We start from the raw sequence: 72,089 nt of genomic DNA, 5'->3' as shown, positions 1-72,089 counted from the left end.
AGGAACAGACCCGAAATAGCACACAAACCGAGCAGATCATGACAAGAAACCAATCCAACTAAATCAACCAGAACACCATATACCATCTCGGCCACCGGACAAGATATATAAAGTTACCACCTCGGTCATACCGAGCACCATACATACCATCTCGGTCACCGAACGACATACGTAAAAGTACCATATCGGCCGAACTGAACACCATATATACCATCTCGGTCACCGAACGCCACACGTAAAGGTACCATCTCGGCCGAACCAAGCAACATGTACACCGCCTCGGTGCAATCCGAATATACCCTCAACCAGACACAACGACAAACTTGTCAGAACGTACCCTGACATTCTAGACAACACCTGTACAAGACAAAGAGAACAAAATCAGGTCTGTCGGCCAGACAAAGAAGAACAACACACATAGTATAAAAGGCTAGGAAAAAGTAAGGAAAAAGGTTAATTCTCTTTCTCTCTCTAATACTTTTAGCCTCTTTTCACTTCTTATTCTTTCTCTCACTAAAACAGTTACTAATTAGACCGTCGGAGTGGTTTGCCGGAATCCCCTTCCGGCACCCTTCTCACGGTTGTTTTGTGCCTTGTAGGAACGGCCTTGAAGTGTCCCACGGAGCTAGCCACGATTCAAGATCACTAGTTATCATTTGGCGCCGTCTGTGGGAAGGAAAATAAGAAAGCTTCCCCCTTTCTATCCTTTTGGAAACTAATAGGATGAGCAGAATAGAAGGAGATGATCCTACAATCGGAGACAATAATACGCAAAGCAGTAAAACGGGAGAGGGACTCAACGCTCCACCGAGAAGAGCTGGCGGTGAAAGCTCGTTTTGCCCGGTCACTACATCGATGGTGGGCGTTCACCCGAGTCCTATGTCGGGGATTACTACTTATTACCCGTGGGGAATGCCGTCGTCAAGTAACGTTCCTCCAACATCATACTCCACCCCTACGCACCAAACCACTCAAACCTTCTTACGACCAGGCGTGTCCCCCATCAACCTCACATTCACCCCAAACGCCACCCCCACACCTGGGCAAGCCACCCCAGAAGTCCAAAATCCTACACCAGCACAAATTCAAGAATACATCGAATTTCATACTCGGCAGCTAGCTTTCCTCCAACAGGTACAACAGGTCCATACTCGACCAACAGCCCCAACTGCAACCCAGGATAACATTACCACTCCGCCGTACATACCAACCGCACCACCTCACCCACAGGAATTCTACCAGGGCCAAAAAACACCCGAGGAAGCAAACCGCGAGAAAAATCCGCGAGAACAAAACCAAGAACCAACACAGACCGGACATAAAACTCCAGAGGGGCATAAAAAGACACTAAAGCGGGTGGAGATCGAGGAGAGCGTACACAGCTCGGGCGCTGATTCCCCAAAGAAAAAGAACCTGGAGCAAGAAATCACCGAAAGGGTGAGAACCGAGATGGAGAAATTTAGAAGAAAAGAGCCGAAAAACACAAGCTTCCTGAACATCGGAAATCCTCTGTCGGCAGAAATACGAGAAGAACCCTTCCCCTTAAACTACAAAACACCGCAGTTAGACGATTACAATGGAACAGGGGACCCGATCACGCACTTGAGCTGTTTCCAAGTGGTCATGATGGTACAATGTTTGTCCGAAGCAGCTGTCTGCAAACTTTTCCCGACCACCCTAAAAGGACCAGCGGCCATCTGGTATCAAAGCCTAAAAGAAGGCTCCATCCGAAGCTTCGACGAGCTGGCAAGAGCTTTCCGAACACATTTCGCACCGAGCATACAACGAAAGAAAAAGTCCAGTGACTTAAAACTCTGCTACCAGAAGCCAGGAGAAAGTCTGCAGAGTTACATCGGCCGGTTCAACGCAGAAGCGGTCGAAGTGGGAAATCTGAATGATGATACTGTGATAGACGCAATGAAAGACAACACAACAATGATGGCCTTCCGGGATAACCTGATAACAAACCCGGTACAAACTTACTCCCAGCTGATGGACCGAGCCTGGAACTACATAAATTTAGACGAAGAACAGCGGCGAAAAGCCGCACAGACTACAACATCGTTCCGAACACCGAGGCCTAACTTCGATCAAAGTGCCAGGCACGATAGATTCGGACCAAGGAACCAACAACAAGCCGGTCCGCCGCGAGCAGACCCACACCGACCAGTAAAAGTAGAAGACCAAGCTTTCATTCCACTCAATACCCCGAGATCACACATCTTGATGTGGATACAAAATAACAATGAGCCAGTGAGATACCCACCCAAACTACAATATGAGGGAGACAGGAAAAAATATTGTCAGTTCCATGACGGTCACGGCCATGTTACCGACGAATGCGGAAGCTTGAAAAAAGAAATCGACCGTTTGGTACAAGTCGGTCGGTTAAAAGACTTTGTAGCACAGAGCAAAAATTACAACTCGGGAGGAAGAAACCAAAGGGATAACAATGGAAAAAGAGAGGAAGCACCGCCACCAAAAAGACAAAACGTGTCAGGAATAATCAACACAATAGCAGGCGGAATGGCAGACCCGGAATACAAACGAGGAAGACGGAAAAGGCAGAAGATGGTAATGAACATATCAATGGCGAAAACTATGCCAGAGGTAAGCTTCGGTCCAACTGACGGGGAAGGAATAGATTTTCCTCACCAGGACCCGCTGGTAATCTCGGGTCTGATAGAAAATTTTTGGGTGATGAGACAATTGGTAGACGAAGGAAGCTCAGTTAACCTAATCACGAAACAGGCATACCTCGGAATCGGCTGCTCAATACTGAATCTTAAACCAGTCAAAACCCCCTTAGTTGGCCTAGGGGGAACACCGGTACAAGCCGAAGGAGTAGCAGAATTAACGGTAGAGCTGGGGAAAGAAAACGGATCCAAAGAAGGAGGCCTGGTCGGCATCACTAAGAAATTTAAAACACTATTCATGGTTGTTGACATGCCACTTGCTTACAACGTCATACTCGGCCGACCTATGTTGTACAGCACAGGAGCGGTCACATGCATTAAATACTTGTGTATGAAGATACCAACCGAGGAAGGAGTAGTAACAGTCAGGGGAAGGCAGGACATAGCCAAGCAGTGCTACTTGGTATCGATGGAAGCGGTATCAGAGACACTGGCCATTGAAACAATGGAGATACCAGACTCGGATGAAGGAAAGCTCGAACCACACGGAAAGATAGAAAGAGTTAGCCTGGCAGGAATAACACCCAGATCGGTCCAAGTAGGCGCAGAACTACCTAAGCCAGTAAAACAGGAGATAACCGACATGCTAATCAGAAACGAAGTCGAATTTGTCAATACACCAGGCGAAATAGAGGGAGTCGACCCGGCCATAATATCACATAAACTCAATGTCGACCCAAAACACAAACCAGTCAAACAAAAGAAAAGAGCTTTCGCAATAGACAGACAGATCGCCATCAGAGCCGAAGTAGACAAACTGCTAGCAGCAGGTTTCATCAGAAGAGTATACTATCCGGAGTGGCTATCCAATGTCGTGCTCATAAAAAAGCCGAACGGAAAGTGGAGACTATGCATAGATTTCACAGATCTAAACCGAGCATGCCCAAAGGACAGCTACCCCTTGCCAAACATCGACCAGTTGGTCGACTCAACCAGCGGCTACGAGGTGTACTCGTTCATAGACGCAGCCCAAGGATACCACCAAATCCCAATGCACAAAGACGATGAAGAAAAAACAAGCTTTGTCACCGACAACGGCACATACTGCTACAAACAAATGCCATTCGGACTAAAAAATGCAGGGGCAACATATCAGCGTCTAATGAATTTCGTGTTCAAAGACCAGATCGGTCGCAATATGGAAGTTTACGTAGACGACATCATCGTCAAGTCCAAAAAAGTAGAAGATCATGCAAGAGACTTGGAAGAAGTCTTTACAAAGCTTAAAAAATACAAACTCAAGCTAAATCCAGACAAGTGCGCCTTCGGAGTCCCAGCAGGAAAATTCCTAGGATATCTCATCTCTCAGAAGGGTATCGAGGTAAACCCAGAAAAAACAAAAGCAATCCTAGATATGAAGGCGCCAAAATCAGCTAAAGAAGTGCAGAAGCTAAATGGAAAAATCACAGCCCTCGGCCGATTCGTGTCCAACTCGGCCAAGAGATGTCTCCCATTCTTTAAAACATTGAGAAATGCAAAAAAGTTCGAGTGGACCGATGAATGCCAACAATCTTTCGAAGAACTCAAGAAATTCCTGAGTTCACCACCATTGCTCGGAAGACCGGAAACCGGAGAAGTACTATACCTATACTTAAGTGTCACTAATGAAACAGTGGCATCGGTACTAGTAAAGGAGGAATTGACTGAGCAAAAGCCGGTATACTACACAAGCAAGGTGTTGAAAGGTCCCGAGATCCGATACAGTAAAATTGAGAAGTTTGCACTCGCATTGGTTTTAACAGTGGAAAAGCTAAAAAGATACTTTCAAGCTCACACGGTCGTAGTCCGAACAAACCAACCCCTACGAAAAGCACTGGCAAGACCGGAAACATCAGGACGGCTAATCAATTGGTCGGTCATGATAGGATCGTACGACATCAAATACGAGCCGCGAACAGCAATGAAAGCCCAGATCTTAGCCGACTTTGTAGCCGAAACAACAACACACGACCAACCCACCGAAGTAGACAAGGGTCTTACCAGCTGGACACTACAGGTCGATGGGGCATCAAATATAACCGGAGCCGGAGCAGGCATAATACTAAGAGGACCACACAAAATCAAAATGCAACACTCAATCCACCTAAATTTCCCAGCAACCAACAATGCAGCAGAGTACGAGGCTTTGATAAATGGGCTAAGGATGGCTACAGTAGTGAAAACTGAATATGTCAAAATCCAGAGTGACTCTCAGCTAGTGGTTAATCAGGTACTCGGGACATACGAAGTGAAGGACCCAGAAATGAAAAAATACGTAGACCGAGTGAAAGAGCTACTTACAAAAATTACCGAAGAAGGCGGGAAATGGGAGTTGGAGCAAGTCCCCAGGGAAGAAAACACCGAAGCAGACACACTAGCAAAGGCAGGAGCATCCAGAGAGATAATGCCGAGCATACCATGCTCAGTTCAAAACTTCAGCAGTATTCAAAATCCTGAAGCCACATTCCTCATAAACCCTTTAGATCAGTGGATGGAACACATCATTTCATACATCGAGAATGGGAATCTGCCCGAAGATAACAAAGCAGCAAAGAAAGTAAAACGCCGAGCACCACACTTCTCATACCGAGACGGGACTCTGTACAAAAAATCCTTCTCACACCCCTGGTCCAGATGCCTCACAGTAGAAGAAGGAAAATATGTATTGGCTGAGATACACGAAGGGATATGTGGGAGTCACATCTCGCATCTAGCTCTCTGCCGAAAAGCTGTTTTACAAGGTTACTACTGGCCGACACTGGCACAAGACGCAGCAAACCTGGTACAAAAGTGCGAAAAATGTCAGTACCACCAAAACGTCCACCATCAGCCAACAGCGGAACAAAACCCAATAGTAAGCCCTTGGCCATTCAGCATGTGGGGAATAGACATTGTCGGGCCTTTTCCAACGGCAAGTGGACAGCGAAAATTCCTGATAGTAGCAGTTGACCACTTCTCAAAATGGGTAGAGGCCGAAGCTGTGTCCACCATAACAGAAGCGCGAGTTCGAAGCTTCGTCCGAAGAGAAATCATCTGTCGTTTTGGGATTCCAAAAACCATCATAACCGACAATGGAAAGCAGTTCGACAACAAAAACTTCAGAGAGTTCTGCAATGAAAAAGGAATTGACCTAAGGTTCACTTCGGTCACCCACCCACAAAGCAACGGAATGACAGAAGTCACCAATCGGACCATTGTTAATGGCCTGAAAAAACGCCTCGACAAAGCTAAAGGTCGATGGGCCGACGAGCTACACAATGTACTATGGTCATACAGAACCACTCCAAAAGCTGGCACAGGAAGAACACCATACAGTTTGACCTATGGGTGCGAAGCAATGGTACCAGTCGAAATTGGCATGCCCACCATCAGAGTACAATACTTCGACGAACAACAAAACGAAGAAAACACCAAAATTTGCCTCGATCTGCTAGAAGAAAGAAGAGATCAAGCATTAATGCACATCGAAGCATACAAACAAAGGATGGCAACATATCATAACAAACGAGTCAAACCCTTGACATTCGAAGTAGGCGACCTCGTACTACGACGAGCTGATATAGCAAGAGGAAATGCAGGCATCTCTAAGCTCGGAGCTAATTGGGAAGGGCCTTACCAAATAAAGAAAGTGGGAAAAGGTGGAGCCTATCACTTAACCTACATGTCTGGAAGAGACCTACCAAGAACCTGGAATGCCAGAGTTCTCAAAAGATTCTACCAGTAGACAACATTCAGTTAATCGAGTCTGTCAGGGGTTTTTTCACTTGCATTTAGGTCAAAGTCAGCTGTAGGCCCAAAATGCAAGTTTTTCCCCTATTAATAAAGAACAAAAAGAAAAGAAAAACTGAGTCAAACCATAGCATAACTTAACAGAATTCAAAGCTATTGCTTAAAACCGAGTTAAGTCATAACTTAACAGAATTCAAAGCTATTGCTTAAAACCGAGTTAAGTCATAACTTAACGGAATTCAAAGCTATTGCTTAAAACCGAGTTAAGTCATAACTTAACAGAATTCAAAGCTATTGCTTAAAACCGAGTTAAGTCATAACTTAACAGAATTCAAAGCTATTGCTTAAAACCGAGTTAAGTCATAACTTAACAGAATTCAAAGCTATTGCTTAAAACCGAGTTAAGTCATAACTTAACAGAATTCAAAGCTATTGCTTAAAACCGAGTTAAGTCATAACTTAACAGAATTCAAAGCTATTGCTTAAAACCGAGTCAAGTCATAACTTAACAGAATTCAAAGCTATTGCTTAAAACCGAGTTAAGTCATAACTTAACAGAATTCAAAGCTATTGCTTAAAACCGAGTTAAGTCATAACTTAACAGAATTCAAAGCTATTGCTCAAAACCGAGTTAAGTCATAACTTAACAAAATTCAAAGCTATCGCTTAAAACCGAATTAGATCACAGCTTAACAAAAATCAAAACTATAAATCAAAACCGAGTTAAGTCATAACTTAACAGAATTCAAAGCTATTGCTCAAAACCGAGTTAAGTCATAACTTAACAGAATTCAAAGCTATTGCTCAAAACCGAGTTAAGTCATAACTTAACAAAATTCAAAGCTATCGCTTAAAACCGAATTAGATCACAGCTTAACAAAAATCAAAACCGAGTAGGACCATATTTTAAAGGATAGTGCTTAAAACCAGACGAAGACACAACTCAAAACAAACAGGGAAACCGATCTATTACTTGTCAAGAAAAGAAACACCACACTTCACAAAAAATAAACCGATATATTACTTGGCAAAAATTCGTTACAAAACAAAAATCCTAATCTATTACAGCATTACTAACATGCTCCGGAACCGACAAGCCAGCCCCGGAAGAAGTCCCATCATTCTCGCTTAAACCAGCCTCCTCATAATGACGAACTTCAAGCTGCACAGTCGGAGACGAGGTAATAACAACATCATCGTTTTTCTCAGCATCCCTCTGCGGAACAACAACATCAGCCGACTCAATCAAAACAACATCGGTCTTCTCGGTCAGACCAGCATCAGCACCACGAGTCGGCAAATCATCCCTAACAAGAGGGGCACCATCTTCAAGCTCTCTCCTCAGCTCAGCAGCAAACTCCTCAGCACATCGTTCGGCATCAGCCACCTCATTTGCCTTCGCAAGATTTCGTTCATCCTGAATCTTCTGATACATGCCCTCCATGTCAAGATACAGGCAAATAGGATCAACATCAGCTCGGAGAAGCGGCCCAACACGCTCCTTCAGGTCATCCTCCATGGCATCGGTTAGATGAGCGAACTCCCTCATCATATCGTCCCGTTGAGTTTCCACGATTTTGGTGGTATCATCGAGAATGTCATGCAAACGCATGTAACTTTTATGATGACCCTCAATCGTTTCCTGAAAGGCAGCCTTCTCCTTCTCAAAAGCCTCGTTTAGCTGCTCCCGAATCTGCTCTTTCTCCTTATCAAAAGCCTCCCTCGCAAGAGCAAGCTCGGCTTTTTCCTTCTTCAAAAGAGAGACCTCCTCGCTCAGCTTCTCAATCTTAGCATTGAAGCTCTCGGTGTTGCTCGTCAAGACGGACTCAACATTAGCCCTCTGAATCTGCTCTTTCTCCAAATCAGCAACAGCCGTGGTCAGCTTCTCCCGATCCAAGGAAGCTTGAGCAGTCAAGTCTTCTTGAAAGGACCGTGCCCCCAGAAGATGGTTTATCAACTGCATAAACCGACCAAAAAGTTAATAAAATTTCTTAAAATAAAACCCAAAATTATTATCAGAAAAGACATACCTGAAAAGAAAGGGACACGCTGGTGTCAAGAAAATCCTTGGGCGAAGTGGCCGCCAGCGCCTCCCGGTCCCGAGGAAGAGACACCATCTTCCCCAGAAAAACCGAAGTCGATAAAGAATCAACAGAATCTTCCATCGACTTGGATTTCAGGTACCGGGCAAGAAACCGAGGAGACAGCCTCACTTCATCCTGAGCAGCAGGAGCAGCCCCCGATTCAACCAGTTTAGCTTTTTTATTCGGAGGAGACAGCGTCTTCTCCTTCTCGGGTGCACTCAAACCCACAACAACGTCAGTGCCGCCGACGAAGGCCACATCATCCTTCACTGGCGCAGCCAAGGAAGGCCCCTTCCCCTTATCCAAAATCTTTCGCTTCAACGGTTTGGCAGGAGGAGGCACGGAGGCCAAAGGAATAGCCGGGGTTATGGTTTTTCCCACCGGCTTTGGCTCATCCTTGCCTTTAGCAGTAGAACCTTTAGCAGCAGCACCACCACCCTTCCGCCGAGCAGCGTTAAAAGCACTCATGTTAAACACTGGCAAATACAAAAAAAAAAATATATATATATTAGCACACTAATAAAAAACAACACACCAAAATAAAGCACGACGGAAAACCGAGAACAACCTTCCCGCTTCGGGTCAAATTTAACAAGAGGCAGTTTCGGTATAAGAGAGTAAGTATTTATGGGACCAGTCGTCTTCAAAACGTCCTGGAGAAGCCTATGGTTCTCATTCCCCGCAGCATCCCGCCTCAACAGAGTCACGGGAGAGGCACATAACCACCGCTGCGGCAAGTCGGCAAAGGCGGTGGGATGATAGATCCGAAACCAATCCTCCCTAATCCTCTTAACCGAAGTAGACACTTTCTCTATTACATGCCTAGGTTCCGATTTAAGAATCTTGAAAGTAGAAAAATCATAGGCACCGCCAAAAATAAGGCCATAAATACTGGCAAACAGCTCTACCGAGAAAGGAATCCTACGACGTCGGCATAACCGACGAAGACACAAGAAATGCCTAATACCATTTGGGTGAAACTGACTAAGAGGCATATTATAAAATTTTAAAAAGGCCACTAAATCGGTTTGAAGAGGAATACGAACACCCGAATGAAGGTGTTCCACACTCACCACTATATAATCTGGCCCGGCCAGATCATTTATTGTTAGACCAGGAGGGGACAGTTCAAACCGATACCCCTCACGGAGGTTTATTTGAGAAACGAGATAATCTAAATACCCCTGGTTCATCTCGGCAAAAGCATTTTCCATCCTAACTCTCCGAGACTCAGCAGTCTTACTACTCCTAGGTCTAGCTCGTCTCGGTTTAACAAAGGAGGTCGCTTCCGAACAACCTACATCCTCTACCTTACGAAGGATCTCAACGGACTCCCCCTTGGCCGAGTCAGAAGGCTCGGCCTCAGATTTATTTCCCCCCGAAGTACACCCGTCCGAGTTACACTCCTCATCAACAATATCCACAAAATCATTCTGGGAATCCTCCACAGAAGACATTATTTGAAAAAATATAAACACAAAATCAAACAATCAACAACCCACCTATACTAACCCAGAAGAAAGAACACTCAAGAACACTCAAGAACGCGAAGAACAAACAGAAAAAAGATGAAGAAATAGCAATAAACAAGATCAAAACCAAAGAAAATAGGCAACTTACTAATGAATATCTTCAAAAACACGAAAGGAGACACCAACGAAGGAAAGACAAACGAGAGCAAAAGGAGAGAAAAGAAAATCAGCAAAAAAGAGAAAAGGCTTTTTATAGGAACCGAAACAGGGCAACTGAAACGGCACCTCAATAAATGTGCTAGTGGATACCAGATGTCAAGCAACGTCATTAAAGAGAGGACACGTGTCCAAAAAGCGTACTAAGGAAGAAAGCAAACCAAAAAGACCCAACTAACCCATACCAATCTCGGACATAAATATCCGAACAAGCAGGGGGGGGACTTGTGATAACAACACAAAGGAACAGACCCGAAATAGCACACAAACCGAGCAGATCATGACAAGAAACCAATCCAACTAAATCAACCAGAACACCATATACCATCTCGGCCACCGGACAAGATATATAAAGTTACCACCTCGGTCATACCGAGCACCATACATACCATCTCGGTCACCGAACGACATACGTAAAAGTACCATATCGGCCGAACTGAACACCATATATACCATCTCGGTCACCGAACGCCACACGTAAAGGTACCATCTCGGCCGAACCAAGCAACATGTACACCGCCTCGGTGCAATCCGAATATACCCTCAACCAGACACAACGACAAACTTGTCAGAACGTACCCTGACATTCTAGACAACACCTGTACAAGACAAAGAGAACAAAATCAGGTCTGTCGGCCAGACAAAGAAGAACAACACACATAGTATAAAAGGCTAGGAAAAAGTAAGGAAAAAGGTTAATTCTCTTTCTCTCTCTAATACTTTTAGCCTCTTTTCACTTCTTATTCTTTCTCTCACTAAAACAGTTACTAATTAGACCGTCGGAGTGGTTTGCCGGAATCCCCTTCCGGCACCCTTCTCACGGTTGTTTTGTGCCTTGTAGGAACGGCCTTGAAGTGTCCCACGGAGCTAGCCACGATTCAAGATCACTAGTTATCAAGACTTTTCGTCTCGATGCCAACAGTTTCATTACTGTTTTCCACATTTATCTCGGTATCTCAAATACCCGAGAGACATCGCAAAATAACATCAACAAGCATACATTTCAAATACATAATAATAAAGCGATGATAATAACAGAGTTATAACGTGGCAATTCATCGCAAAATAAAAGCATGCTAAAAATTCCGTCTAACTAGACAATTCTACTACAGCGCTACGATAGGAAATATTCACAATACCACTACACCAAAATAGAGACTTCACGGATCAAGAAAATGAAGTCTCGCCAAAAAGACAACCTACGTACCTCAAAAATGGTACAATAACGAGGTCAGATTAACTGGTGAGTTTACAACTTACAAACACACATTAAATATTTTAACACGTTGTAAAATAGACATATTTAAATATTTACTACCGGTTTAATCACAGAAACGTAATGCTTTAAATGAAATGCCATTTCTAATCCATTTTCCTCTAAGTCTCCTTTCAGACTTAGGTTAATAAACTAGTCGGCTGAACCCGTACATTCGCTCGACTCTAGTTTATTTTTCCACAATCCTTTACAGCTCTAAACCGTACTTTAGGTTGTTTCCAACTTATCTCATAGACTCAACGACCGATAACATTTAATGTTCCATGACGCCGTTAGTCCTTAAATTAATCGGCCGAACTCTATCATTCCATCGCCGTTAACTTGTTCGGAGTTCTAGACCGTCGTCTTAGAAACTCTCCCGCTATATCTGGACCGTCGTCTTAGACTTCCAGACCGTCGCCCTGATTCACACAGCCATTCCACTTTACTCATAAAAATAAATATGTACTCCCTCCGTCCCGTTTAAGAAGTCCCATATTCTATTTTGAGATGTCCCATTTAAAAAGTCCCATTACTATTTTTAGAATACTTTTCCATTGAATACCCTATTTTACCCTTATTTTAGTTATCTTAAAAGAGTTTTATGGAAAATTCCACTATCATTAATAGGGGCAAAACATGAAAAAATATGAAAAGACAAGAATAATTAATGTTTTCTTAATCTGTGTGTAAAGTCAAATGGGACTTCTAAAGTGGGACGGAGGGAGTATGATTTAACTAGTGATCACAGTCCTATTATAGCCCAAATAGGATGGCACGTTTCATAGACTTATTCCGTAATAATTTTACTTACTCAAAGTAAATATACGATATATTTAAAATGCTTTATGATATTAATTTTCACATTAAAATAATAATAGTAATTTTATTACTTTAATGTATGCATGTAAAAATGCAAACTCACAGACTGTTGTTCCACAAATAATTTTACGTCACGCTAATCCACTTTTAGCTCCTCGGCGTTTATTCACTCAACGCCCCGTGGATGTATCCCATCCAAGATTGACATTTCGTCAAATCTTTTAACGTTCGATAATCTCAACGTTTCTCACTAATTCTCACGATAATCATCGTAGCCCGTAAATACGAAAAATGTTTCTACGTATCGGGTTCAATCTTAGGAATCCAATTAAATTCAAAGTTTGGTCCATTCTATACCCTTAGGTACATTTTACCATTTTAACCTTTTCGGAAAAATATCAATAATTAAAAATATATTCGGACCCCTCAATTTCCGTATCAAAATACCATTATTTTTAAATCCCTCTTTTATATAAATAACACACACACACACACACACACACACACACACATATATATATATATATATATATATATATATATATATATATATATATATATATATATATATATATATATATATATATATATATATATATATATATATATATATATATATATATATATATATATATATATATATATATATATATATATATATATATATATATCCTTTAATTAAAATTTTCCAATTTTAATTAAATAAACAGTAATTAGTTTGTGTCCAACTAATTAATACCTATCCATTTTAAAAAAATATAAATCTTTTGGGTCTAAGTCCAAATTAAAAGTTTAAAAACTTAAAAACTTTTAATTAAAACAATTCAAGGCCCCACATGCCTTTCAAGTCCACCAAAATTCCATTTAGGACATATTAGTCCTTATACTTTTAAATCTTTCATTTTAGTCGTTTTAACCAATTTTTAATTTATTAACTTACCTTTTAAATTTAACTTTGGGTCCAAACTTATTTAGTTTAAGTCTAAATAAAAAGTCCAAAGTTCTAAAGTCCGGAATTTATTATACGGTTTTGGCCTCGCTTGGCCCCGGTCCTTATCAGTTTGCTTTTAACCCAACCGAGTCTCGGCTCGGTAAAACAGAGCCACCGTGCTCCGTTTACCGGCCGGTAGTGGTTCACCGACCACTACCCACTCTCTACCACCTATACCAAAAGTATAGCCAATTAATTTCAAACACAATGAAATTAATACCACTAAAAATATTTAATCCCACACTTGATTAAATATCACAACACCAAATCCATATTTTAAACTACTTTAAACAATCATACATTCACCAAATAATTTTCACTAAAATTATCAAAACTAATTTTAGTCTATTCGGCCAACACACAAAATTACCACTTAACTAATTTTTCAACAAATAAACATCACCATAGCATGCTTATAACCATAGAATCAAATTAATTCTAATTTCATGCTCATAATTCAACATTAAGCCAAACAATTAAAAAGTACATCTTTTTCTTTAAATTTTTAACTAATTCGGCTAATAGCTCACAATTAACATTCAAACACTAAATCCATACAACATATAGTCATGATCTTAATTAACATATAATCACCAAATAAATCATGCAAATTACACAAAAATTTACCTACCTATATTTCTTACTTATTTGGCTAGATAAAATCAAAACTTTAATAATTTTTTTAACATTTATTTCATAAGCATACATTCCCACCATTTCATACAATTTACTAACAACCTTCAATTAAAACCTCATTAGCTCACATATTTCATGCCACAAAATTCCAAGTTCAATCATGAAAATTACAAACACATAATTCCACCAAATACCCACTAATTAATTTTTCACAAATTTTATGCACAAAACATTGAAAATGTATTCGGCCAAATTAAAAATAAAAGTCTTTATTTTCTCCACCCCTTAAAAACTATTTTCTTGGATTTATTAACCCAAAACTCAATCTTTTTCATGATAAAAATTACTCAAATTGTTTCAAACAATATTCGGTTTTTAAAACCCATTTAATCCATCATTAATCATTAAAATTTACCCTTATATTTTATACTCACCATAGCACAAGACTTTAAGTCATAATTTGAATATTTTGATTTTTAAACAATTCGGCCAAAATCCAACTAATAGAATTAAATGTGAATTTTTTTCTCAAAAAACTCAAGATTTCCAAGTTCATAACTTTTAAAATTTAAACATAAGATTTTAAGAGCTAATTCATAAAAATTAATCTTTGAAATATTCGGTTATTGCTTAAGAAAATTTTAACTCTTTAATAAACCTTTTTCAAGCAAGAATCAAGCTTTAAATTCTCCACATTACACCCAAAACTTTCTCATTTTCGGATTCAACAAAATTTAAAATACTCATGTTATTAAAATCATAACCTTAAGAGAAGTTTCAAAATTTCCGAAAATATTAACTACCCATTATTTATTTTAGCTTCTTATATAGTAAAACCCTTTTGCATGTAAATTTTAAACTTTAAAAATTATGATTTCAGTTAGAGAATCAAAATTTCTTACAACTAAACCATACCCAACACTTTGATCATCTTAAAGTATATTTCTTTGTAAAAAAAATCAAGCTTTAAAGTATATAGATTATGATCCAACAAATACCCAAAACAAGAATACACACAAGTACATTACCAAAATAAGTCTAATATTTACCTTAAAGAGTTGTGAAATAAAAGAAAAAGGTGGTATTGGTGGCTTAGTAGGGTTCGGCAATGTCAAGTAAAAATGGGAGGTTTGGAGTTTGTCTTTTCTTTGAAAAGAAGAAGATGAGAAAAAGAAAATTCTATTTTTAAATAATTTGATTTAATGAAGTGTTAGTTCTTTTGCCTTGGAGAGCAATTAATCCCCAAATAAATGACACCTTTTCACCATGCATTAAGACATGTGTCCACCCCCATGTGCTCTTACTCACTCAAATATCTACTTTTGTCTCTACAAATTCTTTTGTGTAGAGAATTTTAGCTCTTATTCATAAAATAATACTATTAATAATTATTTTGACGGTTTTCGAAATACTACAAAATCTTTCTTGAAAAACGTTTCCGCACTAATTTAATCTTTTACAAGGTCAAATCCCATATAAATATATTTATAATCCCTCTTTTAATATTTTAGTAATTTAAAACGATTTTATTATTTTATGGCCGAAAATTACGTAATTGCCACCCATGCACAAATAATCACTTCACGTAGCCTTGCACATGTAAAATTAAATAATTAAAATCTAGCATCATAAATAAATCAATCACACGAAATTAACAATCAAAAATTAATTTCTAGGCCGGTATCCTACCGCCACTAATTTCCGATTCACCGCATTTTCAAAAATTCCACGTTTGGAAAATTAGGGGTATTACACTATGCACTTTGATTATAGCTATAACTACGCAATTAATGTTGGAATCAAAGACTAAATCTTTATACATGTTGCCTGTTTCTTAAATTTACCTCCATGAAATGCTGTGCTCGCTACTTATCATTTTGTACATGAAATCATTCTAAGTTTATTGATTTGCTTAACAATATATCATTTTGCACACGAAACCATTCTAAGTGTACTGATTTGTTAAACTATATATCAATATGCACATGAAATCATTCTAAGTGTATTCATTTACTAAACAATATATCATTTTGCACATGAAATCATTCTAAGTATTTGTTAAACAATGTATCAATTTATAGTACTGATACCGACCTAATAATATCCGAACTCCAAGCATCGCCTAACGAATGCTATGCTCGCCCAACGGGTCTCCAACGAGTATCGCCCATGTCTGTCTCGGGCGAACTTATCCAGGTCTGCCATTTAGACAACCTCATCCACTCCGTTCCCTGACACCCACTACCCGGGATAATCGGGAACGTGCCTTCACCACTATCAATAATCGTGGGATAAACCCACGATTTCCCAGATAACAACCGCCTCAAACTCATTATAAAAGGAAGCCACCGAATGCTGAGAAGGGTAAGCACAAATCAGACTTAAATACTCTTACATCCATTTACCTACCAAAAAACCCTCTCTGACTTAAGCATCGGAGTGGCTTTCAGGCTGAGCAAGCCTGAGGTCCTTTGAGCTTATATTTGTTACTTGTGCAGGAAAAACAGTACGGGCGACCCTTTAAAGATCGACCTGTATCATTTGGTGCGGTGAACGTGGAACTTATTAGTTTCGTCGTTCCTTTTAGATACTTTTCAGAATTTGCTTTTTCAAGAATGGATCCCCCACGAGATAATACTCTACCGGCTACCAACAGAGAAGACAGGGAAACAGAACCACCGGCCCTAAATCTGTTTCCCCCAACCAGCGAAGAAGGAGAAACCAGCGACCCCCTGGCGATAAGACAGACGATACCGCCGATGGCCATAGCACCAGATGAAGAGCCAATCAACAACCAAGCAATGTTCAAGGCTTTCCTAGAAATCACCAGTCTACTCAAAGACATCAAACAGAGTATCTCGTCAAAATCGCCAGAGCAGGGATCAGCGAAATCACCAGTACAGAAGTCAACGTCAACCATGGACAAGGGAAAAGAACCGATGCGAGAGGAAGGTGCCCCTGAAAATTCCGCAAAGAAACAAAATGCCCCCATTGTAATTCCAGACGAAGAACGTTGGATGGATGAACAACACACCGTCAAAGGCGGAGAAGAGCATCTGGAGGAAAAAGTCCGTCAAGTCATGAGCAGGCTTGGAATAAGATGTGAAGACGTAGACATCTCTCTTCGAAGTGACTCACCACTTGCAGATTTCATCATCTCTCACGAGTTCCCTACAAAGTTCAGATACCCCCCAAATTTGGAGTCATACGATGGAACAGGCTGTCCCAAGAGCCATATTCACAAATTCCAAGCGGTGATCAATGTTCAAACAAACTTGGATCACGTATTATGCAAACTTTTTCCTACTACCTTAAAAGGTCTGGCGCAGGAATGGTACCAGAGTTTAAAGCCAGGATCAGTGCTGACGTTCAAACAATTCTCAGGACTTTTTCAGGCTAGATTCGTAGCATGCATCCCTCAAAAGAAGCTGTCCACAGACCTGCTGGCCATCATGCAATGGGAAGGAGAGACACTCAGGAAGTATGTAGAAAGATTCAATAAGGAGGCGATGCAGATAGAAGACCTGAGCCAGGAGATCGCCTACACAGCATTACTCAATGGAACTACTAACTCCGACCTACGAAAGGAATTGTTGGCTAAATCACCAAAATCATTTACCACACTGATGACCATCGCACATACACAGATCAGAGTGGATGATGGCCAGAGAGAGATAGAGAATCGCCTCGGGCGGGCAGAAGAACGAACGTTTGCGGAAAAAAGAAATGGGGACAGATCGCCCATAGGAAAGAGGTTCGGAGAAAAAGGCAACGACCATTTCAGAAATAAAAGGAAAAAAGACGAAGATAGGCGATATACGCCCCTGAACACAACCAGAACCAACGTACTGTTTTGGGTAAAAGACAGCCGAGAGAAGGTCAGATGGCCAAGGAAGATGAACGCTGCATCAGCCAGCAAAAGAGACAATAGCAAATACTGTGAATTTCACAGAGACAACGGCCACACCACAGATGAATGCTGGCACCTGAAGGAGGAGATAGAGAAGCTGATAGAAAGGGGATCCCTTTCCCAGTTCGTAAAAAGGGACACCGAAGCCAGAGAGACGGAATCAGAAAGAAAGAAAGAGCGGAAAGAAGAAATCGCCAGAAGACCCAGACCAGAGCCAGCAGGCATGGTTAACGTAATAATGGGCGGATCGACCGGAGGAGACAGCAATACTACAAGAAAGAAAGCTGCAAGAACAGTCTACTCAGTTAGCCCAGGTGCACCAAATGCTAAGAAATTCAGAAGCGTATCTTTTTCGGAGGGCGATAGTCATGGCTTGTCAGTCCCCCATGAGGACGCCCTAGTTGTCAAGGGGCGACTCAACAATTTCGAGGTATCTCGAATGCTTGTGGACACGGGAAGTTCAGTAAACATGATCACGATGGAGGTGTTCGGCAGAATTGGACTCAAAAAAGAAAATTTGACACATGTCTCTACTCCACTGGTGGGACTAGGAGGCAAATCTGTACAGGTGGAAGGATCACTGGAGATAAACATCCAACTAGGGGATGGAGAGATCTACAAAGAGATCCGAGCAGAATTCATGGTGGTCAATATGGATTTCGCATACAACGCAATTCTCGGAAGGCCACTCTTGCACGATACGTGCGCATCCATTTGCATGAGGTACCTACTGATGAAAATCCCAACCAGAGAAGGCGATGCCGAAGTCAGAGGATGCCAAAAGTCAGCCAGAAAAGCATACTTTACAGCTCTCCGGAAAGTTCATATAACCTTGCCAGTGCTAACAATGGAACCTCCAGAGAAGAAGGAAAGGGCGGAGCATTATGGGCGAACTGAGAAAATCGAATTATCCCCAGGAAAGGAGATAGAAGTGGGAGATGAGCTAGAAGAAGAAATCAAACGATCTCTGACAGAAAACCTCAGATCGCTTGGAGACTCCTTTGCCTGGACAACAGACGAATTGATCGGAGTAGACCCGGACGTCATATGTCATCGGTTAAACATAGCGACCGACGCGAAGGCAGTGATACAGAAGAAGAGAAGGCACTCGCCCGAAAAACAACTCGCCATCGCAGAAGAGGTCGCCCGGTTAAAAGCAGCAAACGTGATCAAAGACGCCTATTACCCCAAGTGGGTAGCAAATGTGGTGATGGTAAAAAAGTCCAATGGCACTTACCGAATGTGCGTGGACTTCACAGATCTGAATAAAGCATGTCCCAAAGATAGTTTCCCACTTCCACACATTGATCAGTTAGTAGACTCCACAGCAGGTCACGCCCTCTATACATTCCTAGATGCCAAGGCGGGATATCATCAGATACCCATGGCACCTGAAGATCAGGAGAAGACGGCCTTCATAACGGACCAGGGATTATTTTGTTACAAGATGATGCCCTTCGGTCTGAAGAACGCAGGAGCCACATATCAGCGGCTGGTGAACTCAATATTCAGAGATCAGATAGGAAAACACATGGAAGTTTATGTGGATGACATGATTATCAAAAGCATCCGAGCTGAAGACCACCCAACAGATGTGAAGATAGTCCTAGAGACGCTAAAGAGATACCAGCTAAAACTCAATCCGGAAAAGTGCGTATTCGGAGTACCGGCAGGCAAGTTCTTGGGATACATGGTCTCTCAGAGGGGTATCGAGGCTAACCCAGATAAACTCGAAGCGGTCTTAAAAATGACACCGCCACGGAGCATACATGAAGTCCAGAAGCTCAACGGCCGGATCACGGCTCTAGGTCGGTTCATGTCCTGCTCGGCAAAACGATGCTTGCCTTTCTTCAAAACCCTGAAACAGATCAAGAACTTCACATGGACAGCAGAATGCCAGCAGGCGTTTGAAGAATTGAAAAGCTTCCTATCCTCGCCCCCACTGTTGGCGAGACCGGATCCGGGCGACGTGTTATATTTATACATCTCTTGCTCTGACGAAACAATAGCAGGAGTATTGGTGTCGGAAAAAGGAGGCGAACAATACCCGATCTACTACATTAGCAAAGTACTCAGAGATGCGGAGCTGAGATACCCGAAGTTGGAGAAGCTGGCGCTGTGCGTATACACCGCCACCATCAAGCTCCGACATTACTTCGAAGGGCACCAAGTCATTGTACGGACCGACCAACCATTACGAAAAATCCTCCAGAAGGCAGAGACAAGTGGACGCATAGCAGAATGGGCCGTCAAAATAGGAAGTCTGGGCGTTATCTATGAAGCTCGGAAAGCACTGAAAGCTCAAGCACTAGCAGACTTCTTCGCAGAATTAACATTCAAAGAACCCATGGAGGACAAAACGACTCCCTGGGAGATACACGTCGATGGAGCAGTTTGCGGAGAAGGAGCGGGCATCGGAGTCGTGCTCAAAGGACCAGGAAGAATCCAAATGGAATACTCAGCAAGACTCGAATTTCCAGCTTCCAACAATGTTGCGGAATATGAGGCGCTGATAACAGGGTTGCAATTATGCGAAGAGCTCAATATCTCCGAAATCCAGATCTACAGTGATTCACAACTGGTTGTGAACCAAGTCTCAGGGAACTTCGAAGTAAAAGAAGCTACGTTGAAGAAGTACGCCAAGCAGGCCAAAACCTTCTTTGCCGATAATGGGCGATCCTGGTCGTTACAGCAAATACCCAGAGCAATGAATGGAAGATCAGACGAATTGGCAAAGTGGGCAGCAACAAAGAATTACGACTCAATGAGAAACATCCCTCATGAAATCAAACGACAGCCTAGCTTTCAAGAAGAAATTGAAGAAGGCGAAGTACTGATGGTAGAAGGGGAAGAAACCTGGATGTCCCCCCTCACAGCATACCTGGCTAATGGAATACTCCCCGAGGATAAGAAGGAAGCCAAAAGAATAGTGATACTCTCATCAAAGTTCGGAATATACAACGGCCAGCTGTACAAACGGTCGTTCACCCATCCCTGGCTAAGATGTGTGAACAAAGAAGAAGGAGAGTACATCATGAAAGAATTACATGAGGGGACCTGCGGAGCACATGACGGAGCATCAACACTGGTCAGGAAAGCACTGCTACAAGGCTATTATTGGCCCACGATGAAAGAACAAGCTACAACGCTAGTAAGGGGATGCTGGCCTTGCCAGCAACATGCCTTGGTACCGAGAAAGCAAGCTTCAGAAATGAAACCCATCGGCAGTGCATGGCCGTTCGCCCAGTGGGGTATGGACATCCTGGGACCTCTCCCTTTGGCCACAGGACAACGGAAGTTCCTGGTAGTGGCAATCGACCACTTCACCAAGTGGATAGAGGCAGAACCACTGGCAAAAATCACCCAACAACGCATAACTAAATTTTTCTTTAGATCTATCTTGTGCAGGTTTGGAATACCGAAGGTGCTGATCACAGACAACGGAAAGCAGTTCGACTCAGCAAAGTTTAGAAAGTTTTGTGCCGAGTATCAGATCGACCTAAGGTTCACTTCGGTTTACCATCCACAATCAAATGGGCAAACCGAAGTGGCCAACAGAATCCTACTGGCCGGACTAAAAAGAAGACTAGACGAGTGCAAAGGAAGATGGGTAGAAGAACTCTACAGCGTCCTATGGAACTACCGTACCACCCCTAGAGAATCAACGGGCGAAAGTCCATTCGCCCTGGCCTATGGAACGGAGGCTGTAATTCCTGTAGAGATCGGCGCACCCACGCCAAGGACAGAAGACAACCAGCTAAACCTAGAAGAAAACGAAGAAGAGCTCAGGAACAATCTGGATCTCCTGGTTGAAAAAATCAACAGATCAGACATCAGGATGGAAGCCTACAGACAAAAGATGGCCAAACATTTCAACAGCCATGTAAAGAAAAGAAAATTCAAACTAGGCGACCTCGTCATGCGAAAAACCGAAGTCAAGAAAGGAGAAACAGGAAGTGGAAAACTGCAGCCAAACTGGGAAGGACCTTACACCATCAGCGAGGTCATTAAAGAAGGAACATTTAAACTCACCAACTCCATGGGAAGAATCATACCAAGGACATGGAATGCCAACAACTTGAAAAAAATTTAGTGACAATAGGTCGCCATCCGACATGATTAGTTATTCCTTAAGAATTAACATAATTAGTCAAACGATGTTTAGTTTCAATATTGTATTTCAATTCCTCCAAGTGATGTTTAATCACAGCATTGTGTTTCAAGTTCTACAAGTGATATTTCATCACATTATTGTATTTGAATTTATGCAAGTATTTTAATTTACCCTTGCTCGGACAAGGAATTTCCACAGATATCGCCTTTTTACCATAATTACTGATTACTTAAAATATTTCCAAAGAGGAGAACTGACGAGTTCATTCCCAAAAAAGGAAAATTCACAGTAAAAATATATATATCGCCTAAAATAAAGAGAACATAGAAGCTAACTGTCTCGAAAATAAAAAAGGCAAAAAAGATATATATTAAAAAGAGGGCAAATGCCCCACACAAAAAATTACAAAGGAAAATAAAATTCCTAACAAAAGAAAATATACAAATGTACAAAGTACATAACAAAAAAAAAAAAAAAAAGAGGAAAATTCTTCCTATACAAAAACTAAAGGGAGAAAGAGGAATCTAAACCTTGATCTCTGGCTCGACCTTCTCCGGGGCAGCCTCTTTGTTCCCCTCCAAAATATTTGGGACAGATAGCCCCTCCTGCGAACCCCGCCTGGCTGAAGAAGAAGCATCAACATGAATGTTGCCAGAACGAGTGGGAGAAGGGACATCGGCAAGACTAAGAGGATCGGACCCTGGAAGGATAGACTCCAGATCAGAAGGCCGATCTAATAAGTCCAGAGCAGCAAAAGGCCGCTCCGAAGATATAAGCAAGCCGAAGTCCTTCTCCTCAGGACTACCTCCCAAACCGGGAACAAGAGGCTTCTCGCCAGCCTTGGCAGGTTCCTGGACCCCTTGGGCAGACTGTTCGGCAACCTCAGCAGCACCTCCACCATTTTCAGACTTGATGGAGACAAACAAGTCTTGGGGAGAATCTGGCTCACTCTCACTGTTAACCCCCTCGGGAAAGCCATATAAGAAATCAACGTCCCCATCAGGATGACGCTCCAAGTAGGTACCCACGATGGCTTCAGTGAAGTCAGTCAGATCATTGGCTAGCTGGGCGGTGTTACGGCGACGCCTCTCCTTCTCACGAATCAGCCTGCCCCGCTTCAAATAAAGCCTCTTCTCAGCAACAGAGACTTTATCATTAAGGGCCATGACGGTGGTGTCGAACTCCTTCTTGAGATCGTCGTAATCAGTACTCTTCAACACCACCTCTGTCGCCAGATTTTTATTCTCCTTCTTAAGGCGGGCGACCTCCTCAGATAGCACACGCTGCTGCTTCACAGCACTCTCCCTCTCTCTGGATAACCTATCCACATCAGCACGAAGAGAGTCCAGCTTCTGAGTGCACCCGCCATGTTCGCTACGAAGGGAGTCATACTTTCCCTTCAGCAGCTTGTACTCCGTCTTTATCTTCACCTGCATCTCATCGTCGTTAAGACGGTTGGAGCGGTATTGACGGATGGCATATGCAACCTAAACATAAAATAAAGCTGAGTTAGAAAATAACCATAACAGGAAAAAAAAAGCAAAATGTTAAAGTCAGAAAATAATCACCTTTGCCAGGTTGGAAAAACAATCGTCCATCAGTACGTGGTCCGGCCTCTTCAAATAGTAGTCAACGTCCGAAGGGCAGCAGGAACCTCGGAAGATGTCGTGGGCAACGGCAGGACAACATACAGTAGCATCGGCCCCATACTTTTGAAGGAGCAGGTCGACCTGAGTCACCATCACATCCCTCTTGGGCCTTTTCATCGAGGGTCCCTCCCCCTCAGTATCTTCGCCCCCTGAAGAAGGAGCTCGCCTTTTGCTGCCGGTCGAAGCAGCCGGGGCAGTTTGGGGAGCCAGAGGAAGGGATCGGGGAAGCTTCTCCTTCGCAGGAACCTCCATCTTATCCTTCCCCTTACCGGTGTAAGAGGGAACAGCAGGAGGAGGAGGGCTGGTGACAGGTTCCTTTATCTGGAAGCCTGGCAGCACCACCCTAGGAGTGGGAGCAGAATCATCACCCTTCTGAGAAGAAGGTGGTTTGCCTCCAGCCGAGGAAGGAACATCGCCTCCTTTCTTAGCAGGCGCCTTCTTAGCCTCAGAAGACGGCTTGGGAACAGCTTGGGGAAGGGCCTCCCTCTCTCGAGCCTCTCGGCGAGCTTTCCTATCCTCCATGACCTTCTGCTGAAGTTCCTTGAAGTTCGGCACTGAAAAGTCAAAGGAAAGAAAATTCAGAAAACGCTTCACAAAAATTAAAAGGGAATAAAAACTTCATGGTACAAACAAGGTACCAGAAGGACTAAGAGGCATAGAAGAAATATTAAGAGGGGAAGAAAGCAGTGGTTCGCCCATGTCAGGGAACTCGTCTCCATTATCAGGCGATGTCTCCCTCTTGTCCTCACTCTTCTTCCTCTTCCCCCTTTTTCCACCCTGCACTCTCTTATTTCTCTTGGAGGCAACACTTTGGTCCCAGCCGAAGTAGGAATCTATCAGATTCACTACGTGCACCTTAGCGCCACCTCGAAGCAGACGCAACGTCTCTTTATCAACCTCGCTCAGGTTCGCCTTTTCCAACTTAAGGGGCCCTTCCACAAAAACATTCGGAATGGAGCCCCAACCCCCTTCCTTCTTGGCGATGACGAAGTTACCTTTCCACCGCTTCAAAGAATTGGGAAGGCCAGTGAAGGGAGATCTTCCGGGTTGCAAGTAGAAGAACTCATCACTTTTCTTCCTCCCCAAAGAATAGATCGCCCTAACAATCTCGTAGCCCACCTGTCTCTTCAGTTGGAGTCCACGAATAAAAACTCCGGTCAAGTGACGGTGGGCATTAGGATGGAGTTGACCCAAGGGGATCTTAAAATTATCGAACACTTCTTGGGTGAAGAGATCGAGTGGTAGCCTCAAACCCGCCTCAAAATCTTCAACGAAAAGCAACTGTTCATCATCCTTTAAGACCTGGCTAACAGCCGAGCTCTCAGATGGAATCCGAAGGCTAATGAAGGGGGGAATTTCGTACCTCGCCCTAATCCAAACAAGGGCTTCTTGACCCAGACTGATGGTCCACTCAGACAAGGGCTTTTTCTTACTAGAAGATGTCCCAGAGGAGACCTTACGTCTCTCAAAAACAAAATCCTCCTCATCTCCTTCGTCATCACCTAATCCACCATCTCCGGCCTCATCTCCACTAGCATCCTCAAGGGGAGCCTCACCCTCTGGCCCTCTGTCATCAACACCCTCTTCACTATCAGGGATCACCTTCTGAGACAACCCTTCCTCGTCAGATGACAACTCAACGAGGGTAGCAAGAGGAACAGGGTAGGTAGGGTCACTGGTAGAACTCTCAGAAGAAGAGGAAGAAGAAGGGGAAGACACTGAAATCCTTAATGAAGACATCCTACAAATATACTATCTAAAAGCAAACAAGAAGAAGGAAGGAAGAAGACAAACAAAAATAGCTAAGCCACTTACTGATTATAAGAGAAAGTCTGGTGCTATGAAACTCGAAGAAAGCCTGGTTGGAGAAATAAATCAACAGAAGTAGAGTGTCAGATAGAAAAATCAAGAGTAAAAGATTTTAAATTAAAGAACAAGTACCTCTTTTATACGCCAAGCTAGACACTCGAATGCCTGACAGCAGGAAACTCCTCGAAATAATCAATGAGAAACCAAAAGTCGCGTTCTTTTATAGTCGAAAAACGCTTCAGATTCGTAACCGTTGAAGGAAACGTTTGAAATTCAAATCATTTCGAAAATTTCGGAAATTCGAATTTTGAATTTTGGCGCTTCAAGTCTTTGACTTAGCAAGATTACAGGGGGGGACATCTGATACCGACCTAATAATATCTGAACTCCAAGCATCGCCTAACGAATGCTATGCTCGCCCAACGGGTCTCCAACGAGTATCGCCCATGTCTGTCTCGGGCGAACTTATCCAGGTCTGCCATTTAGACAACCTCATCCACTCCGTTCCCTGACACCCACTACCCGGGATAATCGGGAACGTGCCTTCACCACTATCAATAATCGTGGGATAAACCCACGATTTCCCAGATAACAACCGCCTCAAACTCATTATAAAAGGAAGCCACCGAATGCTGAGAAGGGTAAGCACAAATCAGACTTAAATACTCTTACATCCATTTACCTACCAAAAAACCCTCTCTGACTTAAGCATCGGAGTGGCTTTCAGGCTGAGCAAGCCTGAGGTCCTTTGAGCTTATATTTGTTACTTGTGCAGGAAAAACAGTACGGGCGACCCTTTAAAGATCGACATGTATCAAGTACTAACACGAAGCTCAAACATTTTTCTAATTATTGTTGGTTTCCTAGTTTCTTAAATCTCATCCCACACTCCTTCGATCATTGATGATGTAGACTTTCTTCCAAAGTGCAATCCCTGAGGCACTTTTACGCCACTCACTTTTGTACTTAACAGCATCAACTCATCCGTCAGCTCTCCCATCTCAGCCACAGCCTCAACCTTGACTGCCTCTGCATTTTCCAAACGTCTCCGAACCCAGAACAACTCAAAACGAAATACATGTTTCAAAATATCTACCAACACCAATTCCTCAAAACTTGCTTGTCCATGAATCTTCTTGTTTAGTTTTTTGCATTCTGCATTCGACATTGTTTCAAACATTTTGAGTAGTCTCTAGATAATTATACTAACTTCCTCTTCAGTAGCCCATTCGAGTGATTGTACCACAAGGATAAATTTTTCCAAGTGTCCCTTTGAAGATAACAGAAACCTTAAGTAACCAACTTCCATAAAAAGTTGTTTTCCATGCCTTATTGCTTTCCCCTTCAGATAATCCACAAAGTTGTACCTGTTGATTTCGCCATCCTGATCAGTGTTAACATCTTGAAATCCTGGTTGTAGTATAGCAAGAACTTTGTAAGCTATTCCAGCAACTCCTTTGGACTTTGTAGCCTTGAAGTTTCCATGAAATTGTCATATATTCTTGCAGTAAACATGGGACGCCCCAAAGGACTCTAGAAGCTCTAGACCAATCTTTTTCATCTAGAGTTGCAACCTGGCCCCAACAATTGTCTAACATAGATTTTTCAAAATTAATTTATTGTCTTAAAAAATGGTTCTGATACATAAGACATCACTACAGATTGTTCTTTTAAATATAAGTTGTTTGGAAGAAATAAAGCTTCAACCAAATTATAACAATCTCGGACGACCAGGGCTTAGAGGTTTTAAGGTTAGTAGTAATCCCTGAAGAAAAAAATTTGGAGGACGCAGAGCGGACGCTGTTGGCAAATAATCGCAAGTGTACGATATCGCGCAAGTAATATAACTTGGAAGACCAAGTATCGATCCCACAAGGAACAATGAACTAAACAACTAAGTTCTAATATTCTTTAATTGGCTAGTAGGAAAATAAATGGATTTGTGTAAACTAATTATAATCTAAGTGAATTTAACTCAAGTAATTAGACTAAAAATCTGAAATCAAACAAATAAATCGAAGGATAAACAATAATGGTAAAAAGCTCAAGAATTGATAATTCCAAATAAACTAGTAGAAGAATGGATCAAAATTTATCTAGTGATTTTATTGTGAATCGAGCTATTCTAATGCACCGAATCCCGCTCTCTCAAGCCTCAAAGATTCAAATAAAATCACAACCTAATTAGCTAATCAATTATTAACTTGCTCTCACAATATTAAAACTGAATTAAATAACTAAATTGTAATTATGAAGCAAACTCAACGACTACCTAAATTCCAACCCGCTCTCACGGTGTTTTCCTCTAAGTTTTTAATTACCTATGTCTATTTAATTAACAATCTCTCAATTAGTTAATTAAACACAAAATCATGAACTAAGTGATCAAATTAATTCAAGCATTAATCTTAGTAATTAAAACACAATTTTACTCACTTAATAAATCCTAATCCAATTCGAAAACTAGTCTAAGTGTTCATATCAATCCCCGAACAAAGGATTTAGTTACACATGCTTAAGCTTAAATTAAACAAAGAAGAAGATGAAGAATTAAACATAATTAGAACAATAAATACCGGAGTTGTCAATTTCGGAAGAATCGTCTAGATTAAACTTGAAATCTTCACAATCGTTCTTTGCAGAAACTAATAATAAACTACTTATAAACTGCTGAGAAATAGAAGCTAAAACGCTATTTTTAGAGAATGAAAATAAAACTAAAGTAGTCTAAATTATTCTACGTATTAAATTGAGTCTAGTACAAGGTCTTTATATAGTAGGAGAAGTTCCGGAGTCTTCTAATTTGTATTGCAAATCAATTTGTAATAGGAGTTGTAATTGTGAGTTGAGGAAGAATTTCACTCCAAATCAAATCCTGAAGCATGCGTGTTTTACTCTTGTTCCGTTCGGGAAGCCCTTGGTTCCGTTCGTGACATGCCTAATTTTCTTCTTTCCCGAACGGAACAAACCATTCACGTTCGAAAAACTCGTTGGCCAAAAGCTTTTGATATCAGATTCCTTCTTGAGTCCCGAACGGGACAAGGCTTTTCCGTTCGGGACTCATGCTTATTCTGCATGTTTTCCGTTCGGGACTCATCTTTTTCGAACGGAACAATCCTTTTTTTCTCAATCTCGTTCGTGAACTTCAATTCCTTCGTCCGCAAGCTACGCCTTTTACTCGTTCATGCAATCCATCACAATTTTGCCCCAAATAGTCGTTTTTCACCTAATTTCCACTGAAACACTAAGAAACACTATTAAACGTAAAAACGCCAAATAATGTATAAAAACAATACTACACATGATGAAAACCGACTATAATCGACCCTAAATATAGGAGTAAAATACTCCTATCAAACCTCCTCACACTTAACCTTTGCTTGTCCTCAAGCAAGAAATAAATCTTACTCTACAAAATATGTTAGAAATCATTAGCATATAACTTAATAATAAATCAATCAAAGAAATTCCCGACCCTATGAATAATATGAAAAACAACCTTCTAAAACCGACAACTAAATAATGATGCAATCGAATAACAATAATAATTTTATGACATAATTTAATATAACAACGGTTACTAACTCATTAGTACAAGGTCAAATTGAATCACACTTCAAGCTTCACTATCACTTGCGGGACATGGAAAATAATCAATTTCTCACTTAGGCAAATCATAGCACAATTTAGTAGAATCCGAGCTAATGGCATCAATATAATAACAAGTGTTTAGGGTATATATAATCAAAAGAAAAACTCACACTTGAAAACATGAATACTCACCATAAGCTTGCTCATAGTCCCGGACTCCGCTACTTGATTCGGTAATCAACAAAAATCATATGGTCTTTTATTGGGTTGTAATGTGGCTAAGGTAAAGGGTAGGTAAAAAGGATAAAACAAAGGCTAATTATCAACTTAATATACTATTTATTACTACTATTAACTTCTAGGTTGATCTAACTCCGGTTTTGCATTTATGTGAACTCTTAACTTTCTTTTATTTTTGAATTTACGCTCTACTCATTGCTTTTTGCAATCTCAGAATTTTTCTTCTTTTTGAAGCTTTTTGCTTTGCAAATTTCTATCTTTTTTTTTTTCAATCTTTTTCAAGGCGTAATCTTTATCTTTTAAGCACAATGTAGTTCACTTTCTCTTTTCACAAATCTTGAGTTATTAATCACCTATATTCATCATAGTCATAACAAATAATATATCAAGTCGATAAGGTAAATAAAAGAGGTAAAACATAGAACGGTAACGGGTAAAATATGGTAAAAACAATAAAAAGGCTTAAGGCTCAAATTGGTGTAATCTAAGGGATAAAGGGTAGTCTATTTAAGTGGTCTAAAAGAAAGGTTATACCTAATTGCCATAATCATCTAATTGTTGAAAACTCAATCGTGTAACTTTAAACGGACACCGAGCAAGTTCTAGGAATAAAACATGAAATCAATACTCACAACAAGGAAATTAAGCTCAAAACTCTCAAAAGTGTGTAGTGTTATGCCATAAACTCAATTCCTACTTAAATTATGCTACTCATGCCAAAAGTTTAAAAACGACTATAAAAATAAACAATCAACATGTCATGAATCCGCATCAAGTTATTCAATTATGTTTCAACGATTTGAACAAGTCTAAATTTTGAATTCACCCTTATTTCATCGGATTATGTCAACGAATTATTAAGTCATTAAGCAAGCATCGCTTATCAATTGTCGAATTAAGAAGTCGCGTTCATACATTCATTGATTCGGGGAACTCTAAGATTGACAAATTAATTAAGATACACACCAAATCAACTAACACTTTTATATTTAAAAGACAACGATTTAAAACGATACAAGACCTTGAAATAAACTAATTTAACACCTAATACAATCTACTAAAAAGAAAATAATAACTTCATAAAAATAAACCAAAACTGAAAATAAAGATAAATCACCGAAAAATAACCCAAACGAAAAATAAATTTTTCTTCCCCCCTCCTCACACTATTTCTAGCTATGTCCCCAAAGCTAAGAAATAAGAAATAAAAATAGAAAAAAATTGGAAAGAGTTTGGGTTTAGAAAAACAAATCTCGCTCTAGTCAAAGGCCGGTGGATCCGGTGATGGTTCCGGTGATGGATAACGCTCTCCGCCGGCGGCATTAAAGTAACCCCGAAGAAAATCCTCTTGCCGATTAAGGCGTGCTCGCATTCGATCTTGCCTCCATTGTAGTTGTGCAAGACCAACATGTTGTTCACGTCGGATATCTTCAAGTAATTTTTGGTTAGTTTCCCAACCAACTCGGTTTTGCTCCCATCCGATCCGGTTTTGCTCAACCAACTCAGAAAACCGTTGGTCAAACCCGGAAACATGAGCCGCTTCTCCGGCTTGAGAAGTTCCCGCGGGTTCCTCCCCCGCTCTTCTTTCTTCTCCACCTTCTACTTCCCGTGCTACCTCTTCTCGCCGTGTTCGTGCCACCAATCGTACCCTTCTATTATAGGGAATAACTCTTCCCTTCTTCACAAACCCGGCAACATCCAAATGGCTCATATTGAGAGACCGTGCTAGAATGGTCTCAAAAATCGCCAAAGTAGACGCCGTAGGCATACAATTGTATTTTTCCGCCAAAGCACGAATAATGAAACCATAGCCAATCTTGGATAATTCGGATGGAACTTCCCTTAACCGCTTCAAAAGACGATACGCCGTGTTGACTTGGTATGCTTCTATCTCCGGATGCAAAATAGCATTCAAAGCTAAAAGATCACTCTTGGCCACCTTCGTATATTCACCACGCCCGCCAAACGAGTGCCCAAACCACTTCACAAAAACCACAATAGCGATGTCTTTGATTTCATTAATCTTGGACCCCCTTGTCCGATAATCATCACGATCCGTCAATTCCCTCCATATCTCCACTTGATCAAAGTTTTGATCCCAATCTATCAACCCCGTTCCCCTCATTCCAAACAATTCCACCAAATCTTCAACACTAAGTGTGTGGCTAGTGTTGTTGATGCGGAAAGAAATAGAAGAAGGAGAACCGCTAACCGGTTTGAGAGTAGAGAAGAATTCACGAGTAAGTTCATCGTAAGAGTGATGACTAACCTTTGCCAATGCCGATAACCCCAAAATATCCAAATAACGCTCCACCTCATCCTTGATGCCAAGGTTCTCCATATCATCAAAATCGATTTGGAATGGAATTACCATTTCCCTTTCTTTGATACTCAAATATAAATCACCTTCCTCCTCTGTATGGATTTGGAAAGGTGCGTTATAGCGAGTAGTCAATATCGCCGAGGTGTTCACCCGAGATGAGGATGGAGCGGTTGATTTAGTACGTACCCTTCCCACGGCCGGTAAGGGTGGATTCGCCGCTTCTTGATTTCTCGTGCTTGAACGACGGATTGGTTGATTTTCGGCATTCTTGCTTCGCACCATGATTGCGGAATGAGAGTATTTTTAATAAATTTGGAGAATAAGAAAAGAAGAAAATTAGAAGAAGAATATGTGTGAACTAGAAAGTAGAAAAATGCAAGGTATTTATAGGAAAAATAAATAAAATCTCAAGATTTCCCTCCACTAATTTCAAACTCTCCATTTAATAACTTAAAATTGATTTAACGGTTTAGATCGAAGCCATGTAATCAATCCAAGTGAAATTGAAACACTAATGAATGGTTCGGATTTGCCAAATCATCAATCCAAGTGAAAAATTCAAATTTTTACAAAGCACAAATCTCAAAGAAACACAAGTTTCAAAAGAAACACAAATCTCAAAAGAAACACAAGTCCCAAGAAATCTACCACACTTTAATTCAAAATTCAAAATTCAAATTTTTCACAATTTTTGATGTTTCCCGAACGGGAATAATTTAATCCCGAACGGGATTAGGCTTAATTCTTGTCCCGTTCGAAACAAGGCAAAATTTTCCTTGTTCCCGAACGGAACTATGGCTTTCCGAACGGGACAAAGGCAAATTTTGCCTAGTCCCGAACGGAAGGTCCTTTCCCGTTCGGAAAAGTGAGAAGCCGAGGGCTCTTTCTCGAACGGGAATAGTGTGTCCCGTACGGGACTAAGGCAAAATTTGCCTAGTCCCGAACGGAAGTACCCTGTCCCGTTCGAAAAAAATTGAGGGCTGAGGAGGTTTTCGAACGGAAATAGCCTTTCCCGAACGGGACAAAGGCAAAATTTGCTTTTTTCCGAACGGGAAAGGTTTTTTTCACGAACGAAAACCTCCTGACATAATGTATATACCTGCATAATCACACAAAAACATACCCCGGAATTAAACGGAAATAAATAAACAAATTAAAAATTAAATACGCATAAAAGGAAAATAAAATAAATGAAACAAGACACGTAACCTCTCGAGATTGCCTCTCGAGTGCGCTTTATATTTGGTCAAAAGCTAGACCGTGGCCCGGAATTTATGTAGGAGTGGTGAACGTGATTTGTTCCACCACTTGATCCGTCAAAGGTCCAAGATACGGCTTGCACCGTTGTCCATTTACTTTGAAGATTTCGCCACTAGAGTTCTCCAATTCCAAAGCTCCATGACTTGCCACCGTTCGAATCTTGAAAGGACCGCTCCAACGGGATTTTAATTTCCCGGGAAATAATTTGAGGCGCGAGTTGTAGAGCAAGACAAAAGAGCCCTCCACAAACGTTTTAGGCACGATATGAGCGTCATGCCATCGTTTCGTCTTTTCTTTGTAAAGCTTGGCGTTTTCATAGGCATTAAACCGAAATTCGTCCAACTCATTGAGTTGAAGCATACGTTTCTCCCCCGCCGCTTTAAGGTCAAAATTGAGCTTTTTAATGGCCCAATACGCTCTATGTTCAAGTTCCACCGGAAGATGGCATGCTTTCCCAAAAACAATACGATATGGAGACATTCCGAGGGGCGTTTTAAAAGCCGTACGATATGCCCATAATGCATCATCTAGTTTCAGTGACCAATCTTTCCTTGTGTTATTAACCGTTTTCTCTAGAATTCTCTTTAGCTCACGGTTAGAAACTTCAACTTGCCCGCTTGTTTGAGGATGGTACGGAGTAGCGACCCGATGATAGACTTTATATTTCCGCATCAAGGCATCGAATTGCCTATTGCAAAAGTGAGATCCACCGTCGCTTATTATCGCTCTAGGAGTCCCGTATCGATTCATCAAACGTTTGAGAAAATCCAACACTACTTTGGCATCGTTAGTGGGTAATGCTTCCGCCTCTACCCATTTTGACACGTAATCTACGCACACCAATATGTATTGCTTTCCAAACGACATAGGAAAAGGACCCATGAAGTCTATTCCCCACACATCAAAAAGTTCCACCTCTTGAATGTTGGTAAGCGGCATTTCATCTCTCTTAGATATGTTCCCCACTCTTTGGCATCGATCGCAATGACTAACAAAGTCTTTTGCATCGCGAAATAGCGTAGGCCAAAAGAATCCGCACTCTAGCACACGAGCGGCGGTCCTTGATGTACCATAGTTGCCCGCATAGTCCGAGGAATGGCATTGACTAAGTATAGGCATCATCTCTTGTAGTGGTACACATCTCCTCAAAATCCCATCTCCACACACCTTGAAGAGGTACGGTTCCTCCCATAGAAACCGTTTAGCATCGCTCAAGAACTTCTTCCTTTGGTGGTAAGTCAAATCCGGTGGCATTATTTCGGAAGATAGATAGTTTGCGATATCCGCATACCATGGCGTTTCCACTTCCGAAAGTACCATCAACATCTCATCCGGAAACGTTTCATTAATCTCTACGCCACTTATAATTGGTTCCGGAATCTCTAACCTTGACAAGTGATCGGCGACGACGTTCTCCGTTCCTTTCTTGTCGCGAATTTCGATGTCAAACTCTTGCATAAGAAGCACCCATCGGATTAGTCTCGGTTTAGCATCTTGCTTTGCAAAAAGGTATCGAAGGGCCGCATGGTCCGTATAGATGATAACCTTAGAGCAAAGTAAGTACGACCGAAATTTATCCAATGCGAACACCACCGCAAGCATCTCTTTTTCGGTGGTGGTGTAATTGAGTTGAGCACCTGCCAATGTTCGGCTCGCATAGTATATCACGTGAAGCTTTTTCTCCCTCCGTTGCCCCAATACGCACCCGAGTGCTATATCGCTTGCATCACACATGAGTTCGAAAGGAAGAGTCCAATCGGGTGATGAAATAATTGGGGCCGAGATAAGGGCTTCTTTCAACCTAGCAAAAGCATCAAGGCAATCATTAGTAAATTCATAAGGAATATCTTTAACAAGTAAATTAGTTAAAGGACGAGCAATGGAAGAGAAATTTTTGATGAATCGTCGATAAAACCCGGCGTGCCCTAAGAAGGCACGAACTCCTTTTACGGTAGTTGGTGGTGGTAATTTCTCGATGATTCCCGTTTTTGCTCTATCTACTTCAATGCCGTCCTTGGAGATTTTATGTCCCAAGACAATTCCTTCCTCTACCATGAAATGGCACTTCTCCCAATTCAAGACTAGATTGGTCTCCTCACACCGGGCCAACACTCGTTCAAGATTATTTAAGCATATCTCAAAAGAGTCCCCGAATACCGAGAAATCATCCATGAAGACCTCCATAATATCTTCAATCATATCGGCGAAGATGGAAGTCATACATCGTTGAAATGTTGCCGGTGCATTACAAAGACCAAATGGCATTCTCCGATAAGCAAACGTTCCATAAGGACATGTGAAAGTTTTTTTCTCTTGGTCATCCGGGAAGATAAGAATTTGATTGTACCCGGAATATCCATCGAGAAAACAATAATAAGCGTGGCCCGCTACCCGCTCCAACATTTGATCGATAAATGGTAACGGAAAATGGTCCTTCCTCGTCTCCGTATTCAACTTGCGGTAGTCAATACAAACACGCCATCCCGTTACCGTCCTAGTGGAAATTTGCTCACCCTTCTCGTTCTCAATCACCGTCATCCCCCCTTTCTTTGGAACGCATTGGATGGGACTAACCCACGCACTATCGGATATGGGGTATATAATTCCGGCGTCGAGAAGTTTTACTATCTCCTTGTGCACGACCTCCTTCATATTTGGATTCAAACGCCGTTGTCTTTGAGCCGATGCTCTTGACTCATTTTCTAGGTGGATCTTGTGCATGACCACCGAGGGACTAATTCCTCGGATGTCCGAAATTTGCCAACCGATCGCCAATATATGTTGCTTCACCACTTTGACAACTCTCGCTTCTTGTGTTTCCGACAAGTTGTTTGAGATGATGATGGGAAGAGTCATGTTGTCGCCCAAAAACGCATACCGTAAGTGAGATGGTAACGTTTTAAGCTCAACCTTTGGTGGAGAGATAGAAGAAGGTGGTGTCACGCTCTCTCTTCTAATCAAATTTTCGGCTTTCGGCTCATCTTCTTTGGAATATTCTTCCCCGGAAGTTGCTTGTGTCTCCTCGGAATGGAATATGACTTTTGAAACCGGGAAAAGTTCTTCCACGAATTCATCAATCATATCCAATTTCATGCATTCCACCTCTTCAAAAGTGTTGCGCATAATCCTTTTCATATCAAACTCCACTTTGTCATCATCGATACGCAAAGTGAGTCGTCCGGCGTGCACATCTATCAATGCCCTCCCCGTGTTCATGAAAGGACGCCCAAGAATCATAGGGCATGTTTTATCCGCCGCATAGTCTAAGACGACAAAATCCACCGGAAAGATGAATTTGTCTACTTTGACTAGAACATCTTCTACCACTCCGTATGGCTTTTTGAGGGAGTGGTCCGCCAATTGAAGCATCATTGATGTTTGCTTCAAGGTTTGATCACCAAAAATATCCCTGAAAAGAAACAAAGGCATTAGATTGATACTTGCCCCTAAATCACATAGACAATTAATTGAATTTAAATCGCCTATTTTGCATGGAATTGTAAAACTCCCTGGGTCCTTAAGCTTGGTAGGCAAGTCACTAAGGATGAGTGAGCTACAATTTTCCGTTAGGGAAATTGTGCCTTTGTCGTCCCAACTCCTTTTCTTCGTTATGATTTCTTTGAGGAACTTCGCGTATTGAGGCATCTCACGCAAAGCATCCGCAAAGCTTATATTGATTTGGAGTTTCTTGAAAATTTCCAGAAATTTATGGAATTTTTGGTTATCCGGCGTCTTCTTCAATCGTCCCGGGAAAGGGACCTTCGGCACAAATGGAGGAGGAGGTGGCGGTTTTACATATGGAAGTTCGGTTACTTCCTCCTCATTTGTTCCCGTTGTTAGATCGATCGCTTTCTCTTTACTTGCATGTGGATCATCAAGTTCTTTCCCGCTTCGGAGTTCAATGGCTTTTACTTGCTCCCTTGGATTTGACTCCGTTGTAGACGGTAAACCCCCTTGAGCTCTATTTTGAAGCGAGATGGCAAGTTGAGAAATTTGAGTCTCGAGATGGTGATTGACGGAAGCTTGGTTCTTAAAACCGGTTCTAACTTCCTCAATAAGCTTGTCAATCTTGCTCCCCTCATCCGTATTCCGATTTTGAAAACCGGGTGGGGGTTGTGGTCGGTAGTTGTTGAAGTTGCCTTGGTTTTGTGGACCACGGTTTCCTCCTTGAAAATTTGCTCCTCCCATATTTGGGTTGGCATTGGCTTGACCCGCATTTTCCCTCCACGAAAAATTAGGATGATTCCTCCACCCCGGATTATAGGTGTTGGAATATGGGTCATTGCCTTGCCTTTGCCCATTGACATAGTTGACTTGCTCATTTGAGTTTTGATGTAGGACGGGGCAATCCATTCCCGAATGATCGTGCCCATCACAAGTCTCGCAACCCATTTGAACTACCGCAAGTTGAGCATTCCTTTGATTTGCTTGTTGTTTGTACATCTCGAGTTGTGCTAGAAGTGTCGCATTCTTCGCTTTCATTGCTTCAAATTCTTGGGTTTGCTCGAGGGTCATGATACCCTTTTGAGGTAGTTGCCTCAACCTCTCGGTTGACCAAGAACAACTATTTGTAGCGAGTTCCTCTAGCAAGTTATTGGCCTCATCATAAGTTTTCTTCATAAGTGATCCTCCCGATGCCGCATCAATCGTTGCCCGTGTAGCCTCATTGGTACCATTGTAGAAAATAGAGACAAGATGCTCCCTTCCTAGATGATGATGCGGACAATTTCTTTGAAGCTCTTTGAAGCGTTCCCAAGCTTGGTATAGAGATTCACCATGTAATTGGAGAAAATCTATAATTTCCTTGGTCATCCTTGCGGTCTTACCCATAGAGAAATACTTATTGAGAAAAGCTTGTGCCAATTGCTTCCATGTTGTGATTGAGGTGCTTGGAAGTGATTGAATCCAATTCCTCGCCTTATCCCTCAAAGAGAAAGGAAAAAGACGAAGCTTGATTTGATCCTCCGTCACATTATGGATTTTGAATGTGTTGCATACCTCCGTGAATTTTGAAAGATGGGCGTTTGGATCCTCGCGTTCCAACCCATAAAATTGACAACGACTCTCAAGTAGTTGAATCGTTCCCGGCTTGATTTCAAAATTGTTAGCGAGTATAGGAGGTGCAAAGCATCCATAGTTGGCGTTGTCGACGTTGGGTAAGAAGAATTCACCCAAGGTACGTCTTGCGGGAAGAGGGGCGACCCTCTCGTTTGGCCTATTAAGAGCTAGGCCATCATGTAGTGGTGGTGGAACAATCCCCTCGTGATTCAACGGAGGGTTACGGTCGTCCTCCATGGTTTTGGATTTCTGCGCTGTTTTTCGGATACTTCTTTCGAAGGATGTTAAATCTGACTGAAACGGTTCTAGCGGTTTTCTGGCACGTCGTGTATTAGGCATACACTAACCAAAACTCCTGCGCAAACAAAAACAAGAAAACCAACGTAAAATCCAAGAATCACAAAGTATAAAAATAACTAAATAGAACTAACTCAATCTAAGAATATGATACTTTTAATTAATTTAATTGCAATTGCTCCCCGGCAACGGCGCCAAAAACTTGTTGGCAAATAATCGCAAGTGTACGATATCGCGCAAGTAATATAACTTGGAAGACCAAGTATCGATCCCACAAGGAACAATGAACTAAACAACTAAGTTCTAATATTCTTTAATTGGCTAGTAGGAAAATAAATGGATTTGTGTAAACTAATTATAATCTAAGTGAATTTAACTCAAGTAATTAGACTAAAAATCTGAAATCAAACAAATAAATCGAAGGATAAACAATAATGGTAAAAAGCTCAAGAATTGATAATTCCAAATAAACTAGTAGAAGAATGGATCAAAATTTATCTAGTGATTTTATTGTGAATCGAGCTATTCTAATGCACCGAATCCCGCTCTCTCAAGCCTCAAAGATTCAAATAAAATCACAACCTAATTAGCTAATCAATTATTAACTTGCTCTCACAATATTAAAACTGAATTAAATAACTAAATTGTAATTATGAAGCAAACTCAACGACTACCTAAATTCCAACCCGCTCTCACGGTGTTTTCCTCTAAGTTTTTAATTACCTATGTCTATTTAATTAACAATCTCTCAATTAGTTAATTAAACACAAAATCATGAACTAAGTGATCAAATTAATTCAAGCATTAATCTTAGTAATTAAAACACAATTTTACTCACTTAATAAATCCTAATCCAATTCGAAAACTAGTCTAAGTGTTCATATCAATCCCCGAACAAAGGATTTAGTTACACATGCTTAAGCTTAAATTAAACAAAGAAGAAGATGAAGAATTAAACATAATTAGAACAATAAATACCGGAGTTGTCAATTTCGGAAGAATCGTCTAGATTAAACTTGAAATCTTCACAATCGTTCTTTGCAGAAACTAATAATAAACTACTTATAAACTGCTGAGAAATAGAAGCTAAAACGCTATTTTAAGAGAATGAAAATAAAACTAAAGTAGTCTAAATTATTCTACGTATTAAATTGAGTCTAGTACAAGGTCTTTATATAGTAGGAGAAGTTCCGGAGTCTTCTAATTTGTATTGCAAATCAATTTGTAATAGGAGTTGTAATTGTGAGTTGAGGAAGAATTTCACTCCAAATCAAATCCTGAAGCATGCGTGTTTTACTCTTGTTCCGTTCGGGAAGCCCTTGGTTCCGTTCGTGACATGCCTAATTTTCTTCTTTCCCGAACGGAACAAACCATTCACGTTCGAAAAACTCGTTGGCCGAAAGCTTTTGATATCAGATTCCTTCTTGAGTCCCGAACGGGACAAGGCTTTTACGTTCGGGACTCATGCTTATTCTGCATGTTTTCCGTTCGGGACTCATCTTTTTCGAACGGAACAATCCTTTTTTTCTCAATCTCGTTCGTGAACTTCAATTCCTTCGTCCGCAAGCTACGCCTTTTACTCGTTCATGCAATCCATCACAATTTTGCCCCAAATAGTCGTTTTTCACCTAATTTCCACTGAAACACTAACAAACACTATTAAACGTAAAAACGCCAAATAATGTATAAAAACAATACTACACATGATGAAAACCGACTATAATCGACCCTAAATATAGGAGTAAAATACTCCTATCAGACGCCCGGCTCCGCCTCAACGTGCCTCTGCCTTTGCTTGGTGTATAGATTAGGGGTTTTGTTGAGCGTATCAGAGTTCTTTAGTAGACACATTTTCTTGTAAAAATCTTGCATAGTCTTGGGGTTTGCAGCAAATGCCCTTGTGAACCCAGCATAATGTATCTCTCCATCATGTTCCATGATCTGCAGTTCCAAGTCTACTTCTTAATGTTGTGGTGTGGAGTGGGATGTACATGGCTCTTCCATGTTTTCACGTGAATCTTGATTAGTAGGGTTTGAATCGTAAAAAATTATAAGTTCTTGATTTGTAATGGTTTTAATTTTTCAGAAAATTTGAAATGCAAAGGGGTTGTTTAGTAATAGAAAATATTTTCCATTTCCTTTTCCTGTTTTCTTTTTACTCTCTTAGTTTTCCATTTCCAAAAGAAATTACGTTTGTTTTATTTAATTTCTACATTATTTTTATTTTTGATTTTTCAAAATTAATTTATTGTTTTAAAAAAATGTTCTGATATATAAGACATCACTACAAATTATTCTTTTAAATATAAGTTATTTGGAAGACATAAAGCTTCAACCAAATTATAACAATCTCGGACGACCAGGGTTTAGAGGTTAAGGTCATTAATCCCTCAAAAAAATCTTTGGAGGAGGCAGGGCGGACGCCCGGCTCCGCCTCAATGTACCTCCACTTATGCCTGGTGTATAGATTAGGGGTTTTGTTGAGCGTATCAGAGTTCTTTAGTAGACACATTTTTTTGTAAAAATCTTTCACAATCTTGGGGTTTACAGCAAATGCCCTTGTGAATCCAGCATAATGTATCTCTCCATCATGTTCCATGATCTGCAGTTCCAAGTCTACTTCTTAATGTTGTGGTGTGGAGTGGGATGTACATGGCTCTTCCATGTTTTCACGTGAATCTTGATTAGTAGGGTTTGAATCGTAAAAAATTATAAGTTCTTGATTTGTAATGGTTTTAATTTTTCAGAAAATTTGAAATGCAAAGGGGTTGTTTAGTAATAGAAAATATTTTCCATTTCCTTTTCCTGTTTTCTTTTTACTCTCTTAGTTTTCCATTTCCAAAAGAAATTACGTTTGTTTTATTTAATTTCTACATTATTTTTATTTTTGATTTTTCAAAATTAATTTATTGTTTTAAAAAAATGTTCTGATATATAAGACATCACTACAAATTATTCTTTTAAATATAAGTTATTTGGAAGACATAAAGCTTCAACCAAATTATAACAATCTCGGACGACCAGGGCTTAAAGGTTAAGGTCATTAATCCCTCAAAAAAATCTTTGGAGGAGGCAGGGCGGACGCCCGGCTCCGCCTCAATGTACCTCCACTTATGCCTGGTGTATAGATTAGGGGTTTTGTTGAGCGTATCAGAGTTCTTTAGTAGACACATTTTTTTGTAAAAATCTTTCACAATCTTGGGGTTTACAGCAAATGCCCTTGTGAACCCAGCATAATGTATCTCTCCGTCATGTTCCATGATCTGCAGTTCCAAATTTACTTCTTCATGTTGTGGGTGGAGTGGGATGTACATGGCTCTTCCATGTTTTCACGTGAATCTTGATTAGTAGGGTTTGTATCATAGAAAATTATAAGTTCTTGATTTGTGATGGTTTTATTTTTTCAGAATATTTGAAATGCAAAGGGGTTGTTTAGTAATAGAAAATATTTTCCATTTTCCTTTGTCTGTTTTCTTTTTATTCTCTTAGTTTTCCATTTTCAAAAAGAAATTACGTTTGTTTTATTTAATTTCTACATTGTTTTTATTTTTGATTTTTCAAAATTAATTTATTGTTTTAAAAAAATGTTCTGATATATAAAACATCGCTACAAATTGTTCTTTTAAATATAAGTTGTTTGGGAGACGTAAAGCTTCAACTAAATTATAACAATTTTATCAGTAAAAAAAATGAAATTATAAAACCCACTAAAATTATGATGTAGAAAAATACAAATTTCATAAATGTAATTATGAATTCTTATAGACAAAATAACTCTAAAGACTATAAATAAAAAAAGTCAATATATCATCTCTCGACGCGCTCATAAGATTTTGCTGAGACATACCTTTTTCATAAACTCCTATTCCCTCTCTACCATAAAATGTAAACAATTCACCTGCTCGATTTTCTCTTCTGATAAAATTATGTAAAGTACAACATGTTATAAGAAGTACAACATGCTCGATCTTCTCTGTTTTTGAAATTATCTCCTCGATCTTCTCTTCTCTTCTAATAAAATTAACAATGGATTTTAAGTTTCTAGCGACATATTTTTCTATCACTAATTCTCTTTTTCCGGTTGACTAGTTCAATCATCGGTTTAACTGTCGATTTGTTTGGTTCGATCGGGTCCAACCCGGTTTGACTGGAATTTTAATTTTTTGCTGTTTTGAAACCGGGCCAATGACCAGATTCCGAGTCGATCGACCGAGCCAGTTCTTCAAATACTGAACAAAACAAAATAAAATCCTTGATTTAAAAAAATAGAAAAAATTAGAAAAAAAATACTCCTTTTTTTTAAAAAACTAGTTTCGCATTACGTGCTATGCATCTGGCAAGTAACTTAATTCGTCGATTGATTCAAAATAATTTTTAATATTAATTAGTCTTGGTTATTCTAAGTAGTAATCAACTACTTCTTTGGCTAGAGAAATAGTTAAATTTGAATATTATTATTTTATTCTGAATAGCAAAATTCCACTTTTACGAATTAGAACATGATTAAAAACTAAATAGATCATTTACATATAATACAAATCTATTTAAATGAATTAATGTTGATAAGTGATGGAGTCTGTCTTCTGATCCAATGAATAACCTGCAAAGCAGGGTAAAAAGCCAATCAGACGATCGTTCTCCGATTAACTCTCCGATGCTAAAGTCAATTTAGGTTTTGAGCAATGTTTTGTGTATATCAAATTAGTTGTGTTTGTAGGCATATCTCATGTATTTACATAAGGCATAAAAGATACCTTTTGGAGTCCAATTCGGAATGTGATTCTGATAGGAGTAAAATACTCCTATGTATTCTAGTTGTTTTCCGTATGCTTTTACGTGTTTCACCATACTTTTTGGTTGCTTTGTATACCTTATTGCGTGTGTGTGTTGTAGGGAAGATGGGGCAAAGTAGAGTCTTTTTTGTCCTAAAAGAAGGAATAATCGATAACCGAGAAAAGGAGCAAAGTCTTGAAGCGTTTTGACGAAGAATTCTCCCCCTCGGATAGAGGGCTCAATCGAGCTCCTTGGTTTAATGAAGGGCTCGATCGAGCCCTAGCATTTTGAGCTCAAGGAAAATCTCTCGGTTATAGGACTCGATCGAGCTCCTCTTCTTTAATGAAGGGCTCGATCGAGCCCTAGCACAAAATAGGGGGCTGAGATTCAAACTTTCACAAGAAACAAGATCGAGGCCCACTTCCGGATTTAGCCAAACACAACTATTGTACTAGGAGATTATTTACCTCTTTTGTCTGGACTATATAAGACATTTTATCTCCATTTTAGGGTTAATGTTGTATTCACTTTTATATCATTAATTTGAGTAGAGATTATTCCTTTTGTAGAGAGAAATTTTAGGGCTTTTTGCCATCTTCTCCAAGCTACATTTTACTCTATTGTTGTATGCTTAAGTTCTTATATCAAGATTGGTTCTCATTTATAATTGAAGCTTTCTCTTTATTGAATGTTTATTGTTGGTTTTCTATAAAGGTAAGTAGTTCTCTTACTTTAAAGCTTTATTGTTCTTTAGTTGTTATTGTTGTTGACTGAGCCATGATTGGCTAAGCCCCCTTGTTTATAAAGGTTGGTATGAAGCTTGTGATTGCATGATTGGGTTAGGGTTTAGGCTTGGTGTTGTTTTAATTAATGGTCCTAATGCTTGTTTTAGTCTAGCTACCTAAAATATGATCCTAGGTTAATTAACGCTTCGAGAGAAGGTTAATTAATTGGATTAGGTTGATTAGAATCTTCATACTTAACACTATGAGAGTGGGTTAGGGATTAGGAATCCTTAGAGTTGATTATTAATTGTTGACTTGCTTGCTAATCTTTTTAGTGCCACGAGAGTGGGTTAGGCTTGGTTAGTAGGCTTGTTTGCGGTTTTGTAGCTCTTTGAGACTCGAGAGAGCGGGAGTTATGCTTTAGAAGTGCTGGTTCACATTTATAACCTTAGACCCGATTCCCTTGATTGCATGACCTTAGTGTAGTATCGACCTCCAAACTTCTTTCTATTAATATCTCATTTAGTTGTTATTCACTTTAATTATTAGCAATTGTTTATTTAGCTTGTTCATTGTAAATTTGGTTTATGTTTAATTGTTGATGTATACTTAGTTGTTAAATAATTTCCTTCTCGTTTTGCTAAGCGAATTAAGATTGTTAAGAAAATCATTCTCAATTAATCCACTATCCTCGTGGGTTCGACAACCCGGACTTTTAAGTCCAATCTATATTACAAGTTGGTAATTCTATCAACAGATTTACTAGTCTTATTTAGGAGTGAATACCTAAATAGGCGGATTTGACAAGATATCTGATGACTTCAGTTATGGAAGGCAATCCCAAATTATTAGCCTCCTGATCATATTCCTCTTCTGTGAAATCAGATCCTTGGACGACGCGCTTTGATATCGATTCTTATTTCGCTGTTGTTAGGGATTCAAGCGAATGTAATACTCGGGCGAATCCTCTTTTAGTTTTTAGGGCAAGGCAAAGTCCTTTAGGATTTGGGTGCTCTTATTCGTTAGGTTTTGCCTTTGGCGAGCCATCAGATTCGCTCCGGTCACTTCTTTGACAGATGTCATTCACCAGTTGCGTTTGATTTTAAGGTTTCGACTCTTCGGTTTTGTGGACCGTAGTCATTTCCCTTTCGGATTTTGTGAGGGTTTTATATATCATTTTTGTCGTTTTCTTTTCTTATTCTCTTATCTTCTCTATTTTCCATTTCCTTTGAAATTTTTACTGCTTTTTTTTTGTTTTTCTTCAAGATTTAACATTTTAGAGTTGCTATATACCTATCCTTGGACTTTGTTTTGTGTTCTTCATGTTCTCGGTGTTTTGATTCATTTTGATCTTTAAACCTTTAAAATTTTAAAAAACTTATGTTTCCATCCATTTTTTGTATTTAGAATGATGTCCGACAAAACTAAAAAGACTCGGGGTGTTAGGGACGATGTGGAATGCACCCGCAACACCCTTTCATCTGAGCGAATTATTCACTTGATTATCATTTCCTGGAGGAGTTTGAGGTAGTGAAACCTGGCTCTTCGTTTCGGGTGAACCATATTCCAAAGCTGCCTAGGAAATTGGTGATTTTTGAAGAATACCTTCTCGTCGGCTTGAGGTTTCCTCTTGAGCCTTTTTTGAGAGAAATCTATCTTAATCTGTGCATTCCACCTGAGCAGCTTCATCTCAATGATGTCCGAGTAATCATTTCTTTTCTTGAGTCGTGTCTGTCTCGGGACCAAGTTCCGTCTTCAGATTTTTTAAATTATTTATATTATTTCTCTTGTCAAAAAAACAAAGAGTTTATTTATGTTGGCGGAAGGCCTGGCCGCTTGTTATTTTTCTTCCCAGTTCTTTGAAGAACTGGACTTTAAAATTTTTCATAGTTCAACATAATTCTTTGTCTACTTTGCCTCACGACAATACTGATGGCAAGGTAAAGTTTTCAAATCTTCCCAGTCTTTCTAAGGAGGAGGTTGAGTTGCAAATACCTTATATTAGATTGTAAGACTAATAAGCCTAAGTATAACGACTTGATAGAGAGTTACTTAGAGCGTCATTTTTTTCTTTCGATGAGTATTCCTGGTCGAGGTATTTTTTCTAAGTTTTATTTGTTTTTGTTGTTTTTAGGATGTCTACCTCTCTCAACGATCTTCTTGTTAACTTTTCAGTGGATATGTCTCCCGATATGGGCGAAGTGAATAGTGGCCCTCCCGTTTCCATTGTAATCCTAAAATGTCTAGGTGATTGGCTAGAATTGATTTGATTGCTAAATTACGTGGTTAGTCCTTTAGCCTGTTAATTTTGGATTGGCATGCTTTTAGAAAGCGGTAAACAATGCAAACAAGCTCACAGGCAGTTGATATGCACATAAGGTGAGGAATACTTTTAAACCTCGTTGACTTTGAGTGCCAGGAACTCGTGCGTATTTGACAGTCGGTGTGTTCATAACCGATTCTCAGAAAAAACACAGATGTCGTCCGTCTCGTTGATACGGTTCTATCGATTTGAACTGGGTTTGATTTCGAGTTCGGGTGGGTCCGGAACTCGGTCTGTATGTGGCTGGATTCGCCTCTAATGGGCTTGTTGGCCCGTTTTATACATCATGTTACATTTTTTGACTTCGGGGTCCGTATTACATTGGGTATGGACCAATACAGTGCATAAAATTAAAGTACATTAAATTCCCTATGTTTGGTTCAAGCTGGGCCTAATTTTAAGCCCAAACGAGCTTGGAAACCTAAAAGCAAGATTTGATCATAGTCTGGATGGAACTAGTTCTGGAGAGGTAGGGGCATCAAGAACATAGTGCAGCGCCAGAGGTTTTCAGCTGGCGTCGGTGCTAGTTATGGCAGCGGCGGCGTCGGTCTGATGTATGAAGAGGCAACAACTCGTTTTAGGTTCGGTTTCTCACTGTTTCAGCCTCATTTTTTGTGAAAAGACAGACAAAACGCATATAACAGAACAAATAATGCAAATATAACAATCTGGGAGTGCTTAAAAGCGAATTAAAACACCAAAAACAACAAATTACAGCAACTTAATGGCAAATCTAGTTTATGGCAAACAAGCTTAAAAACCACCTAAACATGCTTTTTAGGTATTTTGATTGACTGAAATTATGGAACTAAACATACAAAGCACAATAATCTGGCTATTAACATGATTCCTAATTGATTTTATGGCAGTTGTGGTCAAAATATCAAATTGATCACAATGGCAATTATTAGCGAAAATTGACAAAAACAACTAATTATGCACCATAGTTCGTAAATATTCAGCAGATGTGAATAGAATGAAATAAAAGTGATACAGGAATATAGAGGGTTCTCAGAATTACCGATATGAGTCCTTGGCTTGTTTACAGGCGAAGTGGATGCAGAATTTCGAATCTGTGCAGTCTTCATTCTTGAAGGATTAAAGCGTTTAGCTTGTTTTCTGGTCTAAAATCGAATGAAATTTAGGTGTGTCTGTAGGGTGTTCGTCCAAAACTAGGGTTTCCTAGGAGGAGTTCGGTTTTTAGTAAGGTTTTCGGTAATCTGGTCCGACCTCTAACTAGGATGTCTAGTAGGGGGTATTTATAGGGGTGATGAATAACCTAGGGTTTCTAGAGGCTAAATTAGTTTTAAGTTACTATTTACTTAATTTGAGTTTGATTTAAAGTTGAAGAAGTTTTAAATGATAGACTAATAGGATTAGGATTATCTTTAAATTATTTACCTTAGGATTTTACATTTAAAATTCTGATTTGGACTTACTAGTTAAAAAAAGAGGCGCTAAAAGTTAGTTTTGGTGCCTAGAAGTGTCAAAGAAGGCTTCTGGGACCCTATGGGTTTGGGTATAGTCAATTTTAGTCCGTCAAACTTGCAAATTGGCGCATAAACTTCTAAGATATTGAATTAGTCCAATTTCTTTGTATATTTATAGGTTATTTACGACTAACTATGCTTTAATCCTCCAAGTTCACAGCTATGCACTAATTACGCCTACTTGGATTCCAAAAAGCAAATCTATAGCTCGTAATCCGGACGAATTTCTCTAGAAATCATCATCAGACGCTTCAGTCCTTTGTCACTTTTTACCTATACAGAAAATAGGTGTCTACAAGTACGCAAAGTAAATAGCAAACTGACGACTTGCTATCCAAAAATCAAACACATCAAGCAACTCCTTTATACTCCTTGAACTCTGGGTCCCCCCGATAGTTATCTCGTCCGATCTAGATCAAAAACGATAACAAAAAGCAATTAAAAGTGATCGTAATATAGAGACACTCTAGACACAAACACATAACGAATATATAATAGACCCATAGTACTCAAAACGTACAAACCCGATATCGATCAAAAATCTTAAAATACGCATTTTCTGCCTCTAAATAATATTATTCCAAATACTATTTAACTAGTTATGCAAACTAGCTAAAAACCAACTTATTATTTAATTTTCAAAAGTAGGTTTTTAACCAAATTTGAGTTTTAAAACCGACCACTTAAAATAACTGAAATCGTGATTACACACTTCAAACATACTCTATGCAATACAGTCAAACATTTTTTTTAATCTCGAGTTGAAAATAACACACGTCGGGTTTAGAAACTGGGCCGAAAGTCACCTTCCTATGTATATTGGGAACAGCCCTGCTCACAACAGTGAGTAGGATTCTGCTCAGGCAAGCAAGTTTGCTTGCCTGAGCAGAACATGTTCTACTCCTCGGAGCAAAACCGAGCTCGTCGGAATTTAATCTGACATGCCCCCTATGCAAGCAACCCAAAAACTCAACCAAACACCATCAAAATCCTAACCAAAAATTGCACTAAAACTCGGCTTTAACACCAGATCCAAAACAGAAAATATCTCCACTTTAACCTCAACAAAATCAGCCAAAACACAACAAAAATTAAATTTAAAAATTATACATTGAGCTTTAATGAGTTAGCTCTTCAACCGACCTTGAATTTCTGAAAACGATTGTCAGAATTGGAAAAAACAGACTCCGCCATGCAAGTTGCTCCAAGAAAACAATTAAGAAAATGAACTTGGTGATGGTGATGGTGGAGGTTGGCGTGGTAATAGCGAAGGGAAGATTGGTTTTGCTTTTGATTTCACATTTCAAATGGAAGATAAAGTGTGTGGGTGTGTGGGGGGGGGGTATTTATAGGTTTACTTAGTGGGAAAAAGTGTCATGCAAACCCAAGCCAAAATACGCTTTAACTCACACACTAAACTTATCATCCAAATTGATCCAAATTAATTTCTTAACTAAACGTAACTTTGACGATAATTTGTTAACAATAAATAACGGACTTTGGCATAATAAAAACTAGCTCGAAACCTTTATTTATTTTATTTTAATTTTTATTGGTATGTTATCCCCAGTCTAAACCGATAAAATTTTCCAATTTAACTTACTGATTCAAGATAATTAAAATAGACCCTTCTTGGTCTTAATCCAAAATATTTTATTTTATTCTCAACCTTCTTGACTTTAACTATTGTAAATTAGGACAGGTGGCACCACTTTATAACCGTAAAAATATGGGGTATTACAGATCTGGTCTAATCATGACATAAACTTAATCATGGAAATCATAGTAGTTTATTATAAAAAGCAGTTGAAACATCACACATTTAAAACTACAAATATTTGCAGATATGCATGTAAACATGTGAAAAAGTGACAGAGATTATTAGAGTGTAACACCCCATAATTTCAATTGTCGGTTTTGCCTCGTGTCATTGTATTCATAATCGGAATTATAAAATTTGAATATCAATTTGGTTAAGAATATCAATTATTAGGAAAATTTATTAAATTTATCAAAATTATGGCTTTTAATTATAATATAATTTGGATAAAATAATTTTATCGAGACTAAAATATTTTTTTAATAAGGAATAATTTAGAAAAAAATATGGGAAATACTTTGAATATTTGGGTATAATAATTAAAAGTCGTGAAATGATAATTTAAAAATTAATTTGAAAAATTAATATCAAGATTTAAGAATTTCAGTTATAAGTTATGATTAATAAAGTCAATGTATTATTTAGATATATTGTTAATAGTAATTAAATTAATGGCTAAAGGTTATGAACCTTTTTGAGCTTTTAGCCAATTGAAACAATAGAACAAAATAAAAATGATGGGTTTATGAACCAAAAGTGAAACAGCACAACCAAATTTCCATTCTTTATGTTTCAACTTCTTCTTCTTTATTTACACGAAGAAGAACAAAGCTTTAAACCCTAAACCTTCAAATCCATATCCAAGCCTCGTTTCTTCACCGAATCAATTAAAAACATCAAATTCATCATCCTTACTCATCAATTTCCAAGCGGGAAGCAAGAATTCTTCAATCGGTGAGGTGTATCGACGGATCGATCGAATCGATCGGTGAATTTTTGGAGTAATTATCGGTTACATCAACTAAAAACTAAGAATATGTAAGGAATTAAGCTTTAATTTTGTTATTTTAGATTATAATAGCTTTGAATTAACTTTGATTTGAGTTGTGATGTGTTTGAAGTTGTGTTGAATCGAAGCTTGATAACTCAGTTTTATGATTCTGGATTATTGATTTTAACTACTATAATGGTGTTGAATTTCTTATTTAAGTTGTGCTAAACTTGGATTGAGTTTAGTTTAAGGTTGGTTTGTTAATTAAATTTAATATATTACTGAAATCGTGAATTGGTTATGATTAAGTTAGTAAGTTTTTATCGATGGATTGTTTAATTATGGACTGCTAAAGTTGATTATTAGGGCTGTAAGAGTATTAGTAAAACTGAAAATGATATGTTGGGTGTGTTAAAATAGCACCGACATATTCTCTTCTCTAAGTTTCTAGAGATTTGTATGGCTAGATTATTAAAGAAAGGACTAGAGAAAATAATTAGGAAAAACCTAGAAGTTAGACAACCGACCTATGACATGTATATATATAGGAGTGGCCTTATCAAATGCACATGTAAGAGAGTGAAAAGCATTAAGAGTGAGTGTGTGCATTAATCTACGTGAGTGGAGTGTTTGTTTGTATAGAAAGTGCAAGTGTGTGTGTTGTAAAAGTTTCTTTTGGTATTAATAAAAATAATTTTGTTCAATTTAGTCCTCCTAAAATCTTACAATTGGTATCAGAGTGGGACGATTAGGGACCCGTTTAAGGAAAGGTTGAGCAAGCGATCCAGGATTGTGCTACGTTGAAACGCCACTAGCACGCAGTCAGGGACCGTGCAGAGTATTGGTCAAGGACCAAGCGATTTGGTTAATCAGAGAAATTAACCAAAGAAATGGCGGATATGTCAACTTCGGTGAGTACCCTTGAAAAACTTAATACTAGTAATTATAGCACTTGAAGTACTCGTATACAATTTTATTTGCTCGGTCAAGATCTCTATGAGATCGTCGGAGGGAGTGAAACGACACCCCCGATAAGTCAAGATGACCTTAAAAAGTGGAAGGTCAGGGCTGCTAAAACTCTATATACTTTATCGATATCGGTGGAGGACGACTTGCTGCAACATGTCAAGGACGCGAAAACGCCCAAAGAGGCGTGAGACACTCTTGCAGGAATATACACTCGGAAAAAGGATGCCAAGCTCCAACAACTCGAGAACGAGTTATTGTCGATAGCACAAAAAGATTTAATGGTGAGTCAATATTTTTCTAAAGTTAAATCTTTATGCCAAGAAATTTCAAAGTTGGATCCAGAAAATAAAATAACGGAAACACGAATGCGAAGAATTATCATTCACGGGCTACGTCCGGAGTTCAATGCTCTTGTGACGGCAACCCGTGGTTGGTCAAAGGAACCAACTTTGAATGAGTTAGAAAATGTCTTGGCAAATCAAGAGGAGTTAGACAAGCAAATGTCTAAAACCTCAATCAAAAAAGAGGAAAGAGCCCTTTTCAGTAGTAAAAATGGTCGGGATCCACAAAGTGTGAGATCCAACAGAGGAGGAATGCCAATGCAAGAGAATTGGCATAGACGACAAGGAAGAAAGGGTTGGCAACAAGGGGGAGCACAAACCGACAATGATCAATGTGAGTACAAGATGAGTCGACGTACAAATAATCAATGTTTCATTTGTGGCAAACGAGGTCACTATGCTTGTGATTATTGGTACAAGAAAGTTGAAGGAAACGTGGCATCCACACACTCACAAGTGGAAACCAATGAAGAGCTGGATTTCGAAGCATCTGCCGTGGTGAGTGATAATCTTATAAATAATGAAAATGATTGGATTTTAGACTCCGGATGCTCTAATCATATGAGTGGGGACAAAGAAAAATTTCTAAGCATGTCGGAGTATAAAGGAGAACGAGTCGTAGTTACTGCAAACGACTCGAAGTTGCCTATCACTCATGTTGGCAAGACAATGGTAGTGCCCCAATACAACTCTAAAGAAGTACCATTGGAAAATGTACTTCATGTACCTGGGATGAAAAAGAATCTAATATCGGTGTCGCAACTCACATCTTCGGGAAACTATGTGGTGTTCGGACCCAAAGATGTGAAAGTGTATCAAAATTTGAGATTACCAAACAAGCCATTGATGGAGGGACGAAGGTTAAATTTTTTCTACGTGATGTCTTCTCAAACGGCATACGTAGACAAGACATGGAAAAATGAGACGGCTGACTTGTGGCATGCACGTCTAGGACACGTGAATTATTACAAGTTAAAGGTGATGATGCAAAAGTCTATATTAAGGGGACTTCCTCAACTAAATGTTCGAGAAGACACTGTATGTGCTGGCTGCCAGTTCGGGAAAGCGCATCAGCTACCATATGAGGATTCCGAGTATAGAGCGAAGGAGCCGCTCGAGCTAGTCCATTAATATGTATTTGGACCGGAGAAGCATCCATCAATTAGTGGCTTTCGGTACATGATTACTTTCATCGATGATGTATCAAGGTACGTTTGGGTTTACTTTATGAAAGAAAAATCAGAGGCATCAAAAATTTATTGAGTTTAAGGAGACAGTAGAAAAAGAACTTGGTAAAAGAATACGGTGTCTGCGTACTGATAATTGGGGAGAATATACATCAAGTGAGTTCTCAAAATATTTTCAAGACAGCAAAATAAGACGTCAGTTGACCTGTCCAAACGCTCCACAACAAAATGGAGTGGCGGAAAGAAATAATAGACATCTAGCAGAAACATGTAGAAGCATGTTACACGCGAAGAACGTTCCACCCCGGTTTTGGGCAGAGTGTATGAAGACAACTGCTCACGTGATCAATAGACTACCACAAGTGCCGATTGGATCTGTTTCACCCCATGAGAAGTTGAAGAATATAAAACCCACTGTAAGTCACTTTCGAGTTTTTGGATGCGTGTGTTATGTTTTTGTGCCTGATCATTTGCGGAGCAAATTTGATAAGAAGACATTAAAGTGCATATTTGTGGGATATGACAACGAAAGAAAAGGGTGGAGATGTTGTGATCCAAATACAGGAGAATGCTATACTTCGAGGAATGTCATATTCGATGAAACTTCCTCGTGGTGGTCTTCTCAAGGAGTAGTTCTTCATGACTCCAAAGAGATAGAAGAGAGGTTACAAGAAAAGCCTCAAGAAGATAAAGTGATTGAGCAGAGTACTCGAGAGGCGGAGTCAAGTGAAGAAAATGCGAGATGTCGATCCCCGAAAAGAGCTAAGTCTCCGTGGCGCACATGAGTTTATCAACGGACACCGGAAGAAGAAAGACCAAGTCAACTTGAAGACGATATTCAAGAAGAGATTCCAGTGGAGCGTGAGATACAACTTAGAAGAAGCGAGCGACAAAGAAAGCCGAATCCGAAATATGCTAATAAAGCACTTGTCAAAAATAATAGTACGAAGGAGTCGGTAATATTCAGAGAAACCTCACGCAAATAATTAAAAATGGGGTACGTGAAGACTGGAATCCAAAAGCGGTTTAATATAGTAAGTAGAGAAAAGTTTCAAGAGAGTAGTCGTTGAGGAGGAGTGTTAAAATAGCACCGACATACTCTCTTCTCTAAGTTTCTAGAGATTTGTATGGCTAGATTATTAAAGACATGACTAGAGAAAATAATTAGGAAAAACCTAGAAGCTAGACAACCGACCTATGACATGTATATATATAGGAGTGGCCTTATCAAATGCACATGTAAAAGAGTGAAAAACATTAAGAGTGAGTGTGTGCATTAATCTACGTGAGTGGAGTGTTTGTGTGTATAGAAAGTGCAAGTGTGTGTGTTGTAAAAGTTTCTTTTGGTATTAATAAAAATAATTTTGTTCAATTTAGTCCTCCTAAAATCTTACAGGGTGAAAGATTGGTGGACGAGAGAGAAGGACATGGTCGGACTGTGCACGAGCACATTGTTGTGCGAACGCACTATACTAGTTGCTTTGCAACCAAGGCCTGCGGCCCTACCCCGGACTTAGCGTAACATATTTGGACTAAACCCGGACTACACGAGATGGGATGGTGGGATAAACTGGATAAGTTTGATAATTTGAAAGGTTAAATAAGTAGAATGTGGTTAAATTATGATTTAAGTGTTTAAATGATTACAAAAGAATATTAGAACGAAGTTATCCGTGTACGATTATTATTAACTGTTAATATTAAAATGGAATTAAATTGTTTAATCTGATAGTTTAAAAATTTAAACGGACAAACATAATTATAATACGACTGATCGAATTATGATTTTTAATAGATATTGAAACCAAGTTACGTCTTAAGAATAAGATTAAGGTTTGAATGTGAGTTAAAAGCTTGATATAAACATTTAATTAAATTAATGTAATTAAAGTACGCGCTACTTATAATGAGACTATAAGTGGTATCGAGATTAAGTTTTGAAAGAAAGAAATAAGGCTTAAATGCACAAAAAATCACCAACTTTCGCGTGTTTTTTGTATTTAACATAATCTTTTAATTTTGGCATATTTAACATGAACTTTCCAATTTTTTAGAATTAAGACCAAGTGTGTTTTCCTTTGAAAAATATTATTATTTTACATCCAAAACGGCGTCGTTTTAATATAAAACGGTGCCGTTTTACATCCAAAACGGTGCTGGTGTCTTTAATTGCAAACTTTTAAAAGTTTATGTACTTTTTTGCCAAAATTAAAAGATTATGTTAAATACTAAAAACACGTAAAAATTGGTGATTTTTGGCGCATTTAAGCCAAGAAATAATAAATGGAATATAACTTATGAAATGAAATTTTGGAGTATAATCGAAACTTGATTAATGGCAAAATGTAGTTAATAAATTCAACGCGAATTAAGTTTGGATATATTGTAGTAGATTACGAGATTTAACTGTGATATAAATGTATAATTAGTAAGTTTAGTTAATGTATATTATCGATGTTGAGTTCTAAGAAATGTGTTGATATTTTATTTTAAAGTAAAGTTTTATATTCGGGAAGTAATTATAACATTGGAATATAAATATTCGGGCCTGGGGAGCATGAGATCTCGGCCGACATGTTATGATTGTGATTTAGGTTTGCAAAGAAAAATCAAGATTTAAACGTCGGACCTAGAATTTATGAATTTGGTCGACAAAAATATGAAAAGTATTTTAAAGACCGGAACTCAACTCGGTAATCGATTAAGTGAGTTTAAAAGGAATAGAATTCGAAATTTTGTGTTATTTGATTGTAGTCTGAGTCAACTCTAAAGTTAAGTTTTATTTATTTTACAATTATTAACGAATAATTTATATTTAGATTCGACGAGTTCGCAAATTTCTGGATCAGAATTGCAGCAGCAGTATGGGGGTGTTATTTTGGAAAATAGCGGAGGACTATGAGTTTGCATTTTACTTTTGAATATTAGTTTAAAAATGTTTTACTGCTTCAACCATTATTTTAAATAGTATCGCATATATATGTTTGATTCTAAAACTGATATAGGTCTGATGGAATGTGCTTCCTATTGGGCGTCAATAGGACTGTGTGATCACCAGTAGTAATCAGTATAGAGTAAATATATGATTGTCTTATAAGTAAGGAATGATAGTGATATAAGTCTGAGGCGACGGTAATGTCACGACCCAATCTCATGGGCCGAGACAGGCGCTAGGGAGTGGTTGCTCCGAAACCCGTAGCAAGCCTAAAAACGTAAAATAATTTTTCGCGAAACATAAACGTAATGCATGATATACATAGACACGTGTCATGCAGAAACACATGCCAGACATACATATCCTCTGGCAATCACAAATATCACAACGCAGCAGGCGTAAAACATATATACTTTAAAACATTAAAGTTATATTTACAGAAAACTATATATTACAGGCTGACTTGCAAAAACACTTATCTACTGCAGCTCTAAGAGTAAAGTACTGTTTCTTTACATACTTTCAAAAATACAGACTTCTGGAAGTAGGATAGAAGTCCGTTGCTTCAAAGCGTCTTTATCCTGAAAGAAAATCTGTGAGGAGTCAGTATATGGGGATATACTGAGTGAGTTCATACATTTACTAATAAGTATTCAAATCAAACATAAAAACAATGTTCAATCATATGCAGCCAAGTACGAGATCCGACTGAAACCTTAATCCTCGAACAAACTAATTATAAATCAAGCAACCCAATCGTTAATATCAAATTGTGAGTCCAACTCATTGGTGGGTCCAACCCACTAGATACGGAGACTCCATGCTACACCGTAGCCGAGTACTCGCTCGTATCGAACTATACCTCAAATCTCAAATTTCATAATCATAATCAGCTCACAGCTGTATCAAATCAAAACTGGTGATCACATAGTCCTATTGCCGCTCAATAGGTAGCACGTTCCATCGGATCGCTACTGGTTTCAAATCAAGCGTATGCGCAATTCATATAAAAGTTTCGCATATAAAACATGCAGTTCAAATATAAAGCAATATAAAATAATTGCTTAAATAAATACTTTAAAAGCAAATCGTATAAACTCACAGAAAACGCTTATCCAAAAATACGTCGGGGCTTAGAAACGTCAAGCTTCCCGAGCTCCTGGTCCAGCTGCTTCTTGCCTCGCTGGATCTAATACAATTTCAAAACATTTGACTCACATCAGAATCCTATTCTAAGATTGACTTTAGACTCGAGACACGACAAGACACAAAACATAAGCCGTCGTGCTTCAAACGTAATCTTTTCCGATAAACGAATCATTCTTCTTTCGTTTCATAACACTTTTCAATTTAATTCTCAATAGAGAATATAGGTTTTCTTAATGAACCCAATTGATATCCATAAACTATCTTATTCCAATCAACTAGTCATATTTTACTCGTTTGACGTCCGAATCTCGCATTTTCGGAGTCCGGGAGTCGATATCGGGATGGGGAATCGTCAAATTAGGTTTTTAGAGTCATTCCCCTTCAAAGGAGGGGTGGTGCACGTCGTGCACCCCCTAGTGCACGTCGTGCACCCCATTTGTGCACGTCGTGCCCCTGCACGTCGTGCTCAAACTTTGAGCACGTCGTGCCCCGTCGTGGGCACGACTCCGGCCGCTGAAAACGGCCATTCCGACGTGCTAAATCAATCTCGAACTCATCCAACATCCATATAACATCCTAATCTATCCAAAAACACAATAAAAACATATAAAACGAATCGAATACGTAATCGCGATACGGTTTCGCCGTAACCTATCGTTTCAAATCGTTTTTCCATAAAATATACTCAAATAAACGGAGAAACGACTTGCTTACCGTGATTTCCCTTCGGAATACGATCGATTCGAGTTATAGAACGTCGAAAACGGACGAGAAACGGAGATCGTACGAGAGAAACGGTGTAAACGGCGATAGAAAGAAATGGAATGAAAGTTTGGTTCTGGATCATTCCTTCGCCGTCTGATTTCTTATATATACATTGGCTAATTTGCACTTTGATCCTTAAAACTTTTCAAAAGTTACAATTTAGCCCAAAATCTATCCACGTCCAAATTTTAAAAGGTCTCCGATTGACTCGAGACTTTTACCACTAATACTATAAATTATTTCGCGGACTTTGGCGAAATAATTTCCGTCACGGGATTTATATTTTATTTTGTATTAATTTTCAAAGTTAAATCCTCAAATCCCGCTAACTAACTTATTAAAATTTATTCTAAATTCCCGATATAATTAAATTAAATTCTCCTTAATTTAATTTATCGGAAATCTTGACACGTGGCACGACGTAATTATCTTAAAATATTTTGGGGTATTACATGTACATATAGTTCACGGCCTAAACTTAACGGGAAAATCTGAGGCGACAGTAACATAGTTCACGGCCCAGAACCCGAAATAAATCTGAGGCGACTATAACATAGTTCACGGTCCAGATACTGTAATAAGTGAAAGTCTGAGAAAACGGTCCAATGTGCATGGTCCAGACTTATTGGACGATTTGAAGGATTGTTTTATAGTGGATTTATGTCATGTTTTGATATATGTGGATCGAGGTTTAGGATTTCATTCGGATTCAGTATCTGATTATATATATTATATTATTTTAATTGTGATATTTATTTATTAATATTCATTAGTAACTATGTGAACTCGCTCAGTTTATCTCACCCGTTGTTTCCAAGCATTTTTATAGGTTTATAAACGTCAGCTAAAGTGGACTTCCATATCTTGTTCCGGAAGTCTGATTTTCAAAAGCATATGTAAAATAATATTTTTACTCTAGCACCGTAGTAGTACTAGTATTAGAATTATGTTTTGTTATGTGCTATAGACATAGTCTATAAGTTTAGCATGCTCTGATATTATTTATTGGTATACATTTATACTGCTTGAAATGTGTGCACTTTAAATGGTAAATATTTCTGTTTATAACAGGTTGACCTCGATGTGTGATTTAATAGCAGTTATGTTGCCGATGTTGTTTAGACATAAATGTTAAGTGTTATATCGTGAAAAATTTATAGTGGTTTTCAGGCTTGTTACGGGTTTCGGAGCTACCACTCCCATTCCCTAACGCCAGTCTTAATCCGAGATTTCGGGTCGTGACATAGAAAATCCTCAGAAGTACCATTCTAAGTCCTTTGCTCGTTTTCTGGTGATCCGGATGTGGAATACAACTTCGGATCTATGTGTAGCAGTTCGTTCTTGAATAATTGAAGCATATAAACTTGTTTTCTGAACTGAAATTGGCTGGTACGTGTTTTTTTAATGTGTGGTTCCGCCAACAAAGGTTCTTTTTAGGGTTTGATACGTACTGGTTTCACCTTGGCTAGGCTGTCTAATAGTTATATTTATAATGGTTAGAGGAAGGTTAGATCTGGTTAGAGTCTAAGTGAAAGCTAGAGTCTATCAACTAGGTGTCAGAGTTGAGTAGTGGTTGTGAAAATGTGTGAAGTGATAACCTTTTAGAATTAAGATTAATTTTTATATTTATTTTATTAATTTATTAGTCAAAATTCGGAATTATTAATACATGCTACCTAAAAAATAGTTAAAAATTATTCTTAGTGCTTAAAAGTGTTAAAAAAAACTTCTAAGACCCTATGAGTTTGGATAAGGTCAATTTAACCCGTTATATTTACAAAGTGACCCATAAATTTCTAATATATTATAAATAGTCCAATTTGTTAGACTTAAATCACAATTTTTTTTGGATTTTTATAGGCTATTTACAGTTAGTTACGTTTCAATCCCTCAAGTTTTGCAACGACGCACATATCTAATCACCTTGAATCCAACAAGTGGACTACAAGATCGTCACCCGAACGAATTTTTCTGAAAATCATCATTGGACGTTTCAGTCCCTTATCACTTTTTATCTGTTCAAAAATACGTGTCTACAATAATTTAATTGCAAATAAATTGTTATAGCCATGTGCTAATGTACGTGAGTGAAATTCATATGAGTCATTAAAAATATATATTAAATGTTAATTAAAATACCAAATATAAAATTTTAGTTTTTAATAAATTATCATAAGTTACTTTTATTAAAAGTGAAACTTACCTGTGTAAAAAAAATACTATTCAAGGTTAGTGTTGTAATTTGACCAGTCCTATTAACTTTATAATTTATTACTAAAATGTTTTTGAATTACCAAAAAAACATTACAATAACGAGAGATAAAATTATATATATATATATATATATATATATATATATATATATATATATATATATATATATATATATATATATATATATATATATATGACAGTTATTTTATACTAGTTGGGGCAAGTCAAAAGTTCAGGTTTATAATATTCTTCTTGACAAAGCTGTTAAACAACTCCAAGCATGGAAGGGCAAGCTGCTATCTCAGACCGGTAGAGAAGTCATGATTAAATCAGCCCTCCAAACCCTCCCCACCCCACCTTCCTCATGTCGGTCTTTATCCTACCTAAATCCATAACCCATAAACTTGAAAGTTTAGCTTCTAAATTCTGGTGGCACGAGGATATTTCTCATAAAGGGGTTCACTGGGTCAAATGGTCCAAGTTTTCTAAGTCCAAGAAAGAAGGAGGTTTAGGCTTCAAACAGCTCCAGGAATTCAATCAGTCTCTTGTTGCTAAGCAGAATTGGAAACTTGTTATGGAGAAAAACTCTCTTTGGGCCAAAACTCTCAAAGGGATTTACTATCCTCACTCCTCTTTCATGTCTGCAAAGAAAGGGCCGTAAATGAACCGAGCCGTTCGCGAGCAGCTCGGTGTTCGGCTCGATAAGAGCTCGGTTCATGTTCGTTCGTATTCTAAACGAACCGAGCTCGAACTTGATTTTATGTTCGTTAATATAAACGAGCCGAACATGAACATAGTGGTGTTCGGATCGTTTATGTTCGCGAACAGCTCAAATAAGAGTTCATGAACAAGCTCGTGAACGAGATCGATTAAGAGTTCGTAAACAAGTTCATGAACGAGCTCGTATCTATTTCATGAACAAGCTTGTTTAGAAACTCGATTAGGTATTTGCAAACTAATTCATATTTAGATTAATTTGTATAATTATGTTTCTAATTTATTCTGCTCATATTCGTGAACGAGTTCGATTAGATTGTTTCTAATTTATTCAGCTCATATTCGTGTTTGTTCGTTTAAAAGTCCGTGTTCGTTAGTTAATCCGCTAAACGAGCGGGCTCACGAACGAGCTCGTTTAGTACTTATCAAGTTCGTTCGCGAGCTTGTTCGTGAACGAGCTCGTTTAGTACTTATCGAGCTCGTTCGTGAGCTCGTTCGCGAACTTGTTCGTTTAGCGCCTAAACGAACGAACACGAGCTGAACACGAACCGAACATGAACACTATAAAATTTAAACGAACCGAACATGAACACTCTATTCAAAGCTCGACTGAACATGAACCGAACATGAACACCTTGTTCGCTAAACGAGCCGAACATGAACACTCCAAAACTCGGCTCGGCTCGGTTCATTTACACCGCTACCTGGGCCTGGAATAGTATTCTTATTGGAAGGGAATTCATCCTCAATGGTGCTCATGGAACATGGGTAGAGGTAACACCATCAACATCCGGGAGAGTAAATGGATCCCAGATGCCCCCAACTTCATGCTGCAAAACCCTACTGCAACACCTGCCAACGTCAATTGTGTGGCTGACCTCATAAATTCTCAGCAGAAATCTTGGAACACCGAGCTCATTCATAGAACCTTCTCCATGGAGGAGAGTAGACAGATTTTCTCCGTACCCCTGGATTTGCGCAGCAAAGATGATACTCTTGTTTGGCACTTCACCAAAACTGGAGCTTATTCAAGCAAGTCAGGCTACAACCTCCTCCTCGACCAAGCTCAGGCAGGATCAACCCATCTCTCCCTCCCTAAACACCAGACTCTGGAAGCCTATTTGGTCCCTTAAAGGCCCACCAAAAATCAGAAACTTTCTCTGGAGATGTGCCAGCAACTCTCTTGCAGTCCAAGGGAACCTCTTTAAAAGACATATATCCAACTGTAACACTTGCAGATCCTGTAATCTTGTTGAAGAAACCATCATCCATTTGCTCCTTTACTGTCGCTCTTCTACCCTTACCTAGTTCTCTTGTCACCTGGGCTTTAACCCCATGCATATGCATTTTGACTCTTTTTTTGATTGGTGGTTACACATGTCTGATACTCTTTTTGCAGCTGGAATGGATGACAAGTTACTGCTAGTGGCTAATATTTGTTGGCATATTTGGTGTCTAGGAATGCTCTCATATTTCAAGAGAAAGCTATCAATCCCAGCACCTCCTCCTTGCAAGCCTGGAACAATTTTGCTTATAGAAGGACTCCATTCACCCTCCTTCCAGGCCTCTAAGATCCCAAAGTCATCCCAGAAGGTGGTTGCTGCCTCCTTCGGTTAGATTGAAGATTAACACAGATGCCTCTTTTGACACCAGAACTAAATCTTGTAATGTTGCTGTTGTTTGCAGAAATCACTGTGGCTCTTTAGTTTTTGGCAAAACAACAATGTATTTTTGCAGGACTCCCCTCGCAGCTGAAGCCTTTGCTCTCAGGGACGCAGTCAGGTGTGCAATCCTCAACAAATGGACTCATGTTGATTGCGAGTCTGACTCTTCTGTTTTGATTAACTGCTGTAATCATAATGACAAAGATGTTCCATGGGATATAAAGCCTATTGTGCAGGAGATCCTTTGCCTTGCTACTCAAATTATGTCTTGTACTTTTCACGCATGTATTTAGAGAACAGAATTGTGTAGCTGACTGGATTTGTAAATCCATGTCTCTTTTGTACAATGAAGGCTGGTACTTGAACCCACCACCAGACCTTCAATCTTTGTTACTTTTGGATTCCAATCCTCATTAATGATATAATCATTTTGATTAAAAAAATGAAGGAATGCTTAGAAAAATTAATTAAGCATCTTGTCTTGTGGTTGCATTCCTCGGAAATTTAACATAGTGTAAGTGGGTGTAGGCCTTTTTGATTGATCTGCAGTTTCAAAATCCAACAGAAGGAAGCTTTTCAAATTTGGGCTGCTGATATCAAGAGCAAATACTTGTTTCTCGTTCATAAAGCACATGAAACTTTCATAAATAAATAATGGGAAACTGTTTTTTCCTCCATATAAAAAAATGTGGAAGAGGTCCACATAAATCGAAAAACTGGTTCTGTTTTTTCAAGTAATCTAGCAAGATAATACGTATTCCGAGGCCTTTTATTCTGCGAATCCAGGCGCTACGAGGTAATCAAAATTATCCTTGCGGATCATATAATACCAAAATGGCGTAACCATGGCCCCATCGTAAAGCATTTGTTGAGGCACATTATTAATGTACACTTTCTCGCTCCCCAATTGTATGGATATTACTTGAGCTAACTTGCTTCTTGTTCTCATCAGATGAAAGGCATACTTATATGGGCATTGCGTATTAAACCCTATGATATCTCTTTCGTGATTGACATCATGTAAGCTTAGGATATCAAGAGTTCGCCATGAACGAATATCACTGCCGCTGAGTGTTAGAATTTCGCAACCTCCAGCCCTGTTATTTTCTTCTTCGTAATAATATACGGAAATCAATTTTAAACTTGCTTCCGTAGTCATAACAAAGGCAAATCTGATGGTTGGTAGTGAAATGTGGATCAGGAAGATGGAGTACCTGCAGTCAAGTATGGGTTAAAAAGAATTGTCGGATACCAAATTATATAACTTTTAACAAAGGCTTACCTATTAAAATAACAAACGTTTGCTTAGTTATAAGCAAATTTTTTAAAATTGGCTAGTTTATTAGCAAAAAAATTTAGTTCATTTTCTTCACCTTGAAAGTTTAGGTTTGATTTACGAACGGCTAAAAAAAATTCAAATATCAAACTAGCTGACTTTCAAAAGGATTGCATAAAACTCGCAACCATTTCGTATTTTATTGAGCTTTTAAAAAAATGGTTCTGCTCATTTCTAACTTTACCATATCATCTTATACACCAACGGCTACCATTTAATAACCAATGATGTACCACGTAAGCAAAAATCGATTGTAGATTTCTAGTTCAAAATTTTGTTTCATTCGTTTAATAACTGTAAAAACAAAATTGCATAATATGTTCAACAAAAAGGTTAAATTTTACATGCAAATGACACTATATATTTTATTATAATTCATAAAGATAAACGAAATAAATTCTACTTGTCTGGTTGCAGGGTTTCGAACACGATATTTGGCACAATTGCTTCTCTCAACTAAAAGTCCATAGCCCTCGGCCATCAATTGATGACTGCATGAATTCTGATAGCTATTACTATTATGTGCTCCTACAACATTCCAACTAAAGCTATATAAGACCAATGATTTGTTCCTCCAGCGATGTTCATGTTCATCCATAAAATATTCTTCTTCGATTAATGACTTCCACTACACCAAAACTGGTCTTTCGCGGCGGTTTTTAAGGGGTCTAGGGGCGGTTAAAACCGTCTCAATAAAACATAGAGACAGTCTCCCAAACCGCCTCAAAAGCGTCCTTCTTTTCAGTGTCGCTATGTTTTAGAGACGGTTATGACAACTGCCGGGGTATGTAATATTTTAGAGACGGTATATAGAGGCGGTTATAACCGTCTCTATGAGCGATACCCTATTTGATCACATTCTTACATATAGCGACGGTTGTATTAACCGTCGGGAGATGCTATGGTAGATGCAGTTTATGACCGCCCCTACAAGCTAATTTTTTTTTCTTCTAAATTTAAAAATATGAAAAGTTCCTTATATAAAACATTAAATTGTATAACATATCATCTGAATGTAATAGGAAAATTCAAAAGTTTAAACTTCAATAACAAAGCAAATACAAAAATTTGTGATTATACTGTCGTATGCCAAAACCTTCAAATTAGCATCATCAATTGAACTAAGTAGGAGACTAGCTAGTATTAGACTGTATTGTTTCAAAGATATCAAAACTAAAAATATCAAGATTTACACATTTAAGCTAATATATTTCTTCATTTTCTATCATCTTTTGGCCCTTTGCCTTCTCAAAATCTTTAAGCTGATCTGATTGTTCAAACAATCTCATTCAATCCCGAATACCTATATTCATCTCCCTGCATCCAACACTTTCATCTGTTCACTAATCAGACATTCAAATGACAAACAGAATATGCTTAAAAGCTCAACTAAGTGTTCACTTCCTTAATGGAAGAAAATGTTGAGAGGAGATATCTATTTAATCTTCGAAAGAGGGACATAAGTGTTACTTTCACAAAAAAAAGATAGAAGAGGAACCATTAGCAGATTCAAAAGTTTGAAAAAACAGTACAAAACACTTTCACTGCATGTTCCCCCCACCCGCAGAAATTAATAGTGAATTTTCAAGGGCAGATTACTCACATTAAGTACGTGTCTTCCTTAGCAATTACGATATGTTGTCATTTCAAAATTTGAACTAACCATTTGTATGTCAGAGCTAGCAAAGATAAATATGACTAATCATGTGCATACATTTAACTATAAATGACATAATAAAATTCCAAAGATCCATAACTAAAGAGCATAATTCAGTAGCGAAATCATCTTACCTTACTGACAGAGGCTCCATAAACATTAACCTTGACTTGAACGAGATGAAACATCATGTTGCACATTCCCACCACTACCCCGATCACTAAACTAATAATTTATAATAGTAAACTAATTTGAATTCTAAAGTATCATAAGATTATTCATTAACAAGTAGGCACCTAAAATTTATTTAGTCAAAATAAATATGTAGACAAACCTGATTTTTGTTCACTTGTGATGGCATCCAATGTTGTCCGGGGAACTTTTCAGATACAAAATTCGCCAAAGCAAATAGTGTTTGAGATACATCTTCATGATCAATTCATAAAAACTTCATAATTTTTGCTTACTTCTTCATACTTAGATGTCATCTCTTGAAGTGTTTTTTTAAGTGCTGCCACTTCATTTGATTGACTTGAACTTGTAGAAGATTTCCATTTTTCTGCCACATTATACGATGTTGCTCCAAAATAATTTCTAGGTGTTGGCCCCAAACCTAAACCCCTCACACGACCATTGTGCTCTTTACCCATCACTTTTTGAAATATTTTTTCATTAACTTCAGTTATATTATTGTTCGAATTTTGACTACGTTCGGCTTGAAGAGCAGATGCTTTATCCTGCAAAAAGAAATGCAGTTTAATTATTAATAATTTTATATTAACCTCTATGATTTCTTTAAAATTAAAAAAGATAATTTACCATTAGTTTTTTAATATTGTCATCCACATAAGTTCCATCTTCGTTTTATGAGTGACGTCGAAAAAAGTAAGTCTATCTGGAGATTTCCCTTCTTTCTCCTATAACACAGTGTGTGAACAAATTAAATAACACCACATTAAAAAAAACGCACAGTATATGTATATATACTAAAAAACAAAGAACACAAATATAAGAAATTCATCATTTTTTTTCTACGCCTTGCATAGCTCATCCTGCCTGAAGTATGACTATGTCTATTTTGCAGTGCATTCAAAGTGTTTTTTGCACTCACTCTCTGCATGGATAAAATATTTAATGTAGTAACACTTTAATAAAATACAAACTGAGAGATAAGCAGTAAAGTGTAACTTGGCTAGTTTCTGTAAACCATGATTGGACTAATGTAGGCCACTAACTAGGCACATTTCCTTCTAGAAGATTCAATCTGCTCCATAGTCTTATTTGGGAGAAAGTTTTTGGACTTCAAATCAGACTTATGACCCTCCACTTTTTGTTAATTGATTGAAGTATCTATTTACGCGTCTCAGGTGGAAATTCAAACTTTTCCAAAAAAATGTAACATGTATTTAGATGCCAATATAAAATAAAAAAAAACTAAAAAATTGAATTTAGAAAATGTATTACCTCAACAACAGCTAACATTTTGCGATAAAACGGTTTCAAATATTTGTCATCCCATCTAGAAAAATTTATAGGTGCAAGAGTCCCATTTGTTGCAATCGTTCCAAGAAAAGATCCAAGTACTGCTGCTTCTTGTGTACAAGGCACTCCGTATTTATTAACCTCTACAAATATCTTTTCATCACCAGACAGGTTCCACACTGACACCATTGTAGTCCTTCCTCTCTTTCTATATCGTTTTCCAACATTATCTATAAAAAAAAAAAATTAAGGCATCAAAATTAAGTATAAAAGTAAAAAGAACCGGTAATTTCAGTGAATAAGGGAAAATGGGAAAAAACCTGCAACATGTATGTGATGTAGTAAATATTCATGCAATCATCATTTTATTGGAAATAATATCAAATGACATATCATGTATCATAATACTTAAGCAGATCAGCCATGGAATGCCAAAAATCATTTAAAAATAAACCAAAGTTGATCACAACAAGCTGTAAACAAAGTTCATGCTTGTATTACATATCATTTTGCAGTATGAAAAAATCAAAAAGAAATAAAAGTTGAGTCAAATAAATCAGCTGATATCCAACCATTGATTTTAACTTAATTTCAAAAGATTAGATAATAATAAGTCAGATTGATAAAAAAAGAAGAAGGTATAACCAAAAACACAAGCCTAATAAAATAGTGTACCGAAATAAAAAATTAAGTATATGTTCGCAGGAAAATATTTCCAAACTCGAATCTTTGAATTTATAGATGGGTACTGTGTGGATCGATGCTTTAACCGGTTCGGTCCGAAAAGTTGAACAGGGTTTGATTTATCTAAATTAAAACATTAATCTGGAGGTTAAGAAATCCAGGCGAGATTATTGTTTAAACTACTCCTACTCCTAAATTAACCAACCGCGGAGGTTGGGGATAGAAAAGCGCAGGGCTTTGAAGTTGTATTTGTTGATTGATTTGAGTTGTAGAGAATACAAACCTAAAGCTAGCTATTTATAGGGGACAAACCCTAAAATAGAAAACCTAGTCTAGTGAGATACAATCTCTTATTTAGATAATACTAAACTAAATAATTAAGATAATGACTAAAAATGAGATAATAACTAAAAAAGATAACTACTAAGCTAAGATAGGAACAAAAGGATAGTTGATGGCTTTTGGGCTCAAAAATCCGAATTAGCCCATATGAGCTCTTTTTGGGCCAGTGCAAACAATGCCCCCCACGTCTTTTTAGCTGGATGTCAAGGAAGGTGAAGAGACGTAATTTTATCATGTGTCTTGAAAACAACGATCACAAAATCGTCCTAGTCGATACTCGGGCAATAAGTATAGTCCCTCACAGTACTAGATCGGCCACAATAAAGTGAAAATAAAGACAATTGGCCGACTAGAATGTGACCTGATTGAAAATCACTATGCCGATCCATGCATAGCCCACTTTCATGCTCTTGAAATTTCTTTTTGCAATTGGCGAGGTGAGCCAAACGGCTAGCCTTCTAATTGGCCCTAAATGCATAAAAATTTTAATCTGAAGTCCACTACCTTATGATATATGATCAATATCCATCTTCCATGCATTTTGGCTAAGAAAACAGATTAATCATAATTCCTACTCTGACAACCAATTTATCGCCCCTGTCACTCAATCTATTCCAATAATGAAAGTTCAAATGCCACCTGTTGATTGCTGCAATGATAGATCATCCTCATCATTTTTATTAAGTCTGCCCACATTTTAACGTCATCTTTATTCGCAATAAATTCTCTTGATTTTGAATCGCCCCTTCAATAGTGTCCTCTAGCATATTGACTCGCCCAATCACAAGTTAATTAGTGTTTAACAATTTGAATGATTACAGGTCGTGCCCCCCAGTATTCTGACTCATTTGCTGACATTGCCCCGATGCCCTTGAACTCCGAGTCTATTTGATGTTCGGAGCAACAGGACCATTTTATTGGCAGTTTCGGCGATGTATCGGCCTGATAAAATTTTGCCGATAATTTCATAAACACTTGTTAAGCTACCAAGATCCGCCTTTATCTCTCTTTGTTTCATCATTGTTTTGATGGCCTCACCCATCTGATTCATCGCCCATCAAGTACCCGCCGATTTTTCGTCTATCTCATAACACTTATGAAATCGGCACGTGATCTTGAGGGGCGAGTGAGAGGTAGGTCGCGGACATAGTCATTTGTCTCCTCCTCATGTACTTGGTTCGGATACTTGACTCCGAGGTCGACGATCTTTGTCGCAGCGGGGGGTGCGTAGGTCCCCAAGCAGCTGTAACTCGACGGCCATTGTTCCAGCGGGGGGTGCGTAGGTCCCCAAGCAGCTGTAACCCTGACTTGTCACCTTTTGTCATGATCGCCTCCAAGTCTGAGTTTGAATCGCCTAACGATGTGCGATCTACTTCGGATTGGACTCGGCTATGTTAACAAGTGCACCTGTAACTTTCCTTCATCATTCCGGTTTTTGTGCTCACCATAAACGCGTCCCCAGTGGAGTCGCCAAAAGATGTTCGCAGGAAAATATTTCCAAACTCGAATCTTTGAATTTATAGATGGGTACTGTGTGGATCGATGCTTTAACCGGTTCGGTCCGAAAAGTTGAACAGGGTTTGATTTATCTAAATTAAAACATTAATCTGGAGGTTAAGAAATCCAGGCGAGATTATTGTTTAAACTACTCCTACTCCTAAATTAACCAACCGCAGAGGTTGGGGATAGAAAAGCGCAGGGCTTTGAAGTTTTATTTGTTGATTGATTTGAGTTGTAGAGAATACAAACCTAAAGCTAGCTATTTATAGGGGACAAACCCTAAAATAGAAAACCTAGTCTAGTGAGATACAATCTCTTATTTAGATAATACTAAACTAAATAATTAAGATAATGACTAAAAATAAGATAATAACTAAAAAAGGATAACTACTAAGCTAAGATAGGAACAAAAGGATAGTTGATGGCTTTTGGGCTCAAAAACCCGAATTAGCCTATATGAGCTCTTTTTGGGCCAGTGCAAACAGTATAAAAATAACAGATACCAATAATTTCAGTGAATTCATGCTCTATAATTGGAGGATCTTGATTTCTTTGAGGCTGAGGCGTTCTGGCAGCTTGTTCAAGTGTTGAGAAACAGATGATGTGGTTGCTGTCCTATTGTGACTTTGGAAAGCTTGTCGAGGTTGTACTCGAGTGTGTGATGCGTTAGATTGTTCTGATTGATTTTCAGATGAAGAATTGGCCGTTGTTATCCACTTAAAAGCCTAGACTTTCGAACCATTGTTTAAACCTAAAACAATGAAACTCCGTCTCTAGATTCACTATATAAATATAAAAATAGATAATTAAAACACATAGTTATATACTAAATCATTTGAAATAATACACAGTAAATCAGAAACATTCAGAAAGTTAAGTACTTAAAATGTTGAATTTATAATAAACCCCTAAAGTCTAGATATTTTTAAACAACTAAGGAAAGTTGACAATTTAAAATACTAAAGAAAGTTGATAATTTAAAGGGGTATTCCTATTAAATAGCACCACCTTTAGCGTTTTTGCGATTTAAGCCACTACTACAAATTGTCTCAATTGTTAGCCTAAACTTTCCAATCTTTTTAGTTATTAGCCCATGTCCCAATTTTGGCATCTGAAATCCCACGTGGCTCGCCGGATTGCCTCGTCAGCGCCAGCGTGGCCTCTTTATGCGACGTCATTTTGGATTATTCCTACCAAATAACACGAACTACCATTTTTTCTCAAATATTAGCACAACCTTTCAAATATTTTTAAATTTAAGCCTAAAATCTGTTTTCGGCTATTGAAATCACAACTAACCCTACGTCACAATCATAAATTTACAACCCTAAAATCACAACCATAAATTCACAAACTCTAAATGCTATGTATGCTATGTTACTATCAACTATTACAGAATGATATGTATGCTATCAACTGCTACTCACAGCTACTGAATGCTAAGTATGTTATCAACTGTCAAGCCATATAAGTACAATAATTTTTTTTTTGAATTAAGTACAATAAGTTAGTAGTTGTGTTAATAGCGTCTACTTCATCTTAATAATGGGTCATATAAGTGCAACAAATTAGTTTAATTGATATAAATATATTTAACGGGTTATATAAATGTCGCTCTCATGTAAACAATTACTATTTGGAAATAAATATTATATTTTGATATTTTAATTATTTTTAATTGTAAATGAAAATAATTTATTTAAAGACAAAGTATTATATTTGATATTTTAATTAATTTTAAAGTTAAATAACGGGTCATGTAAATATCTTAATTAACATTAATACATATAACGAGACATATAAATGTCGCTCATGTGCGTAGCATGTGATAATAATAAATTAATATTATATATAACGGGTCTTATTAATTAATATCACAAACGTGGTATAGTTTCTATTTAAATAAAAATAATTATAATAATTTATTTACAAATAGAATATTGTATTTAATATTTTAATTAATTTACAATTTAAATAACGGATCATGTAAGTGTCGCTCACATTTGTAATACGTGGCGAAACGCTAGTACTATATATAAAACCACGGGTTGGAGGGGGGGGGGGGTTCAGACACATTTACGTTATTATCCTCTTCACTTTATAAAATATAATTACTAATTAAAAACTATTGAGATAATTATTAGAAAAAGAGTACTAACTAAAATAAATTACTAATTTAGAGTACTAATTAAATTAAACTACTATATTAAGATAACTGTTTAGAGTACTAATTAAAATAAACTATTATAAATATTTAACAATTACTATTTTAATTATATGTAAATCATATAAAATTCTAAATAAGATAAACTACTTTCAATAAATTAATATTTTAATTATTAATTGATTTTTTTATTTAAATTCTTTATATATAATTATAAAATTTTATTATCAATTAAAATGTTAAACTATTAAATTAATCATCCAAAGTATCATATAAGATAAACTATTCCTAATTAAATATTATTTAATAATTTGGCGAGTCACACTGCGAGTCAAGTGTGAAACACATGAAACGACACTAGTTATTCTTAAATGTGCACATTGAATTCCAATAGCTGAAAATAGATTTTAGGCTAAAATTTAAAAATATTTAAAAGGTTGTGCTAATATTTGAGACAAAATGGTAGTTCGTATTATTTGGTAGGAATAATCCAAAACGACGTCGCATAAAGAGGCCACACTGGCGCTGACGAGGCAATCCGGCGAGCCACGTGGGATTTCAGATGCCGGAATTGGGACCTGGACTAACAATTAAAAAGATTGGAAAGTTTAGGCTAACAATTGAGACAATTTGCAGTAGTGGTTTAAATCGCAAAAAACGCTAAAGATGGTGCTATTTAATAGGAATACCCCTAATTTAAATAACTAAGGAATATTTCAAAAAAGAAATAACTAAGGAAAGTTGACAATCTAAAATTCATAATTGACAAAAAAGATCAAAACAAAATAAAACATAAAAGATTCAGCAATTCATGTATTAATTAATACTACAAAACTCCTTAATTACAGCAATAAATAAATCACATCTCTTAATCTCAGCTGAATAATATAAGTATGGTATAGGAAAGTTGAAAATCTAAATAACTAAGAAAAGTTGACAATCTAAACAAT

General features: G+C 38.4%; 2 protein-coding genes, 1 long non-coding RNA gene and 1 other non-coding gene across 5 annotated transcripts; 3 read left to right on the top strand and 1 right to left on the bottom strand.

Moving 5' to 3' along the window:
- Positions 1–16,495: 16,495 nt before the first annotated feature.
- LOC126687557 (uncharacterized) lies at positions 16,496–21,883 on the top strand. Its single transcript, XM_050382117.1, has one exon. It carries the CDS (start codon positions 16,496–16,498, stop codon positions 21,881–21,883), a length of 5,388 nt encoding a protein of 1,795 aa, XP_050238074.1.
- A 15,601-nt stretch (positions 21,884–37,484) lies between these two features.
- LOC126654191 (small nucleolar RNA R71) lies at positions 37,485–37,591 on the top strand. The gene has a single exon (XR_007632447.1). It is a non-coding gene; the product is annotated as a small nucleolar RNA R71 (small nucleolar RNA).
- A 24,054-nt stretch (positions 37,592–61,645) lies between these two features.
- On the top strand, positions 61,646–62,076 carry LOC126653460 (uncharacterized). The gene is made up of 2 exons (XM_050347358.2): positions 61,646–61,903; positions 61,997–62,076. Exons 1-2 carry the CDS (start codon positions 61,646–61,648, stop codon positions 62,063–62,065), a joined length of 327 nt encoding a protein of 108 aa, XP_050203315.1. The 3' UTR covers positions 62,066–62,076.
- A 2,331-nt stretch (positions 62,077–64,407) lies between these two features.
- On the bottom strand, positions 64,408–69,683 carry LOC126686094 (uncharacterized). 2 transcript variants are annotated; one of them, XR_007643782.2, is made up of 5 exons: positions 69,479–69,683; positions 65,787–65,884; positions 65,302–65,704; positions 65,102–65,192; positions 64,408–64,627 (listed from the first exon to the last, which is right to left on the bottom strand). It is a non-coding gene; the product is annotated as an uncharacterized LOC126686094 (long non-coding RNA). The 2 variants fall into 2 exon arrangements; XR_007643781.2 differs by lacking the exon at positions 64,408–64,627 and having other exon boundaries at positions 64,928–65,192.
- Positions 69,684–72,089: the final 2,406 nt, after the last annotated feature.

The sequence above is a fragment of the Mercurialis annua genome, linkage group LG6, assembly GCF_937616625.2.
Source record: "Mercurialis annua linkage group LG6, ddMerAnnu1.2, whole genome shotgun sequence".
Classification (NCBI taxonomy): domain Eukaryota; kingdom Viridiplantae; phylum Streptophyta; class Magnoliopsida; order Malpighiales; family Euphorbiaceae; genus Mercurialis; species Mercurialis annua.
Note: the sequence above shows the minus strand (reverse complement) of the source record. Positions and strands in the feature narration are given on the sequence as shown.

Excerpts from the sequence above, each read along its gene's own strand:
- LOC126653460 (XM_050347358.2), top strand. The coding sequence starts at position 61,646 with ATGCATATGCATTTTGACTCTTTTTTTGATTGGTGGTTACACATGTCT. Across the intron at positions 61,904-61,996 it reads TCCCAAAGTCATCCCAGAAG|AAATCACTGTGGCTCTTTAG; the intron begins GTGGTTGCTGCC and ends TGTTGTTTGCAG.
- LOC126687557 (XM_050382117.1), top strand. The coding sequence starts at position 16,496 with ATGGATCCCCCACGAGATAATACTCTACCGGCTACCAACAGAGAAGAC.